This window comes from Tasmannia lanceolata, unplaced genomic scaffold, assembly GCF_043159265.1.
Source record: "Tasmannia lanceolata isolate RefF3 unplaced genomic scaffold, GAP_Taslan_0.1 ptg000016l, whole genome shotgun sequence".
NCBI classification, from domain to species: domain Eukaryota; kingdom Viridiplantae; phylum Streptophyta; class Magnoliopsida; order Canellales; family Winteraceae; genus Tasmannia; species Tasmannia lanceolata.
Window position 1 is genome coordinate 20,632,881 of NW_027518693.1, and position 52,164 is coordinate 20,685,044.

The 52,164-nt window shown below is 41.1% G+C and overlaps 2 long non-coding RNA genes across 5 annotated transcripts; one reads left to right on the plus strand and one right to left on the minus strand.

Moving 5' to 3' along the window:
• Nucleotides 1-1,153: 1,153 nt before the first annotated feature.
• On the minus strand, nt 1,154-21,644 carry LOC143849106 (uncharacterized). The gene is made up of 3 exons (XR_013235559.1): nt 21,552-21,644; nt 20,152-20,227; nt 1,154-1,281 (listed from the first exon to the last, which is right to left on the minus strand). It is a non-coding gene; the product is annotated as an uncharacterized LOC143849106 (long non-coding RNA).
• LOC143849103 (uncharacterized) lies at nt 3,185-37,643 on the plus strand. Of its 4 annotated transcripts, none has more exons than XR_013235549.1 (7): nt 3,185-3,225; nt 4,472-4,529; nt 34,940-35,017; nt 35,253-35,304; nt 35,676-35,735; nt 37,203-37,299; nt 37,416-37,643. It is a non-coding gene; the product is annotated as an uncharacterized LOC143849103 (long non-coding RNA). The 4 variants fall into 4 exon arrangements; XR_013235552.1 differs by having other exon boundaries at nt 37,203-37,247; XR_013235550.1 differs by lacking the exons at nt 34,940-35,017; nt 35,253-35,304; nt 35,676-35,735; nt 37,203-37,299; nt 37,416-37,643 and adding exons at nt 4,807-4,858; nt 5,230-5,289; nt 6,728-6,824; nt 6,941-7,168 and having other exon boundaries at nt 4,472-4,549.
• Nucleotides 37,644-52,164: the final 14,521 nt, after the last annotated feature.

Genomic DNA, 52,164 nt, shown 5'->3' on the forward strand with positions numbered 1-52,164 from the left:
GGGCACGTTTGACTGCCAGGAATTGTTTTTCATGATAAATCAGTGTCTCTAGAGTGGAGATGAGGGCGTAGTTGCTAAAAACCAGGAAACAAAATCCCGTCTTGAGTAGAGTTTTTTGTTTCCATGGCTGTAGCAACTTCATAGTTTTGGGATTTTGTGGCTATTTATCATGAACAACAATTCTTCCCTGCTGCCATAATGATTTCTAGAATGGCAAACAAATGCACCATCAAGTTTGGTAAACTATCATTTGGTAAATACAATTTTAGAATTCAAAAATTTTTGGTCACCATAGTTGTGCAAAAAGCAATTTTACAGCCCCTCTTTTTCAGGTGACAGATGCCACCTCATGTCAAGACAAATTCAGCTGATGTGCAAAATGTGGGGTCTCTAATGGCTTTGTCCAAAATGGCACGGACACTTCCATTAGCAAAATCTTTTGATTAGAAATTATGTTCATGTCACGAGAGCTTGTAACCCATGTTGGGGCTGAACTCAATTGAACCACCACCCATTTCAAAAAAATATATATTAGCCAAAAGCACTAATAAAATGTGGTTTGAATGAACAAAATACCCTGGGTTAAGGGTTAAATTTTCAATTACCGAAGTTAATTCTACAGAGATAAGTTCAGTGATAGGGCCCACCAACATCTCATCAGCAAGATCCATACAGTTCATCAAGTGGGTCCCACAATTTAGATCATATAACCCAACAATCACTTCAAATATAAGATCCCTAAACATTTGACAAGATCTAATTGCTTCTAATATTCAGTGATTGGGTGGTCCCACTAAAGAGAAGCTAACAACAACAATCATATTGAGCCTGAACAATTGCTCAGAAATTTCGAACTGTCCATCATTTTACGTAGGGTCTAGAATGCTGAATAAATAGCCCAACCAGAGTATAAGTGCAAAATGCAAGTAAAATAAACAAGATAGATTTCCTTTAAAACTTTTTTCCTGTCAAAGAAAACCTTAGATTTTATTTTAACAAAAAATTCCACTTTTGATGCAAATAAAATGATACAATAAAAGCAATTTTACCAAAATAATAATAATTGCTTCCTCTTGGTTATTCATCGTCTTCTCCGGTCGTCCCTGTAAGGTCCTTCGCTCTCTTGATCCTTCAACAATCCAAGAAATGCAAGCAGACCAAAAAAGAAGAAACCGCCCGACCAGCCTCCACCACCACCTCCCCCACCGCAGCCACCATCGCCGTCGTCACGAGGGGGAAACCCGGTACCACCGTCGTCAAGTTCAGGTGACTTTTCTTTTCCTGAAATTCACATTCTGATTATTATTTTTTCAAAAAAAATGTAAAAATAAGAAAACAAAAACAAAAGGACTGAAAATTCCAATCACGCGTTCAGATATATACATATATTTTTTTAAATTAAAAAATTACAAACACACACACACATATCTTCTATCTACTACAATAAGCTGGGATGAAAAGAGAGAGTTTTTTCAATTTTTATGAAAATCACGTGAGAATTACACGTCACATTTCTTGACTTCTACTACAATAAGCTGGGATGAAAAGAGGAGAGTTTTTTCCATTTTTTTGAAAATTACATGAGATTTACACATCACATTTTTTGACTTTTTTGAACAAATGCACCCATTCAACTCATATAATTTCAATCCTACCCCCTCCTTTATGCTTTTAACAAAGGCACCCATTAAATCATATATTTTCAATCCTACCCCCTCCTTTATGCTTTTAACAAAGGCACCCAGTAAAGCATATAATTTCAATCTTACCCCCCTCCATAGCCAATTAAGCATACACGTACTCTCTCTCTCTCTCTCTCTCTCTCTAAGCTTCCGCTCTGTCAGCTTCCCCTTTCACTCCGCCACCGCCTTCGGACCGGCACCAGTATCGTCATCGCCGACGGGAAAACACTCTCTTTTCTCAAATTAATTAATCACTTCTTACTTCCATCTCTATTTCTGGTTTTTTACAGGAAAGAGCTTCGGGTGGCAACAATGGATGAGATTTATGATATGAAGTTTTTTCCATCTCTATTTCTGGATTTTCATCAGTTCAACAACAACAATATTACAATAGCAGGGGATTTCAGTCTATCTTAAACGGGCTGGTGATCAGTCATGTACTCTTATAATTTTATTTTCCTTTTATTTTACTTCATCTTCAGGAATTTGATTTTAGGGTTTTATTATTGTAACTCCCTTACGAGAGGTTTTTAATTATTTATTTATTTTTTGAATGATTAAGAGAGCTTTTACTGTAAGAACTGAGATAAATTTTGTTTTATTTCATCTCTCTGTTAGGGTTTTATATTTTTTTTATTAGGGTTTGACTCGGTATTGGTCTTTCTTTGTCATTTTTCAGGATGCTTCATACTCTTAGTCGCAAATTGAAGAGAATTTTTTAGGGCATTTGATAATGGAACTGACTCTCTTCATTTTACAATGTTTGCATGCTTTGGGTGAAAATTGTTGTTAGGTTTGTGGTTATATTTGATGATATTGGGGATTAATAGGTGCTTCTTTATGGAATTATTACTATTTCATTTGAAAAGTAGTTTGCTATTGTAAGTGGTGTTTTTTGCTCTTCTGATTTGTACCATCTAATTATAGATAAGGTGTAGGTTGAGGCAGAGGAGATTCTCAACTCCTAACATGGAAATCATGGTTTCAAGTTCCTTCACAAATTATGGTTTTTTAATAAAAAATCTATAGGGTGATCTTAACCATCCGATTTAAGAGGAATTATGGAAACATCTATAGATTGGAGGGCTAGGATCAGCCTATGGAAATGATTTTTGGGGCACAACCTATTTATGTTGTGTTCCATCACATGGACGGTTTGGATCAACCTATGACGTGGTCCGTACAGTTCTTTGTCGGCCCGTGCATCGCACGGGTTATTTACTAGTTTTGAATAAGCTGGGATGAAAAGAGAGAGTTTTTTCGATTTCTATGAAAATCACGTGAGAATTACACGTCACATTTCTTGACCTTTTTGAACAAATGCACCCATTCAACTCATATAATTTCAATCTTACCCCCCCTCATTTATGGTTTTTTAATCTCTCTGTAACTCATCAGAGATATTTTTGGCAAAAGCCTTATCTCTTCCGATACGTGTCTTACACCAGGGTTTTTTTTCAGAGACCTTACCTACTCACCCCGAGATTTCCATATCTTACCCTTCGTTTTTCCTAAAGCGACGGCTTCAGCTGGAATTTTCATGGTAATGGATGTGCTCTCTGCTTTGTTTATTCTGTTTGCATTACAGGTCAGGGTTTAGGATTTTAGGGTTTTGGTGGTATTTTACTAAGTTGTTCTTACCAATTTATTGAAAGTTCTATGGAATTGGGTATGTTCTATGAGGTTTCGTGGATTTTGCTTCTCAATTGTTTGATAGAATGCCTCAATGGGACTTTGTTTTTTCCAAGTACCCGATTGAATGTAATCCCAATAGTATTCTACTGTTTGTTATTTCGCAAATAGAAACCCTATCTGTTCGGGTGTAACAACTTTTACTTTTGAATTGTGATTAATTTGATATACTTTGATGCTAAAGTAAACTTTTGATATACTTTGACCTTTGAACAACCTGGGATAGACATATGGAGCTAAACCAATTGGACTTTGGTATTTTTCAGGTAGAAAGAAATCATATTCCATTTTGTGGGGCTTTGTTTCCTTCGGTTTATATCTATATTAAGCAGATGCAGAACATTTTTTGTAAAATCAGCCGTTTTCATTTTTTTCCTTTATTTCTCTATTTCATCTAGAGATTATAAACTGTAAACTATTCACTATTGTTTTTGGAAATATTGCCTTTTAGATTCTCACATCCTCCATGCACTTGATCAGCTTCAAATTAGGTGAGCCCAAATTACATGATCTTCTATGACGCATCAAGGTAGTCTTTGTAAGATTATTATCTTACCAAGGAATTGGTTACCTGGAAGTCTGAAGGTTCTAATTTCCCTCCTAATAATGTGTATGCCTATTGCATATTTTTTGGGCTATATGCCAAGGTAAAAAGTTACATAATATATTGTTTTTGTAACTAAAAAGTTACAGTTCTTAAGTACATGCTTTAGTTACTCGTCTTTTGGTATGCTTTGAATTGTTCCATCACGTGGATTTTTTTTCCTTGGGTTGTTTGATTTGCATTCAGAAAATTCGGAAATTTTGTCATTTTTTCTATTTTTAAAATATATATTTCTCTTTTCTTTATCAGTTTTTTAACCTCCTATATCCATACATTTTCGTTTCTTTAAAAAAAAAAAACTATTTGATCCATCTTCCTGTCATTTGTTTTTTCTTTGTCTGTAACTTTGGTCAGCTGTTTCTACTTTTCATCAATGGCTTTTTGTGATTTTCCTCTACCAGTCAATTAAGTTTTTGTGGCCATGATGTTTAGCATATTTCCATTTCTGATTTCAAAATATGATTTAATGTGTTTTAATGCTTGATTTTTGCAGGGAAGAGAGCTAAACTCCCAAAAGCATTTTCAAAGCAGAATCATAAGACGAAACTCATGTGCTAAAATTTAAAAATTTGTAGCAAGCTTCTCTCTCTCTCTCTCTCTCTCTCTCTCTCTCTCTCTCTCTCTCTCTCTCTCTCTCTCTCCATTGAATGGGATTCTTTCATTTCTATATACTGTATTCTCTTTAGTCCTGTTTCATGTTTCATTTTTCATTATTCCTTATAATTTTAAATGACCAAATGAAAATCTCATTTCATCACTTCATAAAAAAAAATTTTAGTAATTACTACAGCCTAAAGCAAATTTCTTTAACCACTTTTATGTGTGCAGTGAAGGCAAGGTTTTATTACATGGCAGGAAAAAGGGTGGTTATACGGATATGGTGAATCTTCGAAATGTGTCTTTGCTTTTATCTTCCATTTTTTAAAATTTCTTTTTAAATGTGATGTGCATAAGGAAAGAGAAGAATTGAATTTGGGTGCAGTTGATAGAATTGAGGAAGTGGTTTCATGAAATATTTTTCTAATTTGGTAAACCTGCTTATATAAACGGGAGATTAAAACCCTTTTAGGGAGGGTTAAGGGAATTGAGAGAATTGGACGCATTCCTAAAGGAATTAAAACACACATTTTGATCATGTTTATCTATCAATAAGAAATCAGGGTCTCTTTTCTGCAGAAAGAGGGATACATGGTTTTTGAATTTGTTGATTACTATAATGGGTTTGTCTTAGGATTAGTGTTTTCAAATTAGGGTTTCTTCATACCCAAGGATGGAAAAGCAAAAGATGGAATTGCAAAGCTTCTCATAAAGGTTAGTACCTTCATTGCTTTTATTTTTTAATGGTAGTACCTTCATTGTGCATGTGTTCAGACTTTAAATATTAACTATATTTGTGGTTGGGTGTCTGTCTACATACAACTTCCTATATGTTCTGTTGTTTTCATTTCATATGCTCGGTTTTGGTTTGGTGTTGTGAATATCATTATGACATCAATGAATTTGGTTTGCTGCTGCGAGTTGCCTTCCACTTTGATTAAATTTATCTAATATATATTATTTTCAATCTTATTTCTTTTTACACAACACTTTTTACAAATAAAAGAAATCTTCCTTCTCTAAATTTTCTTTCTTTCTTTGTACAATACCTTGAAAAAAATGCAGAACATGGAAAATAAACTTTTTTTTTTTTTAGTTTTATGGTTATATACCTTCTTCCTTTCTACAAAGTGTCCCTGCATGATGCATGTTCAATGCTTTGAGATTTGATTATGGAGTAATTAATCTCATTTACATTAGAAAATTGACCAAATTATTTGAAGACTCTCTCTCTCTCTCTCTCACTCTCTCTCTCACTCTCTCTCTCTCTCTCCAATGTGAGTTATTTTTTATTTTTCTCATCAATATTTTTTTTGGATTTCATTAGAGCCACCAGAAATAGGATTTCGCCCCTGTTTTCTCTTCTAACATGCTTAGCAAGTGATCTCTCTCTCTCTCTCTCCCTCCATTGTCATTTATTTTTCATTTTTCTCATCAGCATTTTTTTTAAATCAGCAGGGTCGCATTTTTCTCATAGAAATCAATGGACTTAGTTAAATCAAAAGTGGCCGGTGGTTCAAATTCTATTTTAATATCAGTAAAACTTCATTTGTTGGGCAATTGAAATTTTCTAATTCCCACTAATTGTGAATTGCAAAAATTTGTGGAGTAAAATTTGGTTTCAGATTACTGTAGTCTGTTTTGGGTTTAGGCTCAAACCTATTTCATTATTATGCAAAGTCACATTTTCACAGATTATATTAAAACGCACTTTCTTTACTTCGTTTCTTTAGATGTGCTTTCCGGAAGAGCAAAGCTCAGTTTTAAGATTGTCTATTAATTACAGTTGTGCATTTGATATTGCTACTGCACAAATCAAACTTCCTCATGAATTTATCTTCTTTCATTTCTAAAAAAAAGTTATAAAGCATTCTTGACTCTTTGATTTAACTGGGAGGTTCTAATTTTGGAACACAACTATATTGTTGTCCACCAATTTACAATTTCTTATAAATTTGAGGGCTCTTTGATTTAATTGGGACACAACTATATTGTTGTCCAACTTTGATGAGCCTGTGAGGTGTTTCATTCGTATAGAACTTTCATCATGTGTGTTTGGAAATTATTTTCTATGTTTTCAGGATCTTGAGGCAAGGAGATAGATCAATTAGAAGATTTTTTCTAATGTAGAAATTATTTTCTATGTTTTCAGGATTTTAGAGCAAGTAGATACATGGATTAGAAGGTTGAATTAGTGGTATGCCATGATAGTGCCTTTTATCATCTTTGCAATACTTATTTTTCAAATGGTATGCCATGATAGTGCCTTGCATTCTTTTTGTCATAAATGTTTTCAATCCTTACTTTAGATTATTTATATTTTCTGTTAAATGTTGATTTCAATCTTTAGTTGATCTTATTCCAGATTTTTGAAGTCAATACTTTCATGTGGAATGCCCACTTCAGTCCCCTTCATTATGTCTATTTGCGTTCTTTGATTGTTTCCACTACTGAGATCTATGCCACATTTCATGTCGAGGAGGTGACATCATGCCCGCTAATGTTTTCGTAGAGGAAAACCATCAGCAGGGTGCTTATCCTTTCGTGTAATGGGTTTACATTTCTATATATTATATGTTTTTCCTTTGGAATTTATGGGAAGGGGTCAAGAAGGTGACATCTTGCCCGCTAATGGTTTTGGTAGTTGAAAACCTTATCCTTTCGTGTAATGGGTTTACATTTGTGAATATATATTTTTATTATCCATGTTATATTACACATCAGCTGAAACAGATAAATGCCTAATATGCCCTCAAATTCACACTTTTCTGAGTTTTAAATACCTCATGTGCCCTCTCTCTAACACGCGTAATCCCTCCTCCCTCTTTCTTCTCTACTCATCTCTCAAAATTTCTATTCCCCTCTTCTCTTCTGCTCATTAGTTCTGTTCTGCAAAAATTTGTCGATTTAACACGTAGATCTCTCTCTCCCCTCTCTTTTTTACATTTCCCCCTTGACTACTCTGTGTTTTAGCCTGTATTTAAGGGTAATATCATCTAAGGCCATCCAAAACGTCTAAGAGATATTTTTGCAAATGTTCAGAGATATTTTTGCCAAGAAAAATACTCTCTCTCTCTCTCTCTCTCTCTCTCTCTCTCTCACAACGATTTCTAATCCTACGGGTTCTCTGTCGAGTTGGGTGTTTTTCCTGATAAACGTATGTAAACCCTAATCCTCTTTTTCAGATTCTTCTTTGGATTTTCAGGTTAGTATTAACCTTAAAATCTAGGTTCTTCTTTTCGTATTTTGGGATTTCTATTTTTCATCTACGATTTTGGGTCCAGGGCCTCATATTTGATTCCTTATTTTGGGATTTTTGCCGGATTTTCCTCAACTCTTTCCATGATTTTCGACAATTTTGTGATCTCACCATTTTCACTAATTACCAAGTTCTCAATTACAGCTCTCTCTGCTTCATGGAAAGTGTCGTAGTTCCCTGCGCTCTCTCCCTACGATTCCCCCCTCTATCTTAACTCTAAGTTGGCCAAACCCCTCTTTATTTTCTTCCATATTCCAGAGACCGCTCTCTTTCTCTTCTTCCCTATTCGAATTTGTAATCAACAAACTGAATTCATTATCTTGTTTTCCTTTCTGGGTGTAGCAGATAAAGAAGTTCTATCAATCGAGAAAGAGTCAGAGATCTGGGTATTCTTTATGGGGATCACGAAACCAATTTGGGGAAATGAAAAGCCAAGATGTTACTTTGTACTTTGCTCTATTCCTTTTTAAATTCCCATGTATTCCTTTTCAATTTTTTTAGCAGGGGTCATGAAACGAATTTGAGGGTCATGGAACTTTTACTTTTACTCTCATCACTAAATCTGTTTCATATAATGTAATTATATGATCTCCATTCTATGCAAGCTTATATATTTTTACTGTCTTCACTCCGTTTCATGTTCCGATTAATTCTTTTGACCTTAGATTTTTATATATTGCTATGGAAGTTTTCATGTAATCATTTAAAAACCAGGTTATGAAACCGGATATGGCCCATAAGCAAGCTTATATATTTTTAGTGCTTTCTCTCTGTTTCTGCTATATTTTAGTGCCTTCACTGATATATTTTAGCGCTTAAGCAAGCTTATATATTTTTACCGTCTTCACTCCGTTTCATGTGATCTTAGATAGTGGGTTCTTGAGTTCATTGGTGGAAGAGCTGTTTTTTTTTATACTTTTTTCCTGTGTGTTTAAAGTAACCTTTTGATTTTTTATGTGGTATTGCAGATTTTCATTTTCAAACCATTTATCTGGGGAAGGAGAGGATCCGGGTGATCGTGTCTGATATTGGAGAAGACAGATCATAACTCTGAATGGCATTTGCCCAAAATAATTTAGGTAATCCTTCTTTTGATATCTTAGCCAGGATTTTATTTCATAGTTGATAGTTGTGTGCTTCAGATCTTTCTAGATTCTTATGTTAAAAAAGGGAATTGGGATCTTTGCAGAGAGGAATTGGTGTGAGTGGGATCTTGGGTTTATATGATCTAGGTCTCTTTGATTTGGTGGGAGTGGGGTATTGAGCTCATTGGTGGAAGAACCGCTGCTTTTTATAAACTTATTCTTTACGTGTTCCAAGTTACCTTTTAAACTTCATCTTTGTTCAAGATAAAGCCTCTCTGAGTAACCTTTGCTGTATTGCTTTCTTCTGATGTATGCATACATATATATTCTCCTTTCAGGCTGAGTGAATTGGCTTCATGGATGACAACATTTAGAGAACAGATGTTTTCCTTACCATTTCAATCTGCAATACAATCAACATCTCCTATATTGCAACTAAGGACTGGTGATTCTTTGAGGTATTACATAATGTCTATTAGTGCATGCTTGATTTGAAGTTGTTATAAACGTTCTTGAATGGCATTGTAGCTTGCTTGCATTTCTGTTATGCAGTCCAAGATTTATTTAGAGACACCTTCAATTTATAATGATCATTTTTTTTTGAATGATATCATTTTTACTAACAATTTCCAAGTTGTTGTAGCATTATTGAACTGTCATCATTTGGATGGGCATGTAAGAGGCTTCTCGCGAACAAGAAGTCTAATCCAAGCCCACCCACATGAACTTAGAAACTTCGCATGATAGGTACTCACTTCCAAACTAAAGAATCCACAGAATATTTAACAACAGATAAAGTTTCTAGAATCAATATCATTTGGAAAAATGAAGACTTTTGTGAGGGGTGTTATATCCGAATATAAATAATCGTATGGTATATCCTATAACATCAAGCCAGGATCCCATACTCCTATAAAGAAAGACTTTTTTAAATCAGTAACTAAAGCATTCATTACTTAAAACCATTGCCCTCTGTACAACCTTCTTTCATGTGAATCATAGCTTTAAAACTCCCCCGTGTCTGAATCGACTCGCCCGAGTCGACCCCCTTTTACCTTGTCTGTCTTCCCGTGTTGTGCTGTATTCGCGGAACTTTTTCTCGGGGATTATATTTTATAAAATGCATGCATGATTTTTCTTTCTAATAGTTTTAATGCATTCATTTTATGACTCATCTTCATTTACTTTGTCACCCAGTGTGATGACTTTCTATTCTCTTTGTCGTCCCATGCACATTATTCATTTGAAATGTATGCATATGTGTTCTACCTTTAATTTGCACGCTGTCAAGTGCCAATTCCATCCCTGCAAAGGCACCCATTAAAGTCATATAATTTCAATCTTACCCCCCTCCTTTAGGGTGATCTTAACCATCCGATTTAAGAGGAATTATGGAAACATCTATAGATTGTGAGGAGGATCTTCCTTTTTAGCATGGGAAAGTTTCAAGGGATCTGTCAGATATAATGTAGCTTTGAAGGCACTAAATTTGGCGGTTGATAGATTAGGAACCTCCAATGTATGTGTTGCTGGCCATTCTTTAGGAGTTGGCTTTACCCTCCAAGTGGGTACAGCTTTGACCGAACAAAGGGTGTTTGTGGAGTCTCATCTGTTCAACCCACCATACCAAGGTTAATGATCTCTTTATTGTGCTTGAATAACCAACTGTATGGATCATTATCAGCAAAACAACATTTCGTTTTATCATTGTCACATTTGTCCTAAATGGTATGTATTTTAAAATTTGGATCATAGGAGTTACTTATTCAAAATTTCTGACGTCTCCACTGGCCAGTCGATTTCTTTATTAAAATAGGCAAAATAATAGTCGGGATTTCTGCGTATAATTTATGCGCCTTTTCTTTGTTCAGGTTTATCTTCTACTCAACTGTGTAATACTGATTTCTAATCTCTATATTTACAAATATATCTTCCTTATGAATGTTTTTTCTTTCTTTTCTTTTCTTTTTAAGTTATAAAGCATTTTATTGGGCACTCCGTGCATCGCACGGCGGGTCTTTACTAGTATATATTATAGCAGAAGAGAAAATAGAAGAATTTTATGAATTATTTGAAAACTCTATAAATTTAACACGTCACAGTAGTTGATATTTACCGTTTAGCGCCTTCACCATATATATATATATATATATATATATATATATATATATATATATATATATATATATATATATCCATATCCATATGCTAGGGTAAAATGCTCTTTCATAGAGGTAGTTTTGCCCTTTAATACCAAAGAGAAAAGCCGGACACGATTGCCCACGCGTCTCTCTCTCTTCCCTGCTTTTCACCAAATCTCAGCCAATGACAAAAATTTTGTGTCGCGAGGTGTCGATCCGGCGAGGCGTACGTGTCGTTCTTATCTCATGTTCCTCTCTCTTCCTGCTCCCCACGTCTCTCTTCTCTCATCATTGAGAATGAAAAGTTATGGATAGGGTTTTTTTCTTGGTTTTCTTTTTTTCCACACGGATCGACAGATACCATTGACAATGAAAATTTATGGAGGGGTTTGTTTTCCTGGCTTTCTTCACTACACAGATCTACAGATCTGCTTCCAAGACCATGAAGGTGCTATTTTTGTGTCTTTGGTTTTTGTTTGTTTTTGTTCTCTCTGAGTTTATCCCTATTTTGGGTTTTTATTTTTCTTCTCTTTGATTGGGGATGGTTCTCCAGCCACAGTAGAGAAATTAGGGTTTGTCTGACCCTAATATAGGGTTGTTGCTTAAGAGATGGCAGCACAATTCAGGTCCAACTGCAACCTCTCTTTCAGGCCCAAATGGGGCTGGACACAGTGGGACTAACCAGTTTGTGCCTTTTTTATATATGGCATTTGAAACTCAATGAATCGTATAGGGGAAGCAAGAAATTCCCAAAGCCCTAATTCCCTCGCTCACAGCCTATGAAGGTAACATTTTGTTCCATTTGTGTTTTTTATACCACAAGATTGTATTTTAAGTGATTCTGGGCTTTTATGTCTCGGTTTGTTCAATTGACTGTTAAGATGAAAGTGGCGGTATGTGCCGGTCACGGTCTACATTTTTTCGCATGAGGATGGACCTTTCCAGGTACTTGAACTTCAGGAATAACTATAATTCTTGCATTTTATGAAAAGAAGGTGCTTGCCAGTAATTTTCATATTCACTGAAAATTCACGAATACTCTGTTTTGTGGATCCTTTTTAGGAACTTGATAAAAGCATTTCTAAAATAATTTGCAAATTCCTCAATTAGTCATTACCCTAATATAGTGCTGTTAGACCTAAAATCGGTAACAGGTACGACAGTGACGTAAGAGCTGAGCTGGATGACCCGAGGAGCTGAGTCCTGAGGGACCGGAGTGAAGTGGAGTGAAGTAGTTGAGTCCTGCTATGAGGGCTGAGTCCTGCACAGAGGCAAGCGAGGTCAGAAGACCAACCCGGGTTTTACTCCGGACAGGCCCTTCGACACTCAAGTCAGTATGAGCAGAAGTGCGGGGCTAGTTCTCAGAGTTTAAGGTGGAGAGAAGGTTTTTCATTACCCATTGGTTTGAGCTTTGAACCCCTATTTATAGGGGAAAACCTGGTGAGGTGTCCAGGACAGGTGGCGGCCTGTGATAGGCTGGAGTTCACCTACTCTGGGACAGGTGGCGGCCTGTGAGAGGCCGGAGTTCACCTACTCTGGGACAGGTGGCGGCCTGTGATAGGCTGGAGTTCACCTACTCTGGGACAGGCCGGTGAACTCTGGGACAGGTGGCGGCCTGTGAGAGGCTGGAGTTCACCTACTCTGGGACAGGTGGCGGCCTGTGAGAGGCTGGAGTTCACCTACTCTGGGACAGGTGGCGGCCTGTGAGAGGCCGGAGTTTTTACACCCCATCAGTTGCCCCCCAGTTTTCCAAGTTATTGAGTGACTTGGGAAAGTGTGGTTGATCGATTATCTGGACGGGCAGGCGCCGTGCGGAAGTGAATCGGAGGGTTCAGTCTGGAGGTCCAGTCCAAAGTCTGGCTGGATTTGAGTCCGGAGGTCCAGTCCGGAGTCCGGCTGGATTTGAGTCCGGAGGTCCAGTCCGGAGTCCGGCTGGAAACAAGTCTAGAAATCCCGTCCGGAGTTGAGCCAGTCCGGCTGGGGATGAGTGCGGAAATCCAGTCCGGAGTTGAGCCAGTCCGGCTGGAGATGAGTTCGGAGTTCATCAGTCCGGCCTAGGCCGGATTGGATTTTGTCGTTTAGCGAACGCGTCATATCCAGTCCGGCTTAGGCCGGACTGGTTTTTGTCGTCTTGTGTCCGGTCCGGCTTGGGCCGGACTGGTTTTTGTCGCTTTGTAGAAACGCGTTATGGCCGGACTGGTTTTTGTCGTCTTGTATCGCCGGACTGGTGAGGTGTCCAGGACAGGTGGCGGCCTGTGATAGGCTGGAGTTCACCTACTCTGGGACAGGCCGGTGAACTCTGGGACAGGTGGCGGCCTGTGAGAGGCCGGAGTTCACCTACTCTGGGACAGGTGGCGGCCTGTGAGAGGCTGGAGTTCACCTACTCTGGGACAGGTGGCGGCCTGTGAGAGGCCGGAGTTTTTACACCCCATCAGTTGCCCTCCAGTTTTCCAAGTCATTGAGTGACTTGGGATAGTGTGGTTGATCGATTATCTGGACGGGCAGGCGCCGTGCGGAAGTGAATCGGAGGGTTCAGTCTGGAGGTCCAGTCCGGAGTCTGGCTGGATTTGAGTCCGGAGGTCCAGTCCGGAGTCCGGCTGGATTTGAGTCCGGAGGTCCAGTCCGGAGTCCGGCTGGAAACAAGTCTGGAAATCCCGTCCAGAGTTGAGCCAGTCCGGCTGGGGATGAGTGCGGAAATCCAGTCCGGAGTTGAGCCAGTCCGGCTGGAGATGAGTCCGGAGTTCATCAGTCCGGCCTAGGCCGGATTGGATTTTGTCGTTTAGCGAACGCGTCATATCCAGTCCGGCTTAGGCCGGACTGGTTTCTGTCGTCTTGTGTCCAGTCTGGCTTGGGCCGAACTGGTTTTTGTCGTTTTGTAGAAACGCGTTATAGCCAGACTGGTTTTTTGTCGTCTTGTGTCCAGTCCGGCTTGGGCCGGACTGGTTTTTGTCGTTTTGTAGAAACGCGTTATATCCAGTCCGGCTTGGGCCGGACTGGTTTTTGTCGTCTTGTAGAAACGCGTTATATCCAGTCCGGAGTGCGGAAATCCAAATCCAGTCCAGAGTGCGGAAATCCGGTCCGGAGTGCGGTAATCCGGTCCGGAGTGCGGTAATCCAATCCGGAGTGCGGAGATCCAGTCCGGTTGTTCTTTGGAGATAGGCGTACATACGCGCGTATCCATACGCGCGTGCTCAATCGCATCTTTGTCTGGGAGGATGTGTCCGTCATTAATAAGAGACGTGGCATCTTTTGAAGGCCCTCGAAACGCGTGCATCGCATTTAATGCTCCACCGCCTTCGAAAAGTTATAAAAGGAGGTTTTTACCTCTCATTGTTTACTTTTCACTTTTTATCTTCTCTCCTTCTCCTCCTCTTCTCTTGCTCTGCGAGTTCGGCTTCGCAGTTCGTGGTTGGAGTTGCGCGGGGATCTAGGAGCTCTCTACTCACCGGTATTCTTCTCAGCCCCTCTTTTTTCTACATGTCTTATAGTAGTTCAAGTTCCGAGTCCGGTTCTGAGTCTTCCACTAGTAGTAGCTCAGAACTTAGGCCGCTTCAGGAGCCTGTAATGGCTAGTCCGGCCGCTAGAGTAGATATTATAGACAGCGACGACGGAGGGGACAAGGACGAAGTGATATTAGATCTGAACGCCACCCCACTCCCGACTGATAGTCTCCACCGAGTATGGGGGAGTGGGGGTAGTGACGTTGCTGAGGCGTCGACAACGTTCCTTCCTGGCCGGGCCGTGGAGGTCATCGCTAGAGCACGGATGGAGGCCAACCCTAAGTACAACATGCGGGCTCTAATTGAGGAAAATCACCTCACCGAGTCCATGCTGAGGGACATTAGAGATAAATATTGTGTGCCCCCATCGTTCGAGCTGAGAGCGGCAATAGAGGGAGATAGGGCGTGTAACGAAAGCTCGGATCTCTGCATTTATGAAGAGTCGTTGAGAGCAGGGCTTCGCTTTCCTTTGCACCCATTCTTTGTCGCGGTGCTCCGATATTATGGACTGGCTCCTGCCCAGGTGGCTCCGAACTCATGAAGGTTACTGACTGGGTTTTTGTACCTTGTTCATGGCCGGCTAGAGAGGGGCGTGTCCGTGCCTTTATTCCGTGCTTGTGCACATCTGAAGAGGCACAAGGAAGGGGGCTGGATTTATATTAGCCAGCGCCCTGATTTAAAAATCATTACTGGTATCCCTTCGTCGATACATTCGTGGAAGAATAGGTTCTTCTACGTCAAGGACACGGAGTACAGCGAAGCCTGACCAGTTCCTCTAGTGTGGGATACTCCGAATACCACCGTGCTGAGCCGCAAGCCGCTTCTTGAGGGCGACGATAGGAGGACGTTCGCCCTGATGCGGGAGGAGGTGGAGCGAACAGGTCTCATTCACTGTTCGAACTTTTCAGGGGAAGATATTCTGGTCGGACTTGGTATAAGTACCGCGACTCCGGCACGTATGTAGCTAGACTCTTAAAACTGCTGTTTTTCCTTTTATTTGCTTCTGACTGCTTGCTTACATGCAGAAATGAAGAAACAATCAACAGTCGAGAAGATAAGGCAAGGAGCCCAGCCAAGGGAGCAGGAAGGGGCTCAATAGGCGATCCAAGAGCGCCAAAAGAGAAAGGCGGCTGAGATCGTGAGCAAGTGTCTCCTTCGGAAGGACAAGCAACAGGTCATCCACGAGCCGCCAGCTACTGGCGAAGAGGCGGTGTTCTCTTCACTTTATCAGGTAATGAATTTGCTTACTTTCTGTCCGTCTTTTGCTTTCTTCCTATACTGATGCTTGTTTCTGTCTGTAGATTGGAATATACTATAACGATCTCCAGGAGAAGAGCAAGAAGTTCTCCGAAGCCATCACCAAATCTGAAGAGGTGAGCGGGAAGCTGGCCACTGAGGTCAAGGAGCTCCAAACGAGCATCGGACGGGTGGAGGCTGAAAAGAAGCTGATGGCGGAGGATTTGGCCCTCGAAAGGCAGAAGCTGGATAAGGCTGCCGAAGCCATGAACGCCCAGAGGGAGAGAGCCAAAGAGAGGCAAATGATCGCGGTGAAGGAGGCTGCAGAGGAGAAAGAGGCCGAACTCTTCAGTCTGTCCAGCGAGGCCTATAGTCTTGGGTACTATGATTGCCTTGAGCAACTCAAAGCATGCAACCCAAACTTGGTGATGACAGATATGACTCTTCCTGCTAGGCCGACAATTGTCGAGGAGGATCTGGAGGTCTCTGCTGATACCACTGCTGATGCCGCTGTCGACACTGCCTCTATTCCGGATGTCTCTTAGTATTTTCTGTTTCTTTTTGTAATGGTCCTTGAGACCCCAGAATCTCTTTTTTTTTTTGACAGCCTTTTTAAGGCTAATTCTGTAATGGCCCTCGAGGCCCCCACATTTTGATCAATGAAATTATACTTGTCCATATCTGTGCTCCTCTGTCCTCCTCCGTCTCTGATAAGCTCTAGCTGAGTGACTTGCCCGGCTTGCCCCCTAGTTTTAATAACCTGGGATTGTAGACGACTGATAGCACCCAAGTTTTTATGAACTGGGTTTTCAGAGAGTACCCAAGTTTTATGAACTGGGTTTCCAGAGAGTACCCAACTTTTATGAACTGGGTTTCTAAAGAGTACCCAAGTTTTATGAACTGGGTTCCCAAAGAATACCCAAGTTTTATGAACTGGGTTTCCGAAGAGTACCCAAGTTTTATGAACTGGGTTTCCGAAGAGTACCCAAGTTTTATGAACTGGGTTTCCGATTATAAGAGGAAAATTTGAATCTGCAAAAAGAATTATTTATTCATATTATCATAAACGTAATTTACAAAGTCACCTCTCACACCGGACGATGTGCCTACTGATAATATCTCCTGAGGTTTTTGGAGTTCCATGCGTGGGGTAATAAATGTTCCTCCTGTGTCTCTAGCTTGTAGCTACCTGGGCGGATAACTTCTTTCACTCGATATGGCCCCTCCTAAGTCGGGGAGAGTTTCCCGACTTTCATTGGTTGGGAGACGGCTGCTCTCCTCAGGACTAAATCTCATGTCCGGAATTCTCTGGGACGTATCTTGGAGTCATGATAGTTGGATACTCTCTGCTTGTAGGCGGCGACTCGGATTCGAGATTCTTCCCGGATCTCCTCTAATAAGTCGAGATTGGCGCGGAGCCCGTCACTGTTAAGCTGCTCGTTGAAGCTGGTAACCCTAGGAGACGGAGTGCCTATGTCGACCGGTATCACAGCCTCTGTTCCAAAGGAGAGGTTGAATGGCGATTCACCAGTTGGCGTGCGAGGAATAGTGCGGTATGCCCATAGAACGCGATAAAGCTCGTTTGCCCAGCGGCCAGCTTTTTCATCCAGTCTTTTCTTTATTCCCTGAAGCAGGATTTTACTAAGTGGCGTGCGAGGAATGGCTCTGTTTGCCCGTTGGTCTGGGGGTGAGCTACTGAAGTGAACCTCTGTTCAATCTTTATATCAGAGCAGAACTTCCGAAAGTTCCGGCAATCGAACTGTTTGCCGTTGTCCGTTATCAAGGCACGAGGAATCCCAAATTTGCAAACTACTGATTTCCAGAAGAAGTTCTGCACATTTTGCTCTGTGATCTGCGCTAGAGGTCCGCCTCCACCCACTTAGTAAAATAGTCAATCGCTACTACCACGAACATGCGCTTTCTGGAGGCCGGTGGGAAGGGGCCTAGGATATCCATCCCTCATACTGCGAAGGGGAGTGGACTAATAATTGGAGCCATCGCCACGGCGGGCTGGTGGATGGTGGGAGAGAATTTCTGACACCTCTCACACCTTTTAACCAGACTCAGCGCATCCTGGCTTATGGTGGGCCAATACAGACCTCTGAGCAGCACTTTTATTGCCAGAGCTTTGCCCCCCAGATGTTCTCCACAAATTCCTTCGTGCGTCTCCTGGAGTGTATATGCGGCGTCGCCCGGCCTAAGGCACTTCAGGTATGGGAGAGTATAGGATCTCTTATACAAGATGTCACTGCTGAGGGAGAATCGGGCAGCTCTCTGTATCACCTTGCGGGCTTCCTTTTTATCCTCAGAGAGTTTACCATCGCGCAGATAACTGATGATCTCGTCCATCAAGCACGGCTCATTCTCTACCTGCATTGTTTCCGCGGCTTTACTTTCGATGCTGGATCTTTGCAGGAACTCCATGCGTATGCTCCCAAGGGTGGTATATCAGGAGGCAGCCAGTTTTGACAGCACATCTGCCTTGGCATTTTCTGTTCTGGGGACTCTGATGACCTCAAAGCTTTCGAACTTGCTGGCGAGTTGGTGGACCTTGGCGAGGTACTTGATCATACGCTCGTCTCGAGCTTCGTAGACCCCCTGAATCTGGTTTGCAACCAGCTGAGTCACAGTATGCTTTTAAGTTCCGGGCGCCGGTTTGGATTGTGAGGCTCATTCCGGCGAGGAGAGCTTCATATTCTGCCTCGTTGTTGGATGCGCGGAATCCAAACCTCAGGGCATAATTTGCAGTGAAGTCATCAGGCCCGGTGAGGACAAGGCCGGCTCCACAGCCACTCTTATTCGAAGACCCGTCGACATGTACTTCCCAGATTAGTGAGCTAGTTGTGGAGTCCTGCTTGGCTGGCAGATGAACGATTTCTGTTTCAGCTCCCTCCGCTATACATTCTTTAGGAGCTGCTTTCTCCGCAACTGGGAGCTGCACAGCTTCAGAATCGACGAACTGCTGGGGGATGGTGCATTCAGCCACGAAGTCGGCCAGTACTTGAGCCTTGATGGCTGGCCTAGGTGCGTACAGGATATCGAACTCGCTTAGCTCCACGGCCCATTTCACAAGTCGCCCGGAGATATCTGGTCGATGGAGTACTTGCCGGAGTGGCTGATCAGTCAAGACTTTTATGGTGTGGGGTTGAAAGTACGGCCTTAACTTCTTGGCTGCCATTACCAGCGCGTAAGCCAATTTCTCGACCCGCTGGTACCTTATTTCTGCATCGTGAAGAACCTTGCTGACATAATAGATAGGTTTTTGCTGGCGATGCTCTTCGCGGACGAGGACAGCTGCCAGAGCCGTGGAGCTAATGGAGAGATACAGAAATAGCTCCTCGCCCGGCTCCGGCTTTGTTAATAGTGGTGGGGAGGACAGGTATTTCTTCAACTCCTCGAATGCGGTCTGGCATTCCTCCGTCCAGGGCGTAGTCTTGAGTCCTTTGGCCGCGCTAAAGAAGGGCAGGCACCTCTCCGCTGACTTCGAGATGAAGCGCCCCAGTGCAGCTATCATTCCCGTGAGCCGCTGAACTTCTCTGATAGTTTTTGGACCGGTGAACTCCATCACGTTATTTATTTCCATTAGGATAATAGGCCAATAAGTGGCATATTTGCCCATTAGGATTTATTTCCATGTTATTTAGTTTCTCGGACTCGTATTTACATGTTATTTAGTTCTACTTCTAATTTTCCTCTCATCTCCTTCCCTTCTTGCCCTATTTTTCTCCTTCTCTTCTCCTATTCCTCTTCTTCTCTTCTCTTCTTCTTCTATTTCTCTTCCCGGTCCTACATCATAAAGTCATTAGCTTCATTACTATTTCTCTTCCCGGTCCTACATCAGAAAGTCATTAGCTTCATTACAAGAAAGTCATTAGCTTCATTACAAGAAACATCAAGGACAAAATATAACTAATCAATATTCAAAAGCTTGATGATGATTGTGAACGGCCAAACCATGGAAGCAGGATTCTTTCCTGGGAGCCTTCCATTCCAGCTTCGATTCCCGCTTTCGATTCCCGCTCTGGCAACCTTGAGTAGGATTTTTTCCTGGGAGCCTTCGATTCCCACTTTCGATTCCCGTTTTGATTCCCGCTTTCAATTCCCGATCTGGCAACCTTGGGCTAAACACTGAAAAAAAAAAGAAAAGCTTGTTGATGAATTCTAATTCCGCAAAGTTCTTAATATGTCCAGGCCATAAATATATTACAGATATCAATTTCATAAAAAAATCACTTGAGCTGATGATCACATCAGCTCAATCAAACTAAGTCAACAAAGGAAACTGGAACAAATATTCAATTTTGAGTTTTTGAATAATGCAACTAATCAAACGATTATCAATGAATGGATATTACCTTGTATCGGTGCGATGGTAATTGTTGATGATTGGCGTTCAACAGTCTGAGTTTGCTCTGCTGAGCATCTCGCATTCTACCAAGAAAGAAAATCAACATTAGGACCTCGAAGTAAGATGTTCTTAGCAACATTGGCTTCTATGATATCTACAAGGCTGAGGTAAGCAAAAATGACATTACACAAATACATAAATGAAAGGAGATAATAATGAAAAAGCAATCTACATCTGGCAATAGAACTGAAACCAAACTTGATGAATCTGAGTAGTTAACGAGTGCCATGTATTGAGAAGCCACCATCAAATATTTAAGCAATTTCAACTCATGAAATATCTCTTAGGAAAACATCTACTTATTCATTGGGTTATAATATTCACTGACTTTATAACACTCAACTCATGAAATATCTCTTAGGAAAACATCTACTCATTCATTGGGTTATAATATTCACTGACTTTATAACACCCCGTGGCTTAACGAGTAAAAATAGATGCCTGTATAATGCAGTTAAAAAACAAGAGGCCTTTAGATTGATGTAGAAACTTCTTATCAGAATAATTTTCACCTTAGTATCTGTTTCTAGCAGTCTATACCCTGATTCAAAGATTGTTTCAAGATCTACAAGTATTTCTATAAATTTGGAAAGATTTCACAATTCTGTGCCTTGTGAAGGGAGATAAATTAGAGATCTAATTGCTTCAGTTCAGAATTACAGTTTTAAAAGTTTGTAATGTCCTTAGAAAATGGTTATAATGAAGGACTAGGATAGATGGTAATGAAGAATTGAGATTAAAGGTAGATTTTGGGGGTCTACAAAGTTGTATTTCAAAATTGAGTTCTTATTTTAGTCAAATTTCTGCAAGCTGTTTGATTAGGAGTATGACTTCAGGTCTGGTCTGAGTTTAGTTAAAAAGTTGATTGTTTTTTTTTTCTTCTGAATAGTAGTTAAAAAGTTGATTGTGTGGGCAAGTTTTATGCTTTTGTAGTTTCCTTATTCTTTCTTTTGCTTGTTGCAGCACAAACAGGATAAGTTTTGTTAAAATTATTCTTAATTTAGTTCCTACATTATTTTCTGTCGCGCTTGCTTCTTCTGTATGAAGAGTGTTGGTATTGTTTTACTTGATTTTCCTTTGGGTTTTTTTTTTTTTTTTTTTTTTTTTTTTTTTAAGTTAATGGCTGGGTGAACAAGAAGAACACAAATGACCGAGCTGGCCAAAGAAAACAAGAAGAACAAACAGCAGAGGAACATATCAAGGAAGATCATCAGAATTATAATACCATTCAAAAAAATCATCAAAGGGATAATGATCGTGTACAGTCAGTTCCACACTAGAAAATTCATTCTCTTTTTCAGGCTGCATCGTTTTACCACACAAGAAAAGTTTACAATATCAACTCACCAAAGCAGCAGCACATATCACCGTAGAGGGAGTCAGTCGACAAGAGAGTGAAAGAGGTCTTTCATGTCGAAATGGTTGACAACATGTATTGGGCACCTCTAGCCTAGATTTAATAAGCTGAAGCCTTCCCCTATTCTGAAATTCTGTTTTGCCTGCATTCGTGTGTTGACTTACATTAGAAGTTAAATCTAAACTACATTAATCAAAACTTCCAAAATCAAGGCAAATAGTATTAAGTATCATGCATAGACATAGTCACAGCCCTAATGGCACACATGTAATCACTGAGATTATGTGGAAAGATTGGTATTCAACTCAAGTCACCACTCCTGATAAGAGAACAAACTTCCTGTACCAAAGTAAACACTAACAGATGATGAAAGAAGTAAACAATTATTATAAATGAAAAGAATTTATTGAGCTTTGCTAAAGGAACCATCGTGGTCTTACATGACTGCCTACCTCACTGATGCGATTTAAGCCTTAGTTCTATTTATTGGCCAAAATTGCCTTCTCATGCTTCCCATTACATATTATTACTACTGTCATAAAAGAGCAACCAGAATAAGGAAATAAATCCTATTGATATAAGAAACGAACAAAAGAAGGGAAATAATCTAATGCTTGCTATTAAATGCTATCCTCCTAATGACATGCCATTAAATGAATTGTTATTATAGGCATCCTTTACTTCAAAAGAGTAAATTATAAGTAACTTGCGACTGATAATATTGCTAATTTGGTGATCCAAGTTAATGCCATTGACTTGCTAATTTGTGTATGACGTGCTACGTCAAATTGGGTCTATCCCTTCCATAGAGAGGATATCACTCTTTCATTAGCATTCAACCCGAGACAGAGATGGTCACAATACAATCCAACAGAAAAAACACGACAGAAGATATGAAAAAACCTTCTCCAAACATAGAGAAGGGCTAAAAACAAGATTTTCATTGGCATTCATTAGTAAAGTTCAATTAATCAAGGTAAAAAATTTATATAAATCCTATATGCATGAAATTCATATACTAATAGTAGTGCCTATCATAAAAAAAAGAAATTTATGTACCTAGAGGTCTCTTGGTAGAGATGGTGAGTGCAGGCACAATTGCCGTAAATAAAGACATCCTTTTGCATGCAAATAATAAACCTGCATATAATTTAAGTGGTCTGAGTTAAAACCAAACCAGGAGAATCATCAAAAAAATTACAAACAAGCGTATTCACTTTAGATAAATTGAAATCTTTGGAATGCTTTCAAAGATCATGTTAAACATATAAAAAATCAGCATTTTGAGTGTTAAATCGCTTTGATTACCTCGTTTAAGTACTCCTAGAAAAATTCCGGAGAAAGATTTCTTGCAGAATTTGCAGTTGTAACATTTTATACTTGTTTTTTAGATTCTCCAAGAAAAAAAAAGGAAGGGTGTATGCAAGAAACCCTAACCCTAACAAAAAATATATATATAAAAAAATTGCAGAGCATTAGAACAGTTAAACAGAAGTCCTATCCTACGCTTTCTTCTCTCACAAACCCTAGCAACACCTATTCCTCCTCCTCTCTAGAAATATGGTTGGATGAGGTTTTATCTGCGAATTTTTCTGAAACCCTAACCTTCCAACATCTCGTCAAGAGGAGAAGCGTTGTAATTCAGATCGATTCAACAAGATACAGTGACCTTTCGGATTCGCGTTCACCGGGAAGGAAAAACCCAAACCCTAACCCTAACCCTAATCCGGTGCACCAGAAACCCTAGATTTTACAGGTCGATCAAGATACAAAAAGAGAGGAGAAAAAAATTCGTACCTGGAGTGCAAAAACGAAGGTCGAGTGGAGCTCGATACAGCAAAAAATCTTCCTATTTTTTACCATTTTTTTCCCTAGGCGGTGGTTTTAAGGAGAGAAAGTTTGACCATCAAGATATTACTCATCCGCCGTACACGTGGCGTAATGTTAGAAGTGTTGATCTGGTGGGCCACCATCAAGCCATCAAGCGACACGGCGATATCATCCGTTTACTCAAGTGGCTGCGAAAATCAACGGCTAATCTCTTTCGATGATAGGCAGAGATCATCAGATCCTGATGTAATTGGGACCAATGGATTGGGTTCAGGGTGCTAGATTAATGGCCCCGATCATTTGTCACACATTATATCTTATCCAAATTAATTTGAACAAGCATTATTCCAGTTTTTGTCTTCTTCTGTTTGGATGTGTGGCTAACGAGGAACCTCACTCCACTCCTATAAAGGAATAGGAATAGGAAGCTAAAGGAATAGGAATAGGAAGCTCTTTAGCTCGTATAGGTGCAGGCTAAGACAGTAGTGGGATAAGTACTCAATACAGGACACATCATCGAGTACTGAATCGGACTGAGATTGATCCTGAAAGAGCTTAATATCTGTGTAGAATAAATCACGCTTTGTGACGTGGATGTTCTTGAGGCAGAGCTGGTGAACTAGGGTTAGGATTTTGGTTGTGATGGTGGTTTTCCGAACAGTGGAGAGATTTGAGAATGATCTGAGAGAGGTTTTGTCTTTGAGAACAATGCGATCGAGCTCTGGAACGTAGAGTTGGTTTGCGTTGCTTCGAGAAGGGATGGCGAAGGAGAATCCGTTGCCGGAGAGGATGGAGGAGGCGATGCGGAGGACGGTGGATTCGACGGAGAGTTGGACGAAGGCGGGGGAGAGATCGGAGACTTCTCGGCATTGGGAGGCGAGGTTTAGGTCAGCTAGGGTTAGGGTTTTGGAGGATGAGGATGAGGGGTTTTGGTAGGAGGTGAATATTTGTTTTAAGGAGGAGAGGATTTCGGAGTCGGGTTTCAGGCGGTTTTTGAAGGAGAGGATTTCCAAGTCAGATGAGCCGTAATTTTTTATAAAAATAAAAAAATAATTCAAAAAATAGAAATAATGTAAAAATAAGTATTAAAGTATCATTAGTAACTAAATCATTAGTGAAATGGATCATATTTTTCTACAAAAAATGAATACATTATATTTGACAAAAATGCAAAGAGTCGATATGGTGACAAAAAGGAAAAGAGCCTAAGAAAGCCCATGATCAATACATGCATTGTGTTACATTAAATTCAAAATTTTACAAGGGCTTCCGCTCAGACAATTTCTTCTCGATGAATATAAGAGTAGGCACATCAGTAGTGTGGATCATAGCCACTCTCGTAGTGGCTATATGGAAATTGATGGATTCTTTGGTCGGTGTAATTATGGTTATCAATCGACTTACTCTCAGAATATTCAGGAAATATGCCAAATGTGTTTATATTATGCTGCCATGTATAGCCAATATTCGGATCCATCTCTAGAGCACCATGCAAATCATAAGCGTCAACGTCCCCAGTGTAGTGTTGATACGGATCACGGTCATCATAATCATGTTGATCATCAGATCCAACAAAATATTCATGACCCGCAGCGTCTCCATGCGCATCAGGGTTGGGCTCATCAACACCTTCATTATAAACTGCAAAGTCACCTCCGTCGTCTCCATCACCATCATCATTATCACTAGGCTCATCATTTATGCAATGCTGATGTCTATCAGAACTGTCACTTGACCCACCTTCATTTGTCGGTGACTCCTCACATTCCATCTCTTTTCGTCTACTTGCCTGAACATCTAAAAGTGGTGGTTCCTTCTCAACTAACCATTCCTCAGCATTTTCTTCAGCAAAAATTATATCCAAATCGATTGGACCTTTGGGACCACTTCTGACATTTCGTTCTCGCAATCTCAAATTGTAATGGACATACACTAGTTTTTCCATCTTCTTCACTGCAAGCCTGTTTCTCTTCTTTGTATGAATGTGAGCAAATGTACTCCAATTGCGCTCACATCCTGAAGATGAGCAAGTTTGGCTTAACACAATCACAGCAATCCTTTGCAATTCAGGATGCTTAGTACCATGTAAACTCCACCACTCCGCTGTATTTAATAAAAACGTAAAAAATAATTATTCATATAAATTTGATAGAATCATGTCAAATAGTAATCATATGTTATTTACAATTACATCGTAATAAATTACCTGGGTCCATTGATGATTTGGATCTCAATGCATCTTCACTCCCAAAATTACCAATAACATCTCGAAACTCCGCAATCTTATAAATAAAAAGAGAATGCATCAGTAATACTACATAAGATACTATTGAATCTAATGAAAGGAATTTATAATGAATAAATTATGTTTGATTGGTAAATATTTATACTTGAATTGATGCGTTCATTCGCTTTGAGGAACTTGGCTCCAAGCGGTTGATGCACTTTAATAACCCTTCCATAATTTCCGGGTGATTGGACATTCTACCACCATACTGAAATATTGGATTTAAATAGTAGCCTGCAAAAGTTAAGTTAATCAGAATTTTCAGATGTTTTTACCAACAAAATTCTCAACATTACATTAGAAAAAACTAGCTTGTATACCTGCTGCATGAAGAGGGTGATGGAGTTGCGCTGCCCATCGCTTGTCAATGATATCCCACAACTTTTTGCATTAGTTTTTCGTTAGTTTTTGTATCTCCTCCTTTGAACGATCGATAGCTTCATATATAAACCCCATAGCAGGTCTTTCTTCCGAATCTACCATTCTTAGCACGGTAACAAGTGGCTGTGTGACTTTGATGATTCGCTGAATATTTTCCCAAAACTTTCGATCTGTTATAATTTGTTCAACCTCTCTTCCATCTGCCAGTTTTGCATAGAAGGATCCATTCCATTCTTTCGAAGCCAACAAGCTTTTCAACCCTGCTTGACACTCATTTATGCTAGAAAGTGATAGGTATGCGATAGCAAATCGTGTGACAGCGAGCCTAATAATATCTTTTTGACCAGTATGATGTTTCATCCAATTTAGGACTTGTGACTGATTATAAATAAATTTTGTTATCTTTCTTCCTTTCTCAATCCACTCTTTTAATTCTGGCAAGTCTCCTATCTCCTCCAGCATTAAGTCAATGCAATGTGCCGCACAAGGGGCCCAAAAAAGATTTTTCTTTTCTCCATCAATAGTCTTCCAGCTGCTTTATAGTTCGCTGCATTATTAGTTACAAACTGAACAACATATTTTTCTCCAACTTCTTCAACCACTTTGTCAAATAGTTTGAATAAATATTTTGCGTTCTTCTGCTCACTTGAAGCATCAATGCATTTAAGGAACACTGTCCCTCGAGGACAATATGCCAAAAAGTTTATCAGTGTCCTTCCATTGATGTCTTTCCAGCCATCGGCCATAATTGTACATCTCGATCTGTCCCATATTCTTTTAAAGTCATTAACATATTGTCTGACATCTTCAACCTCTGCATCTAATATGGACCTCCAAGTTCGTATGGAGTTGGTGGATTAACTCCAGGTCCTACTTGTTGCACTGTTTCTATGGCCGCCCTATAGTATGGATTGGAAGCCGCATGAAATGGCAGTCCGGCAAAATACCATAGTCTTCCCACCACCCTGCCCAACTTCTTCTTCAAGTCTTTCCCCCATGCTGCTCTTAAAGTAGGTTGTCGTGATGGGGGTACAAACGTAAGTGGGTCTAAAGTTCCAGTCCTTGTAGGAACCTCGTGATAAGAGGCTGAAAGAAAACCTCTGCCCGTACCTGTGGGCCCTATCGCCGATGGGCCAATATCAGAACTTCGTGCTGCCACAAATGGACCAGCATCAGACCTACGTCTAGGTGCAAATGACGGGTCTGCATCTGACCTACGTGAAGGTCCTGATGATGGGCCAGCTCCATCTCGTGCGATGCGTTGTGCTTCCATTTCCATAAAGAATGTACGTTGACTAGCTTTCCTCGCCGCACGCATATCTCTATCTAGCATGTCTTCTTCTTGTGTGCCTCGTTCTTCAGCAATCTGTTCGTTCACGTTCTTTACTGCTTGTTTCTCCTCTTTATAATTTTTGAGGGCAGCTCTCATTTCTTTCATCACTTGTTCAGGCACGCTTGGACACCCGGCAACGTTGCCATGTAACTTAGCAAGATGATGTTTAAAGCGATTAATCCCACCGGTAGTGATTTTGTTACAATAAATACAACGCACCATTTTTCTCGATGGTGGATTCGACATCGTCCCATGCTCCCATGCAGGATCAAGCGGCATTGTGTGTCACTATATCTAGAAAAGTGTAAAAATAGGAGAGGACTGTCATTACTAAAATAAGGGATTAGATTATATGAGTTTCTATATGGTGTAATCCCCTATAGTCCATTATTTTTCAAGAAGTACTATAAGGCTTAAAATATAACATGATCCCAACTGTCCATTGGATGAGCCACAATGTAAATGCATTGTGGCCCAAAAATTATTTACATAGGATGATCCCAACCCTCTGATCTATAGAACTTTCCATAATATGCAGTTATCAATAGATTTAGGATCATCTTGTGGCAATCATTTTTTTGGGCACAACCTATTGATGTTTTGACCCAACAAATAGATGGTTTGGATCATCCTATGCGTGAGCCATACAAAAAATATACCAGATGTATTATTTTTCAAGAAGTACTGTAAGGCTCACATTTAGACCTGGCAAACGGGTGGGTCGGGCCCGGTCAACCCGCGGGTGATGCGGGTGCGGGTCCACGGGTCGGGTGAGGAAATGACCCGCATTTCTGCGGGTCAAAATTTAGGTGACCCGCGCGGCCCGCGGGTGGGCCGGGTCAACCCGCGGGTCACCCGCATATGGAGATTGTAATAATTATTCTGATTTGACAGCATCTGTTTTTTTCGTAATTGTCATAACCTTCTATATTTTATTGGTATTTTTTTCGTAATTTTACAATTTTAGAATCAATTTTAGAATCATTTTTAGGTAATTTTTCATTTAAAACTTTATAATTTAGCTATTTTACTTTTTTTCTGTGTAATGATTACTTTTTTCAGTTTTTTTTTCGTTTGCTAGCGACATTCGCCATGTGCGTATCTTTGCACCACGATGGCCACTTGCCGAGAAATTGCCATAGGAGAAACTTGGTAGCAAATTCTTATAAAATAAAAAACAGATGGAAATGTTATCAACACTACTGTTTCTTATGAGCGCACTCTCACTTTATTAAAAGTATGGTATGGCCCACACCATAGGATGATCCAAACCGTCCATTAGATGGGCCATAGCCTAAATAGGTTATACTCCAAAAATCATTTCCATAGGATGATCCTAACCCTCCAATCTGAATGTTAGAGGGTTGATCCTAACCCTCTATAGATCGGAGGGTTAGAATCAACCAATGGAAATAATTTTGGGGCATAACCTATTTAGGCTATGGCCCATCTAATGGACAGTTTGGATCATCCTATGGCATAAGCCATACAAGAAAGAGATCATCCAAAAGTTATAGCCATTTAAAGTAATAAGTATTGAAATGAATTTTTGAGCATAACCTACTTACGTTGTCACCTATCAAATGGACGGCTCAGATGATCAAACCAATTAAAATAGATATGACAGGGGATTATCCAACGGTTTGGATTATCCAACATTAAAAGTTTAATTGCAGCTAACTTTTTCATAGAAAAATGGGTAGCCGCCCAGTACACCTATGCTATGCTATGCTAAGCCTGTGTTTAATAAATGGCATTAAATGGGTGATTCGGGCACTCCTCACTTTATTAAAAGTTTAAAACTATATGTGCTCCATTGTTTACTCGGGACAGCCACCTCAAGGTCCTCAAGTGTGTTTGTACTTTGTAGCATTTCTTTAACTTAAAGGGGCTGTCCCAAGTAAGAACAAGGGCCCAACATGTCATTTAATGCACTGTACCCCATTTTTCTTTCTTGGGACAGCCACCTTCATGTGTCTATGTCTGTTCTTTTACAAAGATGGGGGGCTGTCCCGGGTAAGACAGGGCCGGATGTATAATTTCCCTAATAAATACTTTATTGAGGGTTTCATTACCTCAGCAGATAAAGAAACTAGAAAAGAACATTTCTTCTTCCTCCTAACAAAGAAATGCACGAAAACCAGAGAATTTTTCTTCTTCTGCCGAAAATTGAAAGCCCAACTAGTAGGAAACCCCACAAGGAGGGTTTATCATAGGCTTTAGGTGTGGGTTTGCTTCCACAAAAAGAAAACAGTGGATGAAGGCAATGGCAAAAGGTTTTTGCACAAGAAACTAAGGGAGATTGAGCTTTTCTTTGAATGAATAGAAATGTGAGACATTCAGCACAGATTTATAGGTATGAATCGTATCATTTTTGTTGAATAAATCAAGCACGGATCTTTCTTTTTTTTGTCTTTTTAAGCCTTAGATTCAGAAATATGTTTTGGGAAGATCAACCAGTGGGAGAAGTCACGGATCGCCAAGATTCTCCTGCTAGTCGATCCCATCCAAGAGAAAAATAATATTCGTGTTTGACTCGGCCCGGACTCGCCGAGTCTGCTACTCCAAAATGCGGTCTTCACGAAACCGAGTCAACTCTGCCGAGTTCCGTGCCGAGTCAACGAGTTTTTAAACACTGATCCAAACTGTTCACTTTGATAGCACCTCACTCAAGATCAACAATGGCATTGTGGATCCTTCCTTTGATTGATCCAAACCGTTCACTTGATAGGACTTGCTTTGAATTTTCTGATTTTGACGCTCCAGACAATGGGAATGGCAGAAGTTATACGATGAAAGGCCTTATTAGCTCGTATGCATCATCACAGGCACACTTTTTAAGATGCTGCTGTTGGATCAAATATCAAGAGCTGTACTTCTGTCGTACCACAAATAATAGCTCATATGGCGGCATTCCGTAAGCACACTTTTTAAGATGCTGTTGTTGGATCAAATATCAAGAGCGGTACTTCTGTCGTACCACAAATAAGAGCTCATATGGCGGCATTCCGTATACCACCTGAGATTCCATTCTGTTGGTTTCAACAATACCATTACAAAATCTCTTGCTGAGGGCACGTTTGACTGCCAGGAATTGTTTTTCATGATAAATCAGTGTCTCTAGAGTGGAGATGAGGGCGTAGTTGCTAAAAACCAGGAAACAAAATCCCGTCTTGAGTAGAGTTTTTTGTTTCCATGGCTGTAGTAACTTCATAGTTTTGGGATTTTGTGTGGCTATTTATCATGAACAACAATTCTTCCCTGCTGCCATAATGATTTCTAGAATGGCAAACAAATGCACCATCAAGTTTGGTAAACTATCATTTGGTAAATACAATTTTAGAATTCAAAAATTTTTGGTCACCATAGTTGTGCAAAAAGCAATTTTACAGCCCCTCTTTTTCAGGTGACAGATGCCACCTCATGTCAAGACAAATTCAGCTGATGTGCAAAATGTGGGGTCTCTAATGGCTTTGTCCAAAATGGCACGGACACTTCCATTAGCAAAATCTTTTGATTAGAAATTATGTTCATGTCACGAGAGCTTGTAACCCATGTTGGGGCTGAACTCAATTGAACCACCACCCATTTCAAAAAAATATATATTAGCCAAAAGCACTAATAAAATGTGGTTTGAATGAACAAAATACCCTGGGTTAAGGGTTAAATTTTCAATTACCGAAGTTAATTCTACAGAGATAAGTTCAGTGATAGGGCCCACCAACATCTCATCAGCAAGATCCATACAGTTCATCAAGTGGGTCCCACAATTTAGATCATATAACCCAACAATCACTTCAAATATAAGATCCCTAAACATTTGACAAGATCTAATTGCTTCTAATATTCAGTGATTGGGTGGTCCCACTAAAGAGAAGCTAACAACAACAATCATATTGAGCCTGAACAATTGCTCAGAAATTTCGAACTGTCCATCATTTTACGTAGGGTCTAGAATGCTGAATAAATAGCCCAACCAGAGTATAAGTGCAAAATGCAAGTAAAATAAACAAGATAGATTTCCTTTAAAACTTTTTTCCTGTCAAAGAAAACCTTAGATTTTATTTTAACAAAAAATTCCACTTTTGATGCAAATAAAATGATACAATAAAAGCAATTTTACCAAAATAATAATAATTGCTTCCTCTTGGTTATTCATCGTCTTCTCCGGTCGTCCCTGTAAGGTCCTTCGCTCTCTTGATCCTTCAACAATCCAAGAAATGCAAGCAGACCAAAAAAGAAGAAACCGCCCGACCAGCCTCCACCACCACCTCCCCCACCGCAGCCACCATCGCCGTCGTCACGAGGGGGAAACCCGGTACCACCGTCGTCAAGTTCAGGTGACTTTTCTTTTCCTGAAATTCACATTCTGATTATTATTTTTTCAAAAAAAAATGTAAAAATAAGAAAACAAAAACAAAAGGACTGAAAATTCCAATCACGCATTCAGATATATACATATATTTTTTTAAATTAAAAAATTACAAACACACACACACATATCTTCTATCTACTACAATAAGCTGGGATGAAAAGAGAGTTTTTTCAATTTTTATGAAAATCACGTGAGAATTACACGTCACATTTCTTGACTTCTACTACAATAAGCTGGGATGAAAAGAGGAGAGTTTTTTCCATTTTTTTGAAAATTACATGAGATTTACACATCACATTTTTTGACTTTTTTGAACAAATGCACCCATTCAACTCATATAATTTCAATCCTACCCCCTCCTTTATGCTTTTAACAAAGGCACCCATTAAATCATATATTTTCAATCCTACCCCCTCCTTTATGCTTTTAACAAAGGCACCCAGTAAAGCATATAATTTCAATCTTACCCCCCTCCATAGCCAGTTAAGCATACACGTACTCTCTCTCTCTCTCTCTCTCTAAGCTTCCGCTCTGTCAGCTTCCCCTTTCACTCCGCCACCGCCTTCGGACCGGCACCAGTATCGTCATTGCCGACGGGAAAACACTCTCTTTTCTCAAATTAATTAATCACTTCTTACTTCCATCTCTATTTCTGGTTTTTTACAGGAAAGAGCTTCGGGTGGCAACAATGGATGAGATTTATGATATGAAGTTTTTTCCATCTCTATTTCTGGATTTTCATCAGTTCAACAACAACAATATTACAATAGCAGGGGATTTCAGTCTATCTTAAACGGACTGGTGATCAGTCATGTACTCTTATAATTTTATTTTCCTTTTATTTTACTTCATCTTCAGGAATTTGATTTTAGGGTTTTATTATTGTAACTCCCTTACGAGAGGTTTTTAATTATTTATTTATTTTTTGAATGATTAAGAGAGCTTTTACTGTAAGAACTGAGATAAATTTTGTTTTATTTCATCTCTCTGTTAGGGTTTTATATTTTTTTTATTAGGGTTTGACTCGGTATTGGTCTTTCTTTGTCATTTTTCAGGATGTTTCATACTCTTAGTCGCAAATTGAAGAGAATTTTTTAGGGCATTTGATAATGGAACTGACTCTCTTCATTTTACAATGTTTGCATGCTTTGGGTGAAAATTGTTGTTAGGTTTGTGGTTATATTTGATGATATTGGGGATTAATAGGTGCTTCTTTATGGAATTATTACTATTTCATTTGAAAAGTAGTTTGCTATTGTAAGTGGTGTTTTTTGCTCTTCTGATTTGTACCATCTAATTATAGATAAGGTGTAGGTTGAGGCAGAGGAGATTCTCAACTCCTAACATGGAAATCATGGTTTCAAGTTCCTTCACAAATTATGGTTTTTCAATAAAAAATCTATAGGGTGATCTTAACCATCCGATTTAAGAGGAATTATGGAAACATCTATAGATTGGAGGGCTAGGATCAGCCTATGGAAATGATTTTTGGGGCACAACCTATTTATGTTGTGTTCCATCACATGGACGGTTTGGATCAACCTATGACGTGGTCCGTACAGTTCTTTGTCGGCCCGTGCATCGCACGGGTTTTTTACTAGTTTTGAATAAGCTGGGATGAAAAGAGAGAGTTTTTTCGATTTCTATGAAAATCACGTGAGAATTACACGTCACATTTCTTGACCTTTTTGAACAAATGCACCCATTCAACTCATATAATTTCAATCTTACCCCCCCCCCCCTCATTTATGGTTTTTTAATCTCTCTGTAACTCATCAGAGATATTTTTGGCAAAAGCCTTATCTCTTCCGATACGTGTCTTACACCAGGGTTTTTTTTTTCAGAGACCTTACCTACTCACCCCGAGATTTCCATATCTTACCCTTCGTTTTTCCTAAAGCGACGGCTTCAGCTGGAATTTTCATGGTAATGGATGTGCTCTCTGCTTTGTTTATTCTGTTTGCATTACAGGTCAGGGTTTAGGATTTTAGGGTTTTGGTGGTATTTTACTAAGTTGTTCTTACCAATTTATTGAAAGTTCTATGGAATTGGGTATGTTCTATGAGGTTTCGTGGATTTTGCTTCTCAATTGTTTGATAGAATGCCTCAATGGGACTTTGTTTTTTCCAAGTACCCGATTGAATGTAATCCCAATAGTATTCTACTGTTTGTTATTTCGCAAATAGAAACCCTATCTGTTCGGGTGTAACAACTTTTACTTTTGAATTGTGATTAATTTGATATACTTTGATGCTAAAGTAAACTTTTGATATACTTTGACCTTTGAACAACCTGGGATAGACATATGGAGCTAAACCAATTGGACTTTGGTATTTTTCAGGTAGAAAGAAATCATATTCCATTTTGTGGGGCTTTGTTTCCTTCGGTTTATATCTATATTAAGCAGATGCAGAACATTTTTTGTAAAATCAGCCGTTTTCATTTTTTTCCTTTATTTCTCTATTTCATCTAGAGATTATAAACTGTAAACTATTCACTATTGTTTTTGGAAATATTGCCTTTTAGATTCTCACATCCTCCATGCACTTGATCAGCTTCAAATTAGGTGAGCCCAAATTACATGATCTTCTATGACGCATCAAGGTAGTCTTTGTAAGATTATTATCTTACCAAGGAATTGGTTACCTGGAAGTCTGAAGGTTCTAATTTCCCTCCTAATAATGTGTATGCCTATTGCATATTTTTTGGGCTATATGCCAAGGTAAAAAGTTACATAATATATTGTTTTTGTAACTAAAAAGTTACAGTTCTTAAGTACATGCTTTAGTTACTCGTCTTTTGGTATGCTTTGAATTGTTCCATCACGTGGATTTTTTTTCCTTGGGTTGTTTGATTTGCATTCAGAAAATTCGGAAATTTTGTCATTTTTTCTATTTTTAAAATATATATTTCTCTTTTCTTTATCAGTTTTTTAACCTCCTATATCCATACATTTTCGTTTCTTTAAAAAAAAAAAACTATTTGATCCATCTTCCTGTCATTTGTTTTTTCTTTGTCTGTAACTTTGGTCAGCTGTTTCTACTTTTCATCAATGGCTTTTTGTGATTTTCCTCTACCAGTCAATTAAGTTTTTGTGGCCATGATGTTTAGCATATTTCCATTTCTGATTTCAAAATATGATTTAATGTGTTTTAATGCTTGATTTTTGCAGGGAAGAGAGCTAAACTCCCAAAAGCATTTTCAAAGCAGAATCATAAGACGAAACTCATGTGCTAAAATTTAAAAATTTGTAGCAAGCTTCTCTCTCTCTCTCTCTCTCTCTCTCTCTCTCTCTCTCCATTGAATGGGATTCTTTCATTTCTATATACTGTATTCTCTTTAGTCCTGTTTCATGTTTCATTTTTCATTATTCCTTATAATTTTAAATGACCAAATGAAAATCTCATTTCATCACTTCATAAAAAAAAATTTTAGTAATTACTACAGCCTAAAGCAAATTTCTTTAACCACTTTTATGTGTGCAGTGAAGGCAAGGTTTTATTACATGGCAGGAAAAAGGGTGGTTATACGGATATGGTGAATCTTCGAAATGTGTCTTTGCTTTTATCTTCCATTTTTTAAAATTTCTTTTTAAATGTGATGTGCATAAGGAAAGAGAAGAATTGAATTTGGGTGCAGTTGATAGAATTGAGGAAGTAGTTTCATGAAATATTTTTCTAATTTGGTAAACCTGCTTATATAAACGGGAGATTAAAACCCTTTTAGGGAGGGTTAAGGGAATTGAGAGAATTGGACGCATTCCTAAAGGAATTAAAACACACATTTTGATCATGTTTATCTATCAATAAGAAATCAGGGTCTCTTTTCTGCAGAAAGAGGGATACATGGTTTTTGAATTTGTTGATTACTATAATGGGTTTGTCTTAGGATTAGTGTTTTCAAATTAGGGTTTCTTCATACCCAAGGATGGAAAAGCAAAAGATGGAATTGCAAAGCTTCTCATAAAGGTTAGTACCTTCATTGCTTTTATTTTTTAATGGTAGTACCTTCATTGTGCATGTGTTCAGACTTTAAATATTAACTATATTTGTGGTTGGGTGTCTGTCTACATACAACTTCCTATATGTTCTGTTGTTTTCATTTCATATGCTCGGTTTTGGTTTGGTGTTGTGAATATCATTATGACATCAATGAATTTGGTTTGCTGCTGCGAGTTGCCTTCCACTTTGATTAAATTTATCTAATATATATTATTTTCAATCTTATTTCTTTTTACACAACACTTTTTACAAATAAAAGAAATCTTCCTTCTCTAAATTTTCTTTCTTTCTTTGTACAATACCTTGAAAAAAATGCAGAACATGGAAAATAAACTTTTTTTTTTTTAGTTTTATGGTTATATACCTTCTTCCTTTCTACAAAGTGTCCCTGCATGATGCATGTTCAATGCTTTGAGATTTGATTATGGAGTAATTAATCTCATTTACATTAGAAAATTGACCAAATTATTTGAAGACTCTCTCTCTCTCACTCTCACTCTCTCTCTCACTCTCTCTCTCTCTCTCCAATGTGAGTTATTTTTTATTTTTCTCATCAATATTTTTTTTGGATTTCATTAGAGCCACCAGAAATAGGATTTCGCCCCTGTTTTCTCTTCTAACATGCTTAGCAAGTGATCTCTCTCTCTCTCTCTCTCTCTCTCTCTCTCTCTCTCTCTCTCCCTCCCTCCATTGTCATTTATTTTTCATTTTTCTCATCAGCATTTTTTTTAAATCAGCAGGGTCGCATTTTTCTCATAGAAATCAATGGACTTAGTTAAATCAAAAGTGGCCGGCGGTTCAAATTCTATTTTAATATCAGTAAAACTTCATTTGTTGGGCAATTGAAATTTTCTAATTCCCACTAATTGTGAATTGCAAAAATTTGTGGAGTAAAATTTGGTTTCAGATTACTGTAGTCTGTTTTGGGTTTAGGCTCAAACCTATTTCATTATTATGCAAAGTCACATTTTCACAGATTATATTAAAACGCACTTTCTTTACTTCGTTTCTTTAGATGTGCTTTCCGGAAGAGCAAAGCTCAGTTTTAAGATTGTCTATTAATTACAGTTGTGCATTTGATATTGCTACTGCACAAATCAAACTTCCTCATGAATTTATCTTCTTTCATTTCTAAAAAAAAGTTATAAAGCATTCTTGACTCTTTGATTTAACTGGGAGGTTCTAATTTTGGAACACAACTATATTGTTGTCCACCAATTTACAATTTCTTATAAATTTGAGGGCTCTTTGATTTAATTGGGACACAACTATATTGTTGTCCAACTTTGATGAGCCTGTGAGGTGTTTCATTCGTATAGAACTTTCATCATGTGTGTTTGGAAATTATTTTCTATGTTTTCAGGATCTTGAGGCAAGGAGATAGATCAATTAGAAGATTTTTTCTAATGTAGAAATTATTTTCTATGTTTTCAGGATTTTAGAGCAAGTAGATACATGGATTAGAAGGTTGAATTAGTGGTATGCCATGATAGTGCCTTTTATCATCTTTGCAATACTTATTTTTCAAATGGTATGCCATGATAGTGCCTTCAATTCTTTTTGTCATAAATGTTTTCAATCCTTACTTTAGATTATTTATATTTTCTGTTAAATGTTGATTTCAATCTTTAGTTGATCTTATTCCAGATTTTTGAAGTCAATACTTTCATGTGGAATGCCCACTTCAGTCCCCTTCATTATGTCTATTTGCGTTCTTTGATTGTTTCCACTACTGAGATCTATGCCACATTTCATGTCGAGGAGGTGACATCATGCCCGCTAATGTTTTCGTAGAGGAAAACCATCAGCAGGGTGCTTATCCTTTCGTGTAATGGGTTTACATTTCTATATATTATATGTTTTTCCTTTGGAATTTATGGGAAGGGGTCAAGAAGGTGACATCTTGCCCGCTAATGGTTTTGGTAGTTGAAAACCTTATCCTTTCGTGTAATGGGTTTACATTTGTGAATATATATTTTTATTATCCATGTTATATTACACATCAGCTGAAACAGATAAATGCCTAATATGCCCTCAAATTCACACTTTTCTGAGTTTTAAATACTTCATGTGCCCTCTCTCTAACACGCGTAATCCCTCCTCCCTCTTTCTTCTCTACTCATCTCTCAAAATTTCTATTCCCCTCTTCTCTTCTGCTCATTAGTTCTGTTCTGCAAAAATTTGTCGATTTAACACGTAGATCTCTCTCTCCCCTCTCTTTTTTACATTTCCCCCTTGACTACTCTGTGTTTTAGCCTGTATTTAAGGGTAATATCATCTAAGGCCATCCAAAACGTCTAAGAGATATTTTTGCAAATGTTCAGAGATATTTTTGCCAAGAAAAATACTCTCTCTCTCTCTCTCTCTCTCTCTCTCTCTCTCTCTCTCTCTCTCTCTCTCTCTCTCTCACAACGATTTCTAATCCTACGGGTTCTCTGTCGAGTTGGGTGTTTTTCCTGATAAACGTATGTAAACCCTAATCCTCTTTTTCAGATTCTTCTTTGGATTTTCAGGTTAGTATTAACCTTAAAATCTAGGTTCTTCTTTTCGTATTTTGGGATTTCTATTTTTCATCTACGATTTTGGGTCCAGGGCCTCATATTTGATTCCTTATTTTGGGATTTTTCCCGGATTTTCCTCAACTCTTTCCATGATTTTCGACAATTTCGTGATCTCACCATTTTCACTAATTACCAAGTTCTCAATTACAGCTCTCTCTGCTTCATGGAAAGTGTCGTAGTTCCCTGCGCTCTCTCCCTACGATTCCCCCCTCTATCTTAACTCTAAGTTGGCCAAACCCCTCTTTATTTTCTTCCATATTCCAGAGACCGCTCTCTTTCTCTTCTTCCCTATTCGAATTTGTAATCAACAAACTGAATTCATTATCTTGTTTTCCTTTCTGGGTGTAGCAGATAAAGAAGTTCTATCAATCGAGAAAGAGTCAGAGATCTGGGTATTCTTTATGGGGATCACGAAACCAATTTGGGGAAATGAAAAGCCAAGATGTTACTTTGTACTTTGCTCTATTCCTTTTTAAATTCCCATGTATTCCTTTTCAATTTTTTTAGCAGGGGTCATGAAACGAATTTGAGGGTCATGGAACTTTTACTTTTACTCTCATCACTAAATCTGTTTCATATAATGTAATTATATGATCTCCATTCTATGCAAGCTTATATATTTTTACTGTCTTCACTCCGTTTCATGTTCCGATTAATTCTTTTGACCTTAGATTTTTATATATTGCTATGGAAGTTTTCATGTAATCATTTAAAAACCAGGTTATGAAACCGGATATGGCCCATAAGCAAGCTTATATATTTTTAGTGCTTTCTCTCTGTTTCTGCTATATTTTAGTGCCTTCACTGATATATTTTAGCGCTTAAGCAAGCTTATATATTTTTACCGTCTTCACTCCGTTTCATGTGATCTTAGATAGTGGGTTCTTGAGTTCATTGGTGGAAGAGCTGTTTTTTTTTATACTTTTTTCCTGTGTGTTTAAAGTAACCTTTTGATTTTTTATGTGGTATTGCAGATTTTCATTTTCAAACCATTTATCTGGGGAAGGAGAGGATCCGGGTGATCGTGTCTGATATTGGAGAAGACAGATCATAACTCTGAATGGCATTTGCCCAAAATAATTTAGGTAATCCTTCTTTTGATATCTTAGCCAGGATTTTATTTCATAGTTGATAGTTGTGTGCTTCAGATCTTTCTAGATTCTTATGTTAAAAAAGGGAATTGGGATCTTTGTAGAGAGGAATTGGTGTGAGTGGGATCTTGGGTTTATATGATCTAGGTCTCTTTGATTTGGTGGGAGTGGGGTATTGAGCTCATTGGTGGAAGAACCGCTGCTTTTTATAAACTTATTCTTTACGTGTTCCAAGTTACCTTTTAAACTTCATCTTTGTTCAAGATAAAGCCTCTCTGAGTAACCTTTGCTGTATTGCTTTCTTCTGATGTATGCATACATATATATTCTCCTTTCAGGCTGAGTGAATTGGCTTCATGGATGACAACATTTAGAGAACAGATGTTTTCCTTACCATTTCAATCTGCAATACAATCAACATCTCCTATATTGCAACTAAGGACTGGTGATTCTTTGAGGTATTACATAATGTCTATTAGTGCATGCTTGATTTGAAGTTGTTATAAACGTTCTTGAATGGCATTGTAGCTTGCTTGCATTTCTGTTATGCAGTCCAAGATTTATTTAGAGACACCTTCAATTTATAATGATCATTTTTTTTTGAATGATATCATTTTTACTAACAATTTCCAAGTTGTTGTAGCATTATTGAACTGTCATCATTTGGATGGGCATGTAAGAGGCTTCTCGCGAACAAGAAGTCTAATCCAAGCCCACCCACATGAACTTAGAAACTTCGCATGATAGGTACTCACTTCCAAACTAAAGAATCCACAGAATATTTAACAACAGATAAAGTTTCTAGAATCAATATCATTTGGAAAAATGAAGACTTTTGTGAGGGGTGTTATATCCGAATATAAATAATCGTATGGTATATCCTATAACATCAAGCCAGGATCCCATACTCCTATAAAGAAAGACTTTTTTAAATCAGTAACTAAAGCATTCATTACTTAAAACCATTGCCCTCTGTACAACCTTCTTTCATGTGAATCATAGCTTTAAAACTCCCCCGTGTCTGAATCGACTCGCCCGAGTCGACCCCCTTTTACCTTGTCTGTCTTCCCGTGTTGTGCTGTATTCGCGGAACTTTTTCTCGTGGATTATATTTTATAAAATGCATGCATGATTTTTCTTTCTAATAGTTTTAATGCATTCATTTTATGACTCATCTTCATTTACTTTGTCACCCAGTGTGATGACTTTCTATTCTCTTTGTCGTCCCATGCACATTATTCATTTGAAATGTATGCATATGTGTTCTACCTTTAATTTGCACGCTGTCAAGTGCCAATTCCATCCCTGCAAAGGCACCCATTAAAGTCATATAATTTCAATCTTACCCCCCTCCTTTAGGGTGATCTTAACCATCCGATTTAAGAGGAATTATGGAAACATCTATAGATTGTGAGGAGGATCTTCCTTTTTAGCATGGGAAAGTTTCAAGGGATCTGTCAGATATAATGTAGCTTTGAAGGCACTAAATTTGGCGGTTGATAGATTAGGAACCTCCAATGTATGTGTTGCTGGCCATTCTTTAGGAGTTGGCTTTACCCTCCAAGTGGGTACAGCTTTGACCGAACAAAGGGTGTTTGTGGAGTCTCATCTGTTCAACCCACCATACCAAGGTTAATGATCTCTTTATTGTGCTTGAATAACCAACTGTATGGATCATTATCAGCAAAACAACATTTCGTTTTATCATTGTCACATTTGTCCTAAATGGTATGTATTTTAAAATTTGGATCATAGGAGTTACTTATTCAAAATTTCTGACGTCTCCACTGGCCAGTCGATTTCTTTATTAAAATAGGCAAAATAATAGTCGGGATTTCTGCGTATAATTTATGCGCCTTTTCTTTGTTCAGGTTTATCTTCTACTCAACTGTGTAATACTGATTTCTAATCTCTATATTTACAAATATATCTTCCTTATGAATGTTTTTTCTTTCTTTTCTTTTCTTTTTAAGTTATAAAGCATTTTATTGGGCACTCCGTGCATCGCACGGCGGGTCTTTACTAGTATATATTATAGCAGAAGAGAAAATAGAAGAATTTTATGAATTATTTGAAAACTCTATAAATTTAACACGTCACAGTAGTTGATATTTACCGTTTAGCGCCTTCACCATATATATATATATATATATATATATATCCATATCCATATGCTAGGGTAAAATGCTCTTTCATAGAGGTAGTTTTGCCCTTTAATACCAAAGAGAAAAGCCGGACACGATTGCCCACGCGTCTCTCTCTCTTCCCTGCTTTTCACCAAATCTCAGCCAATGACAAAAAATTTGTGTCGCGAGGTGTCGATCCTGCGAGGCGTACGTGTCGTTCTTATCTCATGTTCCTCTCTCTTCCTGCTCCCCACGTCTCTCTTCTCTCATCATTGAGAATGAAAAGTTATGGATAGGGTTTTTTTCTTGGTTTTCTTTTTTTCCACACGGATCGACAGATACCATTGACAATGAAAATTTATGGAGGGGTTTGTTTTCCTGGCTTTCTTCACTACACAGATCTATAGATCTGCTTCCAAGACCATGAAGGTGCTATTTTTGTGTCTTTGGTTTTTGTTTGTTTTTGTTCTCTCTGAGTTTATCCCTATTTTGGGTTTTTATTTTTCTTCTCTTTGATTGGGGATGGTTCTCCAGCCACAGTAGAGAAATTAGGGTTTGTCTGACCCTAATATAGGGTTGTTGCTTAAGAGATGGCAGCACAATTCAGGTCCAACTGCAACCTCTCTTTCAGGCCCAAATGGGGCTGGACACAGTGGGACTAACCAGTTTGTGCCTTTTTTATATATGGCATTTGAAACTCAATGAATCGTATAGGGGAAGCAAGAAATTCCCAAAGCCCTAATTCCCTCGCTCACAGCCTATGAAGGTAACATTTTGTTCCATTTGTGTTTTTTATACCACAAGATTGTATTTTAAGTGATTCTGGGCTTTTATGTCTCGGTTTGTTCAATTGACTGTTAAGATGAAAGTGGCGGTATGTGCCGGTCACGGTCTACATTTTTTCGCATGAGGATGGACCTTTCCAGGTACTTGAACTTCAGGAATAACTATAATTCTTGCATTTTATGAAAAGAAGGTGCTTGCCAGTAATTTTCATATTCACTGAAAATTCACGAATACTCTGTTTTGTGGATCCTTTTTAGGAACTTGATAAAAGCATTTCTAAAATAATTTGCAAATTCCTCAATTAGTCATTACCCTAATATAGTGCTGTTAGACCTAAAATCGGTAACAGGTACGACAGTGACGTAAGAGCTGAGCTGGATGACCCGAGGAGCTGAGTCCTGAGGGACCGGAGTGAAGTGGAGTGAAGTAGTTGAGTCCTGCTATGAGGGCTGAGTCCTGCACAGAGGCAAGCGAGGTCAGAAGACCAACCCGGGTTTTACTCCGGACAGGCCCTTCGACACTCAAGTCAGTATGAGCAGAAGTGCGGGGCTAGTTCTCAGAGTTTAAGGTGGAGAGAAGGTTTTTCATTACCCATTGGTTTGAGCTTTGAACCCCTATTTATAGGGGAAAACCTGGTGAGGTGTCCAGGACAGGTGGCGGCCTGTGATAGGCTGGAGTTCACCTACTCTGGGACAGGTGGCGGCCTGTGAGAGGCCGGAGTTCACCTACTCTGGGACAGGTGGCGGCCTGTGATAGGCTGGAGTTCACCTACTCTGGGACAGGCCGGTGAACTCTGGGACAGGTGGCGGCCTGTGAGAGGCTGGAGTTCACCTACTCTGGGACAGGTGGCGGCCTGTGAGAGGCTGGAGTTCACCTACTCTGGGACAGGTGGCGGCCTGTGAGAGGCCGGAGTTTTTACACCCCATCAGTTGCCCCCCAGTTTTCCAAGTTATTGAGTGACTTGGGAAAGTGTGGTTGATCGATTATCTGGACGGGCAGGCGCCGTGCGGAAGTGAATCGGAGGGTTCAGTCTGGAGGTCCAGTCCAAAGTCTGGCTGGATTTGAGTCCGGAGGTCCAGTCCGGAGTCCGGCTGGATTTGAGTCCGGAGTCCGGCTGGATTTGAGTCCGGAGGTCCAGTCCGGAGTCCGGCTGGAAACAAGTCTAGAAATCCCGTCCGGAGTTGAGCCAGTCCGGCTGGGGATGAGTGCGGAAATCCAGTCCGGAGTTGAGCCAGTCCGGCTGGAGATGAGTCCGGAGTTCATCAGTCCGGCCTAGGCCGGATTGGATTTTGTCGTTTAGCGAACGCGTCATATCCAGTCCGGCTTAGGCCGGACTGGTTTTTGTCGTCTTGTGTCCAGTCCGGCTTGGGCCGGACTGGTTTTTGTCGCTTTGTAGAAACGCGTTATGGCCGGACTGGTTTTTGTCGTCTTGTATCGCCGGACTGGTGAGGTGTCCAGGACAGGTGGCGGCCTGTGATAGGCTGGAGTTCACCTACTCTGGGACAGGTGGCGGCCTGTGAGAGGCCGGAGTTCACCTACTCTGGGACAGGTGGCGGCCTGTGAGAGGCTGGAGTTCACCTACTCTGGGACAGGTGGCGGCCTGTGAGAGGCCGGAGTTTTTACACCCCATCAGTTGCCCTCCAGTTTTCCAAGTCATTGAGTGACTTGGGAAAGTGTGGTTGATCGATTATCTGGACGGGCAGGCGCCGTGCGGAAGTGAATCGGAGGGTTCAGTCTGGAGGTCCAGTCCGGAGTCTGGCTGGATTTGAGTCCGGAGGTCCAGTCCGGAGTCCGGCTGGATTTGAGTCCGGAGGTCCAGTCCGGAGTCCGGCTGGAAACAAGTCTGGAAATCCCGTCCGGAGTTGAGCCAGTCCGGCTGGGGATGAGTGCGGAAATCCAGTCCGGAGTTGAGCCAGTCCGGCTGGAGATGAGTCCGGAGTTCATCAGTCCGGCCTAGGCCGGATTGGATTTTGTCGTTTAGCGAACGCGTCATATCCAGTCCGGCTTAGGCCGGACTGGTTTCTGTCGTCTTGTGTCCAGTCTGGCTTGGGCCGAACTGGTTTTTGTCGTTTTGTAGAAACGCGTTATAGCCAGACTGGTTTTTTGTCGTCTTCTATCCAGTCCGGCTTGGGTCGGACTGGTTTTTGTCGTTTTGTAGAAACGCGTTATATCCAGTCCGGCTTGGGCCGGACTGGTTTTTGTCGTCTTGTAGAAACGCGTTATATCCAGTCCGGAGTGCGGAAATCCAAATCCAGTCCAGAGTGCGGAAATCCGGTCCGGAGTGCGGTAATCCGGTCCGGAGTGCGGTAATCCAATCCGGAGTGCGGAGATCCAGTCCGGTTGTTCTTTGGAGATAGGCGTACATACGCGCGTATCCATACGCGCGTGCTCAATCGCATCTTTGTCTGGGAGGATGTGTCCGTCATTAATAAGAGACGTGGCATCTTTTGAAGGCCCTCGAAACGCGTGCATCGCATTTAATGCTCCACCGCCTTCGAAAAGTTATAAAAGGAGGTTTTTACCTCTCATTGTTTACTTTTCACTTTTTATCTTCTCTCCTTCTCCTCCTCTTCTCTTGCTCTGCGAGTTCGGCTTCGCAGTTCGTGGTTGGAGTTGCGCGGGGATCTAGGAGCTCTCTACTCACCGGTATTCTTCTCAGCCCCTCTTTTTTCTACATGTCTTATAGTAGTTCAAGTTCCGAGTCCGGTTCTGAGTCTTCCACTAGTAGTAGCTCAGAACTTAGGCCGCTTCAGGAGCCTGTAATGGCTAGTCCGGCCGCTAGAGTAGATATTATAGACAGCGACGACGGAGGGGACAAGGACGAAGTGATATTAGATCTGAACGCCACCCCACTCCCGACTGATAGTCTCCACCGAGTATGGGGGAGTGGGGGTAGTGACGTTGCTGAGGCGTCGACAACGTTCCTTCCTGGCCGGGCCGTGGAGGTCATCGCTAGAGCACGGATGGAGGCCAACCCTAAGTACAACATGCGGGCTCTAATTGAGGAAAATCACCTCACCGAGTCCATGCTGAGGGACATTAGAGATAAATATTGTGTGCCCCCATCGTTCGAGCTGAGAGCGGCAATAGAGGGAGATAGGGCGTGTAACGAAAGCTCGGATCTCTGCATTTATGAAGAGTCGTTGAGAGCAGGGCTTCGCTTTCCTTTGCACCCATTCTTTGTCGCGGTGCTCCGATATTATGGACTGGCTCCTGCCCAGGTGGCTCCGAACTCATGGAGGTTACTGACTGGGTTTTTGTACCTTGTTCATGGCCGGCTAGAGAGGGGCGTGTCCGTGCCTTTATTCCGTGCTTGTGCACATCTGAAGAGGCACAAGGAAGGGGGCTGGATTTATATTAGCCAGCGCCCTGATTTAAAAATCATTACTGGTATCCCTTCGTCGATACATTCGTGGAAGAATAGGTTCTTCTACGTCAAGGACACGGAGTACAGCGAAGCCTGACCAGTTCCTCTAGTGTGGGATACTCCGAATACCACCGTGCTGAGCCGCAAGCCGCTTCTTGAGGGCGACGATAGGAGGACGTTCGCCCTGATGCGGGAGGAGGTGGAGCGAACAGGTCTCATTCACTGTTCGAACTTTTCAGGGGAAGATATTCTGGTCGGACTTGGTATAAGTACCGCGACTCCGGCACGTATGTAGCTAGACTCTTAAAACTGCTGTTTTTCCTTTTATTTGCTTCTGACTGCTTGCTTACATGCAGAAATGAAGAAACAATCAACAGTCGAGAAGATAAGGCAAGGAGCCCAGCCAAGGCAGCAGGAAGGGGCTCAATAGGCGATCCAAGAGCGCCAAAAGAGAAAGGCGGCTGAGATCGTGAGCAAGTCTCCTTCGGAAGGACAAGCAACAGGTCATCCACGAGCCGCCAGCTACTGGCGAAGAGGCGGTGTTCTCTTCACTTTATCAGGTAATGAATTTGCTTACTTTCTGTCCGTCTTTTGCTTTCTTCCTATACTGATGCTTGTTTCTGTCTGTAGATTGGAATATACTACAACGATCTCCAGGAGAAGAGCAAGAAGTTCTCCGAAGCCATCACCAAATCTGAAGAGGTGAGCGGGAAGCTGGCCACTGAGGTCAAGGAGCTCCAAACGAGCATCGGACGGGTGGAGGCTGAAAAGAAGCTGATGGCGGAGGATTTGGCCCTCGAAAGGCAGAAGCTGGATAAGGCTGCCGAAGCCATGAACGCCCAGAGGGAGAGAGCCAAAGAGAGGCAAATGATCGCGGTGAAGGAGGCTGCAGAGGAGAAAGAGGCCGAACTCTTCAGTCTGTCCAGCGAGGCCTATAGTCTTGGGTACTATGATTGCCTTGAGCAACTCAAAGCATGCAACCCAAACTTGGTGATGACAGATATGACTCTTCCTGCTAGGCCGACAATTGTCGAGGAGGATCTGGAGGTCTCTGCTGATACCACTGCTGATGCCGCTGTCGACACTGCCTCTATTCCGGATGTCTCTTAGTATTTTCTGTTTCTTTTTGTAATGGTCCTTGAGACCCCAGAATCTCTTTTTTTTTTTGACAGCCTTTTTAAGGCTAATTCTGTAATGGCCCTCGAGGCCCCCACATTTTGATCAATGAAATTATACTTGTCCATATCTGTGCTCCTCTGTCCTCCTCCGTCTCTGATAAGCTCTAGCTGAGTGACTTGCCCGGCTTGCCCCCTAGTTTTAATAACCTGGGATTGTAGACGACTGATAGCACCCAAGTTTTTATGAACTGGGTTTTCAGAGAGTACCCAAGTTTTATGAACTGGGTTTCCAGAGAGTACCCAACTTTTATGAACTGGGTTTCTAAAGAGTACCCAAGTTTTATGAACTGGGTTTCCGAAGAGTACCCAAGTTTTATGAACTGGGTTTCCGAAGAGTACCCAAGTTTTATGAACTGGGTTTCCGATTATAAGAGGAAAATTTGAATCTGCATTATTTATTCATATTATCATAAACGTAATTTACAAAGTCACCTCTCACACCGGACGATGTGCCTACTGATAATATCTCCTGAGGTTTTTGGAGTTCCATGCGTGGGGTAATAAATGTTCCTCCTGTGTCTCTCGCTTGTAGCTACCTGGGCGGATAACTTCTTTCACTCGATATGGCCCCTCCTAAGTCGAGGAGAGTTTCCCGACTTTCATTGGTTGGGAGACGGCTGCTCTCCTCAGGACTAAATCTCATGTCCGGAATTCTCTGGGACGTATCTTGGAGTCATGATAGTTGGATACTCTCTGCTTGTAGGCGGCGACTCGGATTCGAGATTCTTCCCGGATCTCCTCTAATAAGTCGAGATTGGCGCGGAGCCCGTCACTGTTAAGCTGCTCGTTGAAGCTGGTAACCCTAGGAGACGGAGTGCCTATGTCGACCGGTATCACAGCCTCTGTTCCAAAGGAGAGGTTGAATGGCGATTCACCAGTTGGCGTGCGAGGAATAGTGCGGTATGCCCATAGAACGCGATAAAGCTCGTTTGCCCAGCGGCCAGCTTTTTCATCCATTCTTTTCTTTATTCCCTGAAGCAGGATCCTATCAGTCACTTCTGTTTGCCCGTTGGTCTGGGGGTGAGCTACTGAAGTGAACCTCTGTTCAATCTTTATATCAGAGCAGAACTTCCGAAAGTTCCGGCAATCGAACTGTTTGCCGTTGTCCGTTATCAAGGCACGAGGAATCCCAAATTTGCAAACTACTGATTTCCAGAAGAAGTTCTGCACATTTTGCTCTGTGATCTGCGCTAGAGGTTCCGCCTCCACCCACTTAGTAAAATAGTCAATCGCTACTACCACGAACATGCGCTTTCTGGAGGCCGGTGGGAAGGGGCCTAGGATATCCATCCCTCATACTGCGAAGGGGAGTGGACTAATAATTGGAGCCATCGCCACGGTGGGCTGGTGGATGGTGGGAGAGAATTTCTGACACCTCTCACACCTTTTAACCAGACTCAGCGCATCCTGGCTTATGGTGGGCCAATACATACCTCTGAGCAGCACTTTTATTGCCAGAGCTTTGCCCCCCAGATGTTCTCCACAAATTCCTTCGTGCGTCTCCTGGAGTGTATATGCGGCGTCGCCCAGCCTAAGGCACTTCAGGTATGGGAGAGTATAGGATCTCTTATACAAGATGTCACTGCTGAGGGAGAATCGGGCAGCTCTCTGTATCACCTTGCGGGCTTCCTTTTTATCCTCAGAGAGTTTACCATCGCGCAGATAACTGATGATCTCGTCCATCAAGCACGGCTCATTCTCTACCTGCATTGTTTGCGCGGCTTTACTTTCGATGCTGGATCTTTGCAGGAACTCCATGCGTATGCTCCCAAGGGTGGTATATCAGGAGGCAGCCAGTTTTGACAGCACATCTGCCTTGGCATTTTCTGTTCTGGGGACTCTGATGACCTCAAAGCTTTCGAACTTGCTGGCGAGTTGGTGGACCTTGGCGAGGTACTTGATCATACGCTCGTCTCGAGCTTCGTAGACCCCCTGAATCTGGTTTGCAACCAGCTGAGTCACAGTATGCTTTTAAGTTCCGGGCGCCGGTTTGGATTGTGAGGCTCATTCCGGTGAGGAGAGCTTCATATTCTGCCTCGTTGTTGGATGCGCGGAATCCAAACCTCAGGGCATAATCTGCAGTGAAGTCATCAGGCCCGGTGAGGACAAGGCCGGCTCCACAGCCACTCTTATTCGAAGACCCGTCGACATGTACTTCCCAGATTAGTGAGCTGGTTGTGGAGTCCTGCTTGGCTGGCAGATGAACGATTTCTGTTTCAGCTCCCTCCGCTATACATTCTTTAGGAGCTGCTTTCTCCGCAACTGGGAGCTGCACAGCTTCAGAATCGACGAACTGCTGGGGGATGGTGCATTCAGCCACGAAGTCGGCCAGTACTTGAGCCTTGATGGCTGGCCTAGGTGCGTACTGGATATCGAACTCGCTTAGCTCCACGGCCCATTTCACAAGTCGCCCGGAGATATCTGGTCGATGGAGTACTTGCCGGAGTGGCTGATCAGTCAAGACTTTTATGGTGTGGGCTTGAAAGTACGGCCTTAACTTCCTGGCTGCCATTACCAGCGCGTAAGCCAATTTCTCGACCCGCTGGTACCTTATTTCTGCGTCGTGAAGAACCTTGCTGACATAATAGATAGGTTTTTGCTGGCGATGCTCTTCGCGGACGAGGACAGCTGCCAGAGCCGTGGAGCTAATGGAGAGATACAGAAATAGCTCCTCGCCCGGCTCCGGCTTTGTTAATAGTGGTGGGGAGGACAGGTATTTCTTCAACTCCTCGAATGCGGTCTGGCATTCCTTCGTCCAGGGCGTAGTCTTGAGTCCTTTGGCCGCGCTAAAGAAGGGCAGGCACCTCTCCGCTGACTTCGAGATGAAGCGCCCCAGTGCAGCTATCATTCCCGTGAGCCGCTGAACTTCTCTGATAGTTTTTGGACCGGTGAACTCAATCACGGCTTTAATCTTCTCCGGATTTGCTTCTATCCCGCGTTGGCTTACCATGAACCCTAAAAATTTCCCTGAACTAACACCAAAGGTGCACTTGGTGGGGTTAAGCTTCATGCTGTGCTTTTTCAGGACCTTGAATGTTTCTCTGAGATCAGACACATGATCCTGCGCACTCCGGCTCTTGACCAGCATATCGTCCACGTATACTTCCATGTTGCGGCCGATCTGGTTCTAGAAAAGTCAGTTCACTAGCCTTTGGTAAGTAGCTCCGGCGTTTTTGAGGCCGAAGGGCATAACACGGTAGCAATAAGTCCCTTGATCTGTGACGAATGAGGTCTTTGGTATATCTGATTCGTACATCCTGATCTGATTGTATCCAGAGAAGGTGTCCATGAAGCTCAACAATTCGTGACCCGCAGTAGCGTCGATAAGTTGATCGATCTTTGGGAGCGGATAGCTGTCCTTAGGGCAGGCCTTATTCAGATCGGTGAAATCGACGCAGGTCCTCCATTTTCCATTTGTCTTTTTTACTAGGACTACGTTTGCCAACCAGTCCGGGTATCGAATCTCGCGAATGAAGTCAGCTTTCAGAAGCCTCTCCACTTCTTCTTTTATTGCCTGTCGCCTTTCAAAAGCGAAATGCCTCCTCTTCTGCTTAACCGGTCTACTGGTTGAATCAACACCAAGCCTGTGCGTACTGATCTCTGGATCAATGCCGGGCATATCAGCGGGAACCCATGCAAAGACATCTGCATTGTCTTGGAGAAACTCAGTGAGCTGGTGCTGAATGCTGCTGCTGAGAGAGGAACCGATCATAGCGACTTTCTCACTATCTTTTGGGCATAGTGGGATGGAGATGAGGTCTTCACCGGGTTGAGTCCCCCTGAGCTCGTCCCTTACATCGAGCAGTTCGATTGGCAGTGATTCCACTGCATTTTTGCCTCTGAGTACCATCGCATAGCACTCCATGGATTGAGGTTGATCTCCTCGAACTTCCCCCACGCCATTGGGCGTTATGAACTTCATCTTTTGGTGGTAGGCCGAAGCCACTGCACGAATCAGGTTCTGGCCAGGCCGTCCCAGGATAGCATTATAGACCGAAGTGGCCCTTACTACCAGGAAGTTGACCATGGCGAACGCTTGGCAAGGTGGCTCTCCGACAAGGACTGGGAGCTCAATCTGCCCCTCTACTTTCACAACCTCTCCGGAGAAGCCAAACAGGTCTGAGCTTGCCGGCTTCAGCCGGTCGTCACCTATCATCATCTTCTGAAAGGCGTGATAGTATAAGATATCCGCCGAACTCCCATTGTCCACGAGGATTTTCTTTACTTCCCAGTTGGCGACGAGCATGGTTACCACCAGTGCATCGTCGTGAGGCAGTATGAGGTTGTCCAAATCTGCATCTGAGAAGGAGATCTCATTCTCTGTTCTTGTCTTCATGCTGGTCGTGTGCACGACGTTGATCCGTCGTGCATACGCTTTGCGAGCAGCGGAGGACGTGCCCCCAGCGGCAGGTCCACCCATGATTGTACCAATGACCCCCCTTAGCTGAGATCGTGGTGCCTCTGGCTGCGTACTGGCCGGCTGAGGGGTTTTGTTCCGAGCAGGGGGCGGCTGTGATCTTCGAGGGCCGCGGCCTTAGGGGCTCTTTTCCCTGCACTCTTGCTTGCGGCCATCAGTTCGGATATACTTTTTCAAATAACCCCGGCCGATCAGCTGTTCAATTTCCTCTTTGAGCTGCCAACACTCATCTGTGTCGTGACCGTGGTCCTTATGGAACCAACAGTATTTTGATGGATCTCTCATGTTTCCTTTAGAGATCATTCTAGCAGGCCACTTCACAAATTCCTCTTCGCTGATCGCAGCCAATATATGTTTTCTGGAGGTGTTGAGAGGTATGAAGTTCTCCTCTCTTCTTTGCGGAAGTGGGGACTTCTCTCTTCTTGGAGGTTTATCCTCCCTACGCTGCTTGGGGGAATTTTTCTCTTCAGAGGTTATCCTCCGATTTGAATTAAGAGCTGCCAGTGTTTCTTCCACCGTTATATACTCCTCTGCCCCCGGCCATGAGGTCTGCCAGTGAGTGCGGATTTTGTCGAGCTACAGCCCGACGGAAATCATTAGACCTGGCACCCGTGAGGAGCGCATTCATAGCTGCTGAGGGATCTAGATTTGGCACCTGATGTGCCTCCCTGTTGAAGCGGCGGACGAATACTTTCAGGGGCTCATTGTCGTCCTGCCACAAGGCCATCAGGGATGCTGTTGTTTTCCTCGGCCTGCGGCTACTCATGAAGTGACGGACCAGATCCTCTCCGAAATCATCGAAGTTACTGATAGAGTTCGGTTTGATTCTGGAGTACCAGTCTCTTGCCGCACCAGTTAGCGTCGTTGGAA